The sequence below is a fragment of the Dromiciops gliroides genome, chromosome 4 (genome assembly GCF_019393635.1).
Source record: "Dromiciops gliroides isolate mDroGli1 chromosome 4, mDroGli1.pri, whole genome shotgun sequence".
Lineage (NCBI taxonomy): Eukaryota > Metazoa > Chordata > Mammalia > Microbiotheria > Microbiotheriidae > Dromiciops > Dromiciops gliroides.
This window is the reverse complement of record NC_057864.1, coordinates 453,343,456-453,415,544: the sequence shown is the minus strand read 5'-3', so window position 1 is coordinate 453,415,544 and position 72,089 is coordinate 453,343,456. Positions and strand designations below refer to the sequence as shown.

The following is a 72,089-nucleotide window of genomic DNA, read 5'->3' as shown; positions in this document are numbered from 1 at the left end:
GCCCAGGGTCAAACAGCTAGTATATGTCTGAAGTCAGATTTTAACTCAGGTCTTTCTTACTCCACACCTGGCATTCTATCCACTGATCCTCCTAGCTACCCCTAATAAGAGAAGAGGTAGTATTAAATGACATCTTAAGATCTCTTCCTGTCCTGAAGCTACAATCCTAAGAACAGTGAACTTTTAGATGAGAAAACACTTCATAAATTACAAAATACTCAAGTTGTTGCTATGGCAACAACTATGGTTACTGTTACACTGTACAGTGGGGAAACCACAGAAGAGTCCAGAGAGCCAGCTTCAGTCCTAAGTCTTCCCAATCATTTTCTGTGTGAGTGAGATTCTATAGGTCACTTAAGCCTTCTAGGTCTTAACTCCCCAATGAAAAGGGGAGTTAAAAAGTGGTTCTCCACTTTGGCACATTCTGGTTCTGCCTGCCCCTGTGGCCTGAAGCAAGTCACTTTACATCTCTTGCCTTAGGTTTCTGAATCTATAAAATCAGACCAGATGTTCATTAAGGTCCCTCTCAGCTCTAACAATCTCCGATTCTTTATGGAAATGCCCAGAGCAACCACAAGTTTGAATAAAGGAACAACAGGCAGGGACTGAGCTTTCAAATGAGTACCACTCTTTAAAATGTGGACGTCCTTTCATTTTCTTTTTCTTTTTTCTTTTTTAGCACAAAACAAGGAACTGAAATGCAATGTTGGAGAGTGTACTTACAAACATCTGCAACTAATTGCTTAAAATTCTCATTGCTAAACAATTCCATGCCATGGATTCGAATTTCTTGCTTACAACATTTGGCAAACAGAGCATTGCAAGTAAGGACTCAGCACATGAATAGGGCAAGGGGTGGGGGCGACGGAGAAGACATGCTAATTAGCCCTGCAGACAGACTATTGGGTTTCTGTTTTCCCGAAAGAGTACTAAGAATTCAAGAGCCTGCGTAATAGAAAGGATGTCACGAATTTTAACAGAGGTGTCTACTGCAATTAAAAAAAAAAAAAAAGATTACTTGTAACTGTGTATAGTTACCAAGCAACTGTAACCAGGTTACATATACTAGTGGTGAAAAAGGGAGGGAAAAACTTTCCAGTTCTTTCCAGTGAATGGGCCACTGACTCATTTCTGCCACACTGTATGGGACTGTGGTTACTATGATATTGCTTCTCCCGAGGAGACAAGAAAGAAACACTAGGTGGGCAAAATTGCTGGCTAGGGAAAAAAGACAAACATACCTTCTCAGTTTCCCAAATAGTCAGCCTAGGTGAACTAGGATGGATATTGGGCTGACTAACTCTCTATTAAAGAAGTAGTATTTTCGGATAGGTCAAGAAGAACATGAAATCCACAAGGGAAACTCCTATTCCGTTCATTTAGATGACTGAGGATTGAAAGAAGTTTACCAGGATTTCTTCTATGGCAAAGATAATTTTAAAATGCTGAAGATACCAATGTGGGAGGAAGAATACTTCTGAGATTCAGCTTAGTCTGTAAAATACTAATCTAGTAGCAGCTTTGCTGTTGACTAGTATTAGACTTAAAGTCTAAGGCTCTGAGTTCAAATAGTGCCTCCGCACTAGTTATATGAGTTTGAGCAAGAGCAAGTGGTTTAACTTTTCTAAGCCTCAGTTTCCTTATCTGTAAAATAAGGGAGTTGAGGGGCAGCTAGATGGCACAGTGGATAGAGCACCGGCCCTGGAGTCAGGAGTACCTGGGTTCAAATCCGGCCTCAGACACTTAACACTTACTAGCTGTGTGACTCTGGGCAAGTCACTTAACCCCAATTGCCTCATAAAAATAAAATAAAATAAATTTAAAATAAGGGAGTTGAGCTAGATGATCTCTAAACTCCCTTCCAGCTATAAAATCCTCTGATGGGGCCAGCTGGGTGTGGCACAGTTAATAAAGCACCAGCCTTGGATTCAGGAGGCCCTGAGTTCAAACCTGGCCTCAGATACTTGACATTTACTAGCTGTGTGACCTTGGGCAAGTCACTTAACCCCCATTGCCCCACAAAAAAAAAACAATTCTCTGATCCCACGGTGATGTCTGTTCCCATCACATACAGAATAGCAACGTGTCAATTCGAGTCGGCAAGCATTTATTAAACCTCAAACCATATATTGACATTATCTGTGTTCTATTGTATTTTTGTTTATTTTAATAAATATTTTCAAATCACATTTTAAGCTAGTTCCAGGCACCTTTAGAAGTGTTACCAGTGGCTTTTGATACCTTTGAACTAGAGGAGTCTTCTCTCCTGAAGACTTAAGCCAACTTTGACCCTCCCACAAGTATGGATGTCCGATAATCAATCTCCACTAAAACGGAGAGTCTTATGGAAATGTACTTGGGACCTCCAGGGTATATAAAGGGTTGAGATAAACGATCCCTAAAGTCCCTTCCACTTCAAACACTCTTGGAATTCTGGGAATGTCACGGAGTCCCAGCCCAGCAAAATAGTAATGCAACATAGAAGACATTGGGAAGCTGATGCCTCCTGCTGGTAAAAGCATAGAATAGCACTCCCAAATCGGGCACATTACAAAAGCAAGTTCCTTACATCCGAGAGGGTGCAATGGGAGTGTTTACAGTCTAAACAGCCAAGTATATGGACCCCAGGATAGAATTATTATAAGACAGTGATAGGGGATCAGTTGTGAACTGATGGGCTTGATAAGTACATATGTTGACTGTTTTAGTAGGTTAGAATATCTATGAGATTTGGAATCCAGCTATCATTTCAATTTGTAAAGAATTAACCATGAAGTGGTCTAGATCAGAGGTGTCAAATTCACAGCCAAGAATCACATGCTGCCCCAACACTTACAAGTGCCACAGAAACCAGATTAAAAATGTAATTGGAGGGGCAGCTAGGTAGCACAGTCGATAAAGCACTGGCCCTGTATTCAGGAGTATCTGAGTTCAAATCCAGCCTCAGACACTTGACACTTACTAGCTGTGTGACCCTGGGCAAGTCACTTAACCCCCATTGCCCTGCAAAAAAATGTAATTGGGAAATATTAACAAAAAAAAATAAAAATACAATAAAACATAGATAATATTACATTTTAAAATTCAGTCAATATTCAGCCCACAGGGATTCTTATGTATGGTTTAGTGGTCTCCACTTCTACTCAAGTTTGACACCACTGTTCTAAATCTCTGCTGCCTCTCAACAAATAAACAGAAAGTAAAATTATAATCACAGAGTTTCACTATCCATCCATCCATTCATTCAATTCAACAAACACTAAGTGTTTATTGGGGGAAAGGCAGCTTCAACCTCCATTTATGTTTACATAGCTCCTTGTAGATTTCAAATAGTATTCTATTCTAGCCAAGTCAACAAGCCTGTGTGCCAGGACTCCACTAAGAACCAGGGACAAAAAAGAAAGGCAAAAATTAACTCCTGCTCTCAAGAGGTTCACCATCTAATGTGGAAGAAAACATGCATATAGCTCCACATGCAACAAAATATCTACAGAATCAATTTGAGATCATCTCAAAGGAAAGACCATAAAACCTCAAGGGGGATCTTGATGGTCATAGAGAACCACTGGGGTTTATTTAATGGGGTGTGAGGTGACATGGTCAGGCTTGTGTTTTAGGAAGATTACTTTGACAAATGAGTGGAGGGTGGATTAGAGTGGGGAAAGACTTGAGGCAGGGAGACAAATCGAAAGAGTTTTTCACTAGTCTAAGCAGGAGGTGATGAGGGCCTGCCCAGAGGTGGTAGTAGCATCCCAGCAGAGATGGAGGAGCTTTGGACAGGTGTTTTGAAAGGAGAATTGGTGGGGGCAGCTAGGTGGCCCAGTGGACAAAGCACTGGCCCTGGATTCAGGAGGACCTGAGTTCAAATGCGGCCTCACACACTTGACACTTACTTAGCTGTGTGACCCTGGGCAAGTCACTTAACCCTCATTGCCCCAAAAAGAAAAGAAAAGAAAAAGTAGAATCTGCAGGGCTTGGGAACAGATTGGATGGTGGAGTAAGGTGGGGTGAGAGAAGGATATCAAGGACGAGCCTGGGCGAGGGAGAGGGTGATAATACTCTGGATAGTACATCCTTGTTTTGCCTCTGATTTTGCAAGAAAAGATCACATTTACAGGATTACATATAATGGTAGCTCTTGGTAATAACAATAAGGAAGCTCAGAAAAGAGGAGCACTTATGGGAAGGGAATTAGTTCAGTTTTGGACATGTTGAGTTTAAGATGTCTCTGAGACATCCAGTTTGGAATGTCAATAGGCAGTTGAGAAGTGAGACTGGAGATCAACAGAGAGGTTAGAACTGGATAAGTAAATCTGACAATCAGTAGCATAGAGATGATAATTGAATCCATGGGAGCTGATGAGATGACTAAGTAAAATAAAATAAAGGGAGAAGAGAAGAGGGCTCGGGACAGAACCTTTGCAGACCTCCATATTAGCAGACATGATATGGATGAAGATCCGGCAAAGGAAACTGAGAAGGAGCAGTGACACAGGGAGGAGGAAAACCAGGCCAGAATAGTGTCAGAAAAGCCTAGAGAAAGAGAGTGATTGACAGTGTCAAAGGCTGTAGAGAGGTCAGGAAGGATAAAGACTAATGAATGGCTATTGGATTTGACAAACTGATAGATCACTGGTGACTTCGGAGGGAGCTGCATTGATGTGAACCTCACTACAAACTTGTGAGCTAAGCACCCGGGTCTTGTAGATATCATGAGTCATCTAATCTATTTTCATTCCCATTTTAAAGATTAGAAAACTGAGGCTCAGCTCAGAGAGGTTAAGTCACTTGCCTAAAATCACAGTTATGAAGTGAGGGAGTCAGGGCTTGACTCCAGGTCTTCTGACTTTCAGTCTAGTCTCTTTTCATTATACCATTCTTTCTGATTTTCATTCTCTTTTTTTGGTTCTGTTTAAAAGTAGCATAGTGGACCATGCCTCCTCTCATCAGAACTTAGTTATTTTCCAACTTTTTTTAAAGGTAAACAGGATTAAATGACTTTCCCAGAGTCACACCACTAGTAAGTATCTTAGGCTGGATTTGAACTCAGGTCCTCTAGATTCCAGGCCTGATTCACTGTGCCATCCAGCTGCCTCTATAAGCTTTCAACTTATCTTACACATCACTGGCCCACCAGGCCACTTCCAGACCATCCCCAAAGAATGCTGAAGTGCATGAATCCTTTGCAACTCTCATTCCCCTATATATGTTGTCTTTCCCTGTTAGAATGTAATGTCTTGAGGGTAGGGACAGCCTTGCTTGCTTGTATCTGCATTCACAGTTCCTGGATCACAGAAAGCACTTATTCAGTACTTCCTTTATTTATTTGTTTGTTCGTTCATTCATCTATTTATTTATGTATTTATTTATTCATCCATTTATTTATTTGTTTGTTCATTTGTTCATTCATTCATTCATTCATTCATTCATTGTAGCAGATAGTGTTGGATTTGGAGTTAGGATGACCTGAATTTGAATCCTTCCCCTTAGTAGTCATGCAGGCCTGGCAAGTCATAGGGACCATGGATTTAAAAATGGAAGAGACCTTTAAGGTCATCCAGTCAAACTCCCTTATTCTTCAGTTCAGGAAACAGGCCCAGGGAGATTAAGTCACCTGCCTAAAGGTCGTACATATAATAAGTGACAGCCAGGATTTAAACCTCTGGCTCCAAGTCCAGCACTTTTTACACTGCCTGCTGAGTCTCACTTTCCTCACTTACAAAATGGGGATAACAGGAGCACCTGCCTCATTTCTACCTGTTGTGGAAATCAATTGAAAATCAGTTTGATGACCTTAAAGCATCATATAAATGTAGCAAGGACTTGGGCTTTGCTCTGCCAGAACAAGACTGGCTACATCTACCCCCCCACCCCACCCACCAGAGTACGCCATCAAACTAGACTTTGGAGGTATTTTTCTCTAATGCAATTGGTCCAAGCCCCCATTCTTATTCATGCAGTTCTCTCCAGTGTTAGCCACACCAGTTCCATTTAACCAATTAATTTCAATTAGCTTTTACAAGAAAAAAAAAGGCCAAGGTCTCCCACTGCATCCTGATGTATATCTTGCCACTGGACCCAGATAGCTCTGGAGGAGAGATTGAAGCTGGTGATCCTGCACAGCCCTCCCTCATTTAAATCCAATTCAGAGCAAGCCATGACATCACCTCCCCTCTGTCATGGTCCTCTTCAAGATGGAAGGACAAACAATAAGCTTTTTTTTGTTTGGGGTTTTTTGGGTTTTTTTGCAGGGCAGTGGGGGTTAAGTGACTTGCCCAGGGTCACACAGCTACTAAGTGTCAAGTGTCTGAGGCTGGATTTGAACTCAGGTCTTCCTGACTCCAGGGTTGGTGCTTTATCCACTGCGCCACCTAGCTGCCCCCAAACAATAAGCTTTTACAAAGGAATATTTACTCCATACATATAGCAAAAACAGAAGTGCAATTTCCCCCCAAATGTAGGGGTCCATTTTCCCTTATTCAACCTTAGCCTCTGAGGAGAGTGGGTTCAGACTTCATGTGGTTTCTATATATTACTGATCCCACCAAGTTCATGTCCAAATATGGGATCTGCTGGATGAGGCCTGGTCTCTGCTACTGCTGGGTTGGGTTCCAAAGGACATTGAAACTGGACCTGCTGTCCACAAGCCCCAACTTAGTCTCTTCTCCTGAACCTAGAGCCATCCTGGTCTGAAGCTCACAAGGTTATAGGCATCTCCAACATCCTTCACCCAAAATGAAAGAACAAACACTGAAGCAAAGATCCAAGGCCCCTATTTACAGGCCACAGAGTCAACCTTGGATGGGAAGGGCCTGAGACCTTTCCAGCTTGAGCACTATTACCCACTGGAACTATGCCAGGATGGAAATCAAACCAAGAGAAGGAAGAGGTTCTGGACTGGTTTTCCATGACCTCTCCTCTCACCCACCCCCAGTCTAAGCAAAGTCTCGTTTCATCACCATGTGGTGAGCAGACCAGAACCAGTTATAGGATGTTACCCCATGCTCCAAAGTACAAGAGGGATTGTATTAGCCAAGGACTCTGCACAGGCTCCTGAGGACCAGGCTTGCTGGCCAGTCCTCCATTATACAAATTCCAGCTTTTGTAATTAACCAGTCCAGTTAGCACCTTTCTTTAACTTCTGTTAGATTCCTTCAAATGTAGTTTTGTAAAGTTATAATTAAAATTAAAACAAAAATCTTCATTAAATTTCTTTTGGTAGTATTTTTCCTCCAAAGATTCATATAACTAATCCACAAGCTTTTCCTGCACCCTACCCTGAGTGCAGTGTTTTGGTGGACATAAGAGAAGTATTAAAATATAGTCCACTTTGTTTGACCCTTTTCTTGAGGAAAGAACCAGTTTGGGGAGAAAGATGGGGCATGTTGAGGTATGTTGAATTTAAGGTGACAGGGGGACATCCAAGTAGAAATCTTTTACCAGCAGCTGGAAATACATAACTTCAAGGCAGCCCTGAATCTGAAGTCTAAAGATATGAATTCAAATCCTAGTTCTGATATTTGGGCACTATGTGACTTTGAGCCAATCACTGAACCTTCCTGGGCTTCAATTTCTACCTGTTCATAGATCAAGGATCTGTGATTTCATTGGTGTGGGTTTTCACTCCATAGAAGCACATCATAATCTCTAATTTATAGTCTATGGGGCAGCTAGGTGGTGCAGTGGATAGACCACTTGCCCTGGAGTCAGGAGGACCTGAGTTCAAATTCTACACTTGACACTTAGTAGCCCTAAGTGTCACTTAACCCTGATTGCCTAGCCCAAAGGAAAAAAAAAATGTACTGCCTTAGAGATGTGGTCTGAGGCTTACAGTGATTAAATAACTTTTATTATGATCCCATGATCACAGAGCTGGTCAGTGTTAGAGACAGGACTTGAACCCAGGGAAAGTGACTTAAATTCTTTGGAGCCTCATTTTCCCCATATGTAAAACGGGAATAATTGCACTACTTACCTTATTATTTTTATTGTGGCTATCATAATGAGATCAAGTACATAAAACACTTTGCATACCTTAAAGTACCATATACATTTTAACTATCCTTAATATGTCCATTTTCCATCATTTTGTTCAGACAATTGTCTCAGTTTTTGTTTGTTTTTTATTGCAGGATCACCGCTCATCAGCATTAAAAATGAATAATGTTCATCAGCTTGTTGATGTTAAAACGTGGACAAGGTCTCCCATTCCATTTTCTTTTGAGAGTGGGATTACAGGTGTGCTATTGCATAGTTGCTGTTGTGTCCAACTCTCTGTGACCCCATTTGGGGTTTTTGTTGCAGAAATACTAGAGCAGGGGCAGCTGGGTAGCATAGTGGATAAAGCTCCGGCCCTGGATTCAGGAGGACCTGAGTTCAAATCCAGCCCCAAACACTTGATGCTTATTAGCTGTGTGACCCTGGGCAAGTCACTTAACCCTCATTGCCCTGAAAAAATTTGGGGGCAGCTAGGTGACTCAGTGGATAAAGCACCAGCCCTGGATTCAGAAGTTCCTGAGTTCAAATCTGGCCTCAGACACTTGACACTTACTAGCTGTGTGACCATTGGCAAGTCACTTAACCCTCATTGCCCTGCAAAAAAAAGAAAGAAAGAAATACTAGAGCAGTTTGCCATTTCCTTCTCCAGTTCATTTTATAGATGAGGAAACTGAGGCAAATAGGGTTAAGAGACTTGCCTAGGGTCACACACTTAGTAAGGATCTGAGGCTAGATTTGAACTCAGGTCCTCCTGACTCCAGGGCCACAGCTCTATCTACTGTGCCACCTACAATCACACTGATCAGGATCTCCCACTCATCAGAGGTCATCATAAGCTCCTTGCAGGAAGAGACCTTCATTTTTGTTGTTGTTTTTCCAGTTCATAACACAACACCTGATAAATAGTAGTAGATGCTTAATCAATCCTTGTTGAATGATTGAGAGTAGGTGAGTCTCCAAAAAGATTCAGCTAGCTTTAATGAATGACTAGATAGCAGGGGGAATGTCTCAATGGACTAGTAAATTTGGGAGTCATCAACAAGGAGGTGTTGTGAGAATAAATAAGTGTGAGTTTCTTAGAAGTGGAAGGAGAGAAAACAGCAGAGATACATGGATATCCACAGTTAGGGGAGCGATGGCTAACAAGGGAGATATACAAGAAAAGGAGACAGATGAAGTAGGTAACAAACAAAACCAAAAGTGCTGCAATTCAAAAGTCAAGGGAGGAAAAAGTGCTAAGAAATACAGAATTGTCAGTCAGCATTGTCACACCTCACTTTTTTTTTTTTGCAGGGCAATGGGGGTTAAGTGACTTGCCCAAGGTCACACAGCTAGTAAGTGTCAAGTGTCTGAGGCCGGATTTGAACTCAGGTCCTCCTGAGCCCAGGGCCGGTGCTTTATCCACTGAGCCACCTAGCTGCCCCCACACCCCACTTTGGTAGGATGGTTCCAATGGTATGTGGAGGCAGAAGCCGGATTAAAGAAGAAGAATATTCAACCCCTATGTTATCATATTAACATAGAGACAATGTGGTCAAGGGAGTGCTCGCTCTCTGTCTCTGTCTCTGTCTCTGTCTCTGTCTCTGTCTCTGTCTCTGTCTCTCTCTCTCTCTCTCTCTCTCTCTCTCACACACACACACACACACACACACACTAGCTAACTATGTAACCCTAGCCAAATTGTTTAACTTGTACGTGCCTGAGGCAACTCTCAGAGATTCATATACTGAATCACAGTTGAGTAAGAATTTGAAGATCTGTGCTAGTAAAGAGAAACTGGGAGGTCCCCAGGCTGATGAAATATTAAGTTCTTCACATATTTGTGGGAGGGAATGACGTTCTTGAAGAGTTGAGTAGCAAAATGGAGATGCATAAGTTATTCAATGGGACAAAGGAATAAAGTGAAGGATGTGTATGTGTGTGTTCTGTCTCTTAAAGATAGAAGACACCTGTGCATGTTTGAAAGCAGAAAGTCCTTAAAGAATCCTTAGAAAGACATATTGAAAATGCTGGAGAGGGCCAGCTAGGTGGCACAGTGGATAGAGCACCTGCCCTGGAGTCAGGAGGACCCGAGTTCAAATCCAGCCTCAGACATTTGACACTAGCTATGTGACCCTGGGCAAGTCACTTGACCCCAATTGCCTCACCAAAAAAAAAAGTGCTGGAGAGGGAGAGTATAATTGGAGAAACATGTCCTGAATGCAGTAAGAAAGTATAGAGTCTAGAATACACTGTGGGCTTGGGAGAAGTAGGCACAACTAATCCTTTAAAACTGTAGGGAAGAATAAGAGGTTGAATGGTTTTATGTTGTGGTCATAAATCCTGGGACACCCTCAATTTTTCCCCATAAAGAAGGAAATTAGGTTAGAAATATGAGGGTAGGGGAAATGTGTTTGGGCAAGGGGGTAAATTGAAGAATTAAGGAGAGCACAAATGATATGGGAAAATCACTGTGTAAAGGAGATAAGGAGTCAATGAAAAATGAATGAAAGCACTCCCAAGGATGAGGTTTGAAACATTAATTTGTGAATGGGCCAGTTCTGAAAGGTTCTGAGTCCTTTATTGGTAATTCTTTTAAAACCAGAAACAGGTGTGGTAAAAGTAGGCCGAGGGATGTTATCCATTGGGAACTGGCAAATCAAGCTCAACAGTTTAGGAAGGCAAGGAAATCACAGATGCAAGAAGCTGGTCTAAGCCTAATTTCTGTCAGATTACTTTCCAGTTTTTCCCAAAAGTCCTTATCAGTTAGGGAGTGTTTTCCTAGAAAATTTATGTTAAGTAAATTAACTACCACAACTCCGAGAAGACCAAAAAAGCCCAGAAAGTGCCTTAGTCAACAAACATCTGACTTTCTTGCCAAAAAGAGATTGATGACAGTCAGAGACAACACCAGACAAACATAAAATCATTTGTAAAATCTTAGGAAGAAAGGAGATGGGTGATTCTAAGTAGTATAGGCTCATAAACTGGGGAGAAATGTTGAAGGGTAAAAGCCAGTTTAAAGGAAGCTTGTCAAGATATGTGACTTAACAAAGTCATCCCAAAGGCAGTCATGGAGGAAAATGAAAGGAGGGAAAAAAGACTTGCAAAAACTATTTTAGTTGTTTATTTGTTTTTGTTTTTGTTTTTTTGGTGAGGCAATTGGGGTTAAGTGACTTGCCCAGGGTCACACAGCTAGTAAGTGTGTTAAGTGTCTGAGGTCAAATTTGAACTCAGGTCTTCCTGACTCCAGGACCAGTGCTCTATCCACTGTGTCACCTAGCTGCCCCTTTAGTTTTCTTTTAAATTTATTTCATTATTTGTTTATTATTTTTTAGTTTAGTTGTTTTCCCTACCAAAGGTAGAAGAACCATCACATTTGGATCCTAATGTCACCATCCTTGAAGTATTTACGGAAGAGGTAGAAATGGCACCTAGGGGGTTCCACTATGCACAGAACACTGCACCTGGAGTCAGGAAGACCTGAGTTCCAATCTAGCTTCAGATACTTACTAACTTTGTGACCCTGGACAAGTCACTTAACCTCTGTCTGCCTCAATTTCCTCAACGAGAAAATGGGTATAATGATAGTGCCTACCTCCCAGGGTTGCTTTAAGACTCAAATGAGATGTTTGTAAAGTGCTTAGCAAAGTGCCTGGCATAGAGTAAGGACTTAATAAATGCTTGTTCCCTCCTCCCCCCACTAAAGAGAAGAAAGATAGACAAGGCATTCAGATGAGACGATAGCACAAACTACAACCAGAAATAAAATTGAAAGGCAGTTCAAATATGATTAGTTGTAATGGTCAATTTTAATCCAGGAGAATGGAATACACCTCCCTCCTTCCCTTGGTGGGAAACTACAGGTGTATAATATGGCATACGGTCACATATGGTGACTACGCTAATAGATTTTACTTAACTGTTTTTCTTTGTTAAAAGGGAGGATTTGGGGGCGGCTAGGTGGCGCAGTGGATAAAGCACCGGCCCTGGATTCAGGAGTACCTGAGTTCAAATCCGACCTCAGACACTTGACACTTACCAGCTGTGTGACCCTGGGCAAGTCACTTAACCCCCATTGCCCCGCAAAAAAAAAAAAGGGAGGATTTAACAGGAAGCATAGGTAATGTTAGGAAAGGAATGGGTTAAACAACTGAACATAATCTACTGAGCATAAAGAATGTTCCAGGACATCAATAATAAAAGAAATGTTGGCCAAAACAACTCAGAGATTTCACCTCTCACCCAGAAAATAGGCAAAGATGACAAAAGTTAGGGACAGTTTGTGTTGGAGGGGTCACATAAAAACAGTCATATTAATGTACTCTTGTTGAGTTGTGAACCGATTGGATAATTTTGGAAAGCAATTTGGAATTAGGCTCAGAAAGTGACTAAAATGTCCACACCTTTGACCCAGAAATTCCACTGCCTGCTAGGCACCTAGCCCAGTGAGGTCAGAGACCTCCCATGTAAACCAAAACATTCAAAGCAAGCACTTCTTGTGGGAGCAGAGAACTGAAAACAAACATTGATTGGGAAAGGACTAAACAAATTGTGGTACATTAGTGCAATGGAATGGTGCTGCACTATAAGAAATGATGAATATGATGAATTCAGAAAATCCTGGACAATCATCTTTTTTATTATACTATGTTATGGAAATACTTGTTTTATTCCATAAGATTTTTTTTTTAATTTTTAATCCAGAGGCAGCCAGGTGGCACAGTAGATAGAGCACCGGCTCTGGAGTCAGGAGGACCTGAGTTCAAATCAAAAAATAGTCTTTCTCTGAGTCAGAAGCTCAAGAAACAACAATGATGACTATGATGACAAAGAAAAACTGGATTTCTATAGAGTCAAAGCCTAGAATTAAATTTATCTGCCATTTACATTTAGAATTTAGAAATAAGTAAAGTCTTTCCAGCCCCACCACATTCCAGACCCCCTCCCAATCAACTCTTTGGTAGAGCAGGAAGGATACTAGATTTAAATTCCAAGGTCTTTGGTTCAAAACCTCACCATAACACTGCCCATTGACCTTGGGCAAAATCACTTAGCCTAATAACAAGGAAGCATTATAGGCTTTTTTTTTTCTCTTAATAGAAGACTGACATAATTAGGCTGAAATATTATTTTTCTGACAATGTCAAAGAAATCCTTTCCTGATTTATAAAGTATATAAATGGACAATTCTATATACTGATAAATATATAAAATCATATTTATAATGTGTCCCTGGGATCACCATATTTTTATTGGCCTGAAGGAAGGATCAGCCATGAGGGACCAATAAAGAGAATTCTCTTTTGAGAAGGAGCTTTGGAAAGATCTCCAATGGAGGAAAATACTCATCCCATCCAATAGCCCAAGGAAACAGAAGGAGAATGCTATATAACCATAGGGCATTTCTTAAAATGGATTTACTTCTCAGTGATTCATAGGATCCCTTAGAGTACCTGTGACTGTAATGTTCTTTCACTGTGAAGAAATCTAAGTTCTTGGGAGTTCCCCAAAACAGAAGGAAGCTTTAAGTGCCGGCCCCTCCCCCCCCACACACACACTGCAGCTAGTAATTATTACAGTCTGGATTTGTACCCAGATCCTTCTGATTCTAAGCTGGTACTCAATACATTATGAAAAACTGGCTCTTCACGTTAATGCCTTTTTTAAAAAAGTAATTTCTTCCAAATAATAAAAATCAGCAAGCATTTTAGAATGAGAGATATGCTTTGTCATACTTTGGAGCAGAGTAACTTGGGAGTGAGGAGGTTTGGTCAAGAAGGCTTGTTTTGCAGCCTTTACTACTACCCCTGCCCGGTCCCCACCCCACAATGGCAGCAGTCAGGGGAGGGCAGCAAAACATCTTTTGAGCCAGAGATGAAGCAGCCAAGCTGAAATGTTTTCCAGCTCTCAGCTGCCCAGAAGGAAAGGGAAGCAGAAGAAGGCTCGAATCCAAGGGGTGGGCAGGAAGGTGGTTGGGTCCAACCAAAACCATGAGAGGTGATTTTAAGAAAAGTTGGTGAGGTTTAAGTTCCCAACCCAAAAGCCACCAGAAAGCTGAGTAAACAGGGTTATCAGAGTCCTGTCTGGACAATATCCCTCAGGTTTTAAAGGGCTGGCTTGCTAGTCGGTCAAGATCTTACCTGATTTTCCAAAAATTTATTCAAAATACAAATTTACATGGGGCAGCTAGGTGGCACAGTGCATAGAGCACCGGCCCTGGAGTCAGGAGGACCTGAGTTCAAATCCGGCCTCAGACACTTAACACTTACTAGCTGTGTGACCCTGGGCAAGTCACTTAACCCCAATTGCCTCACAAAAGAAAGAAAAAAAAGAAAATACAAATTTACAGTTGGAGATGAGAGATCAGAGCTCAGGAGAGAGGTTGGATCTGGATGATTAGGCCTGAGATTCATCTGCATAGGTATGATAAATGAGATGATGCAATCACTAAATGAGATAGTTTAGGGAGAAAAGAGAAGAGGACCCATGACAAAACCTTGGGTGCATCCGCAGTTAGTAGAAGTGACCTGGAGGAAGATCCAGCAAAGGAGACTGAGGAGTCATCAGACCAGGAGTGGTCAGGAGGGGAAACAGGAGAGAGTAGAACCTAGAGGGAAGAAAGAAGAGGAAACTGGCACTGTCAGAGGCTGTAGGGAGGTCAAGGAGGATCAGGACTCAGAAAAGACCATTAGAGATGTAGGTGAGAGGTCATTGGCAACCTTCAAAGAGAGCAGTTGTAGTTGAATGATGAGGTCAGAAGACGCTGCAAAGGGTTTAGAAGGATATGAGACTACAAGGGGAGACACCGACTGTAGGCAGCTTTCTCAAGGAATTTAGCCACCAAAGAAGGAAAGAAGTAGCATTATAAATAGCTCGTGAGGATAATTGGATCAGGTGAGAGGGTTGATGGAGGAGACATGGCTGTATTACAGGGAAGAAGCCAGTGTATAGGGAGAGGCTGAAAATTAGTGAGAAAGGAGGTTGATGGAGTGGACAATCTGCTGAAAAAGATAGGTTCTGCAGGTATGGTTCCCATTTTACAGATGTGGAATCTGAGGCTCAGAGATGCCAAAAGCTACTATGGTTGCACAGTTAATGCGTGTCAGAGGCACTATTGTTCTGACTACAAACCTAGATCTCTCTCTCTTTTTTTTTTTTTTCCGGTGAGGCAATTAGGGTTAAGTGACTTGCCCAGGGTCACAGAGCTAGTAAGTGGCAAGTGTCGGAGGCCAGATTTGAACTCAGGTCCTCCTGACTCCAGGGCCAGTGCTCTATCCACTGCGCCACCTAGCTGCCCCTAGATTTCTATCTTTAATGCCATCCGGCTGAGGGACCTCATTGCGGGGCTGGGGAGGGCGGGGGTAAGAGACTACATTAATTTATGTTCTTGTCTTTCATCCCATTAGATTATGGATTTTTAGATAATAGGGCTATAGTTATATCTATTTGTATAGTTTGGCACCTAACACAGTGCCTTGCAAACTATAGGCATTTAATAACCATTCGTTGAATTGTTGAAGATGAAACACAAGAATTACAAGGAATAACTCAAAGCAGCAGAGGACATGCCCACACAATGAGATCAAAGATCCATATTCCCTTGGAAGAAGCAACAAGATCTTGGTATTTTCCAGTGTAGACGACGATGATGATGTCAAGAATATGGCACTATTATAATTATATTATAATCTATTGTAATAATAATTGCTAATATTACAAATATTATTTTATCTTATTCTCACAATAACCTTGGGAGGTAGGTGATATTACTATACACATTTTTATGGCTGAGAAAACTGAGGTAGATAAAGGTTGTGACTTGTCCAGGGTCAAACAGCTAGTGTGTCTAAGGCCATGCCTCAACTTAGGTCTTGCTGATTCCAGGCTCCACTGCTCCACCTTGTGGACACAAGAGTACAGAGACGTTAACAATGTCTGTCAAATGACTCCCTATTAGCGGAGAAACAAAGAGGCCTTTGGTAGCTCACATGAGTTCACTTTCCTTCATTAAACTAATTTAATTTTATTTAATTTAAGAATCTTGAAAAATCTGGATTCGTGCCCAATTACTCAATACTTTTGCACAATGTTAAAAAGAAATGTGTTCGTATTATCCCCACCCCTACTGAGGTGGATTGTGTTTCTTGAATCTCATGAAAATTCCTTATAATTTAAATTGAGTATTTAGAGGTTAACTGGTACACCTATAGGAGGTGGATTTTTTAAAATAGCCTTATAAATTTACCAGTTAACTAATGTTATTTCTAGATGCATAAACTAACTTCAAGTGAAACAATTTCTTTTCCCTTGGGCTATAAATTTGGTGAATAATCCAGTCAATACTTAATCTAAAGGGGCAGGTAGGAGGCACAGTGAATTGAGCACCAGGCCTGGAGTCAGTAAGACTCATCTTTCTGAGTCCAAATCTGACCTCAGACACTGGTAACTGTGTGACCCTGGGCAAGTCACTTAACCCTATTGGCCTCAGTTTCCTCATCAAATGAGTTGGAGAAGGAAATGGCAAACCACTCCAGTGTCTTTGCCAAGAAAACCCCAAATGGAGCCATGGAGAGCTGCATACAATTGAACAACAACACTCAATCTAAGCTCTCCATAAATGATTATCTGCCATATATCTGCATTACTATTTTAAGAAAAGGAAAATAATTTCCTGTGATCAAAGGACCTAATTTCCATGTATCACTATGCAAGACAAGGCTAGATTTCATATCATCTAGTACTTTCATTTGGATTATCATCCTCAAATAGCAGACTTCAGCAAGTTTCAGCATTGACTTCTTTTTTTTGTTTTTGTTTTGCCGGGCAATGGGGGTTAAGTGACTTGCCCAGGGTCACACAGCTAGTAAGTGTCAAGTGTCTGAGGCCGGATTTGAACTCAGGTCCTCCTGAGTCCAGGGCTGGTGCTCTATCCACTGCACCACCTAGCTGCCCCAAAATTCCTTCTTCATTTTTGTTTTGTTTTTTTGGAGGGCAATGAGGGGGTTAAGTGACTTGCCCAGGGTCACACAGCTAATAAGTGTCAAGTGTCTGAGGCTGGATTTGAACTCAGGTCCTCCTGAATCCAGGGCCAGTGCTTTATCCACTGTGCCAACGAGCTGCCCCCAGAATTGACTTCTAAAATGACTAGCTTTGTTTTATGACTTCAGCCTTTACTAACTAAATGGAGGGATTTCCTTGCAGAGGCACTGTTTGCCAGCAATCATTATCAGTTTGTGAGGGGAGTAGTTCTTCAGTTCTATACTTCCTTTTTTTTTTAATTTTTTAAAATTTTATTTTAAATTAACAAGTATTTATTTTCTCTCTCTCAACTTCTTCCCTTCTTCCCATGCTGATGTGTGGAGGGAGAACCCTTGTAAGAAATAAGCATAGACAAGCAAAATTCTTATTTGATATGTGTCCAAAAATGTATATTTCATTCTGCATCTTGAGTTTACCACCTCTCAGTCAGGAGACTTCATCACTGGTCCTTTGGAACTGTGGTTTGTCACTACACTGATAAGAAATATGTTGCATATTCTTCACATTTTCTTGTAATATCTCTATATCTAGGTCATATATCCATTTTGACCATATCTTGAAATGGTGTAAGATATTGATCTATGTTCAATTTCTGCCATACTGCTTTCCAGTTTTCCCAACAATTTTTACCAAATAATGAATTCTTATCCACAAATCTTGTCTTTACACTTGTTGAATACAAGGTTATTATATTTATTTGCTGCTGAAAATTGTATATCTATTCTGTTCCAAGCAAAATGAACAGAAAATAATGTTGTATATAATAACAGCAATGTCAATATTGTTTTATGAACAACTTTGAGCAACTAAGTCATTTTCACTATTATAAATACTCAAATTAACTACAAAAGATGTATGAAAGAAGATGTTATCTTTATCCAGAGAAAGAACTGATAAATAGAAGTGTTTATAGAGTGATTTTACATATACACATATGTATATGTATATATGTGTGTCTATGGAAGTGTATACACACACATATACATATTGTGTCTAATGGTAGCCATCTCTACAGGGAGGGGAAAGGGAGGAAAGGGGAAGAAAAAACATATACATGATAATTTTATTATATATTTGAGAGGAATAGCAAATTGTACATAATAGATTTGCAGTTGCATGTGTAATCATCTTTTTTATTCTACTATGTTATAGAAATGCTTGTTTTATTTAATAAATTTAAGAACAAAATCTTTAAAAACAATATTAATGTTGCAACAATGTGGAGGCTTATAAAGGATGGATTAGAGAGGGAAGAGATCAGCTAGGAAGCTGTTACAACAGACCACTAACAGTTGATTAGGGCCTGAAAGTGATGGTTGTGTGAGGGGAAAGAAGGGAACAAATGTAAAAGGGTTTATAAAAGAATGCCACTGGAAGAACTTTTAAAAAAGATATGGCGTTGGGGGGCAGCTAGGTGGCGCAGTGGAGAGAGCACCGGCCCTGGAGTCAGGAGTACCTGAGTTCAAATCCGGCCTCAGACACTTGACACTTACTAGCTGTGTGCCCCTGGGCAAGTCACTTAACCCCAATTGCCTCACTAAAAAAAAAAAAAAAAAAAAAAAAAAAAAAAAAAAGATATATGGCGCCATCTGCTGGACATTGAGGAGAATTTAAGGCAGAGTAACAAGTTATGTATGCTCTAGGCTCCTCAGAATGACCAAAAAGGACACTGACTTCAATCACTAAGGAATGCTAGGATCATTTATTAAAGGGATGATTTGTCTATATCTCTAAAAGGAAATGATGATCACTGTAAGCTACCGTGGCCTAGTCAAGAATGGGTCATGCCATCATCTCTTTTTTTTTTTTTAAGTTTTGAGTTCCAAATTCTATCCTTCCTTCTCTCTCTCTCTCCTCCCCCTCCTGTGGTGGTAGGCAATCAGATATAGGTTATACATGTGCAATTATGTAAAAAATTGCCATATTAGTCATTTTGTGTAAGAAAACTTGAATAAAAGAAAAAATGAGAGAGTGAAAATAGCAATCTTCAGTCTGTGTTCACTAAATATCAGTTCTTTCTTTGGAAGTGTCTAGTATGCTTCATCATTAGTCCTTTGCGATTTTCTTGGATCATTGTATAGCTGGGAATAATTAAATCATTCACAGTTCTTCATCAAACAGTATTGCTGCCTCTGTGCACAAAGTTCTTTTGGTTCTGCTCATTTCACTATACATCAGTTCATATAGGTCTTTCCAGGCCTTTCTGAAATATTGTGCTTGTCATTTCTTAGGGCACAATAATATTCCATCACAATCAAATACCACAGCTTGTTTAGCCATTCCCCAATTGGGCATTCCTTTGATTTCCAATTCCTGGTTACCACAAAAAGAGCTGCTATAATATATTTTTTTTACAATAGGTCTTTTTCTCTTTTGGAAAGTCTTTGGGATATAAAACTAACAGTGGTATTGTTGGAACAAAGAATATGTACAGTTCTATAGCCCTTTGGCATAGTTCCAAATTGCTCTCCAGAATGGTTAGATCTGTTCACAACTCCACCAACAGTGGGATTTGTATCCCATTTTTCCCACATCCCCTCCAACATCCAATATTTTCCTTTTTTGTTGTATTTGCCACTCCAATAGGTGTGAGGTGATACCTCAGAATTGTTTTAGTTTGCATTTCTCAGAAATGCTTTGATGTCCTCTATTTTCATTAAGGGTCTATTTTTCCCCAGTAAGAGTATACTCGGTTTCAGGGGCAGCTAGGTGGTACAGTGGATAAAGCACCAGCCCTGGATTCTGGAGGACCTGAGTTCAAATTTGGCCTCAGACACTTGACATTTACTAGCTGTGTGACTCTGGGCAAGTCACTTAACCCTCACTACCCTGCAAAAAACAAACAAAAATTTAAAAGGGGTTTGGAACGAACACTAACTTTAGAGTCAAAGAACCTGGGTTCAAAATCCTGTCTCTGATGTATACTAACCTGCATGACCTTGGGCAAGTCACCTAACATCTCAGGCTTAATTTCTTTCAATTGTATTTATTGATTGGTAGCATTTTATTTTTATTTTCAATTACATGTAAAGATGATTTCAACATTCATTTTTGGTAAGATTTTGAGTTCTAAATTTTTCTCCCTCCCTCTCTTCCCTCCCCCTTCCCCAAGACAGTAAGCAATCAAATATAGATTTATATATGTGTGTATACATATATATATAGTCATATTATACATATTTCCTTATTAGTCATGTTGTTTAAAAAAAAGAATCAGAATAGAAGGGGAAAACTACAAGAAAGTTTCTTCCTATTTTAAATGAGAGTATTAGACTACATAATTTCCAAGGTCCTTTTAAGTCATAAATATATTATCCTGTGAAATAAAAGCAGATTAATATAGAAATACCTCACTTTGTATAATAAACACAATCCCTGTTGATAAAGGGAAGTTATAAAAATTGAAATATATTTTCTTACTTTTTTGCTTACCTTCAGATGTTCCATTTAATTTACTAATTTTGGCTAGCAAATAATTAGAAGATTGAGGTCAGTGGCTTTCTCTCGTAAACCAAAGATACCTCCTGGAGAATACCGAATGCTTAAAAAGTCTTTGGAAAAGGGAGTGTACCTGAGGATGGAAATCAACTCTGATTGGTTACTAATCAATGAGGGGTAGACATAATAATGAGGAGGTGGGCAAAAAGTCTTCAGCTCCTCCTGCTAAGAACATGACTGGATCATAAGACTCAGCTGCCCCCAGCAGTCTGACCAAAAAAATCCCTCTCTACCCAGACAACTTTGGCTGGTTTTCCCCTTCATAAGGTGGGTCACCCTAAAATCTAATGCAAGATCCCAAGGACAGGGGTTTATTTCCTAAGGGCAAGAACTCATTGAGACTGGGTTCTGTTTGTAAGGTCTTCTAGTTGGGCTGGTTCCAGAATGAGGAAATAGAAAAGGAAAACACCCTGAATCCCCCCACCCATAATTACTTGGTTATTAATAATCATTTCTCTCACTAGCACCTATCAAAGGATTGTGCATATAATATGCACTTAATGAATATTGAACTGAGTGCCTAATACTCCTCCAAAACTATTAAGGAAAGACAGCAAGTCACCACATCTCTCAAGTTCTGTTTCCACATCTATAAAATAAATCATACTATGTTTAAAGTACTTCACAAACCCCAAAGCAAAACATAAATATCAACTATTATTATTTTAATTCTGTTTTCTCTTCCAAGAAGAATAATCCTTGGACAAGAAAAGATGCCATAAAATATTTAATAGGGAATTTTAAACCAAGATAAATAGGAGAGTATTAAGAGCTTAGCCTCTGCAGGCAGAACTAGGATCATTGGCTAGAATTTCCAGGGGGTAGATTTTGGCTTGACTTAAAGTAACACATTAAGAATTAGAACAAAAATGACATGTGCTACCTCAAGAAAAGACTGAATGATATTTTATCAGCTGTTGTAGAGGTACTTTGTTCAGGTTAGGAATGATGGCCCCTTGAACCCAGAGTCCCTTTAAACTATTGAGATCTGATTCTGTAGCAAAAAATCATGGAGAACTAAATCAATGGATCAATGAATAATCAATCAATTTGTTGTTGTTGTTTGTCCTTAATTCTCGAAGAGGACCATGACATCAGTGGTATCATGACTTGCACTGAATTGAATTTAAGTGAGGGAGAGAGCTGTGTAAGTTGCCCCAATCAATCATAAGCACCTAACTACTGTCAGGCACTGTGCTGTGTTGGTGGTAAGGGGGGAAAAAAGGCAAAAGGCAGTCCCTGACCTCAAGAAGCTTACAATCTAATGAGGAAAACAAAATGCAAGCAAATATATCCTTGAAGAGGACCAAAATGGCATCACTATGTTAGAGTCAAGTTACAGTGTGTCCAACTATGGCTGATTAGAATGCTCTACCACAGGTTGGCACAAATAGACTATGTGAATATTTGGGTTGGATTCTCTAAATTTGCGCATCATATTTCTTTTTTTTTTTTTTTGGTCATGTTTCTTTGAGCTACTTCAATTCTGTTCTGCTCATAGAGAACAGAACCTTCTCTGATGAGGGCATACTGGGTAGGTCCTGACTGATGTAGCACCTGTGTTTTCTTGGTGTTAATTGTTAGGACGAAAATTAGCATAAGCAGCAGAGAAATTGATCCATACTTTGTTGCATCTCAGCTTCAGAGACTGCATTTAATGCACCATCACCTGCAAACAAACAAGACAAAATAAACAATCATGCACCCAACACTCCCTCCATTATAGTCTTGGCTTTAAGCCTTTCAAGTTGAAGAATTCACCATCAGTGTAATACCTGACCATGATGCCATGTTCATCCTCATGGAAGGGGTTGGGCAACATGGTGAAAACATCATGCTAAAAAGCATAGGAGCACAGCACACAGGCTGTTTCCCTCCATGGTGTCTAGGAAACTGTAAGAGCATTATCCATTATCTAGAACCTAGGCAAGCATGCATCACTAAATTGACATATGATACTGCTGAACTTCTCCAGGGGACCAAATTTTTATATAATTCCATAAGCCCTCATGACTGACATTATCAAAAGCCATGCTTGGATCTACAAATGTTGTGTACACACCTCTGTTCTGCTCCTAGCATTTCCCCTGAAGTTGTCGGCCAGCAACACACCATATCAACCGTTTCCTTGGCTTGTCTGAAGCCACACTGGCTCTCAGGTATATGATCATCTTCCAGGTTAAGGATCAACCTATTAAGGAGAACTCTGGCAAGAATCTTAACTGCAATGACTAAGAGACTCCCCTGTGATTGCCATAGGGGATTACCTTTATAGAGATGGACAATGGAGGTGTCCTTGAAATCCCAGGTGATAACCTCTTCTTGCCATAAACCTGGAAATTTTCAGTTAGCTTTTGTATGAGCAATGACCCCCCCCCACTTTGTAAATCTCAGCTAGAATACAATCAGCACCAGGGTGCTTTGCCACAGAAGAGGAACCTAATGTCATTCAAAAGCTCTTCTTCAGTTGGAAATTTATCTAGAGAGGGATCAACTTCAACCTGAGGTAAATGGTCAATAACTTCAGGCCTTGATTGATGATGGTCTGTTAAGAACACTAAGAAAGTTTTCAGCCCATATCTCCAGGATCCTGTCCCATATCACTAAACAATCTTGCTCCATTAGCACTGACTAGTTGAGATGCACCATATCTTTGGCCCATAAATAGCCTTCAGGGTATCATGATTTCTATGAGTATAAAACTGAATTTCATCAGCCTTCTTACTGAGCCAAGAATCCTACATTTCTCTAAGCTTCATCTTGTATTTTACTTTTGATGGAGTTAAATGCTACCTTCTTAGACACAGATGAACTATCATCCTGCTGGTAAGCCATGTGGAGTCCTCATTTTTCATTAGTAGCTTCTGAATTTCCCCATCATTTTCATCAAACAGTCTTGATGTTTGTGAGTGTTCTGACCCAGATGAGCAAATGCAGTGTTGTACACCAAATCTCTATTTAGAGCTGCCCATTCCTTTTCTGCTCCATTGTTGCCAGTCATGTGTTGGTTCAACTTTCCCTTCAAGTTAGCAAAAAATAATTCCCTCTCAGAGAAGAGCTCTAATCTGTTTGACATTAAGCCTTGGGGCTGATGCTTTTGTTGAATGTGAATATTTAGCTTAGAGAGGATAAGTCTATGATCAGTCCAGTACTCTGTGCCACACATTGCTTTCATCACTGTCACATCCTGTCTATCTCTGCTTAGCAATCACACAGTACTATTAAATGCAAGTGTTTGCTGTGAGATGCATCCATGAAGTTTTATTGCATTTAGGGTAAACAGAAGACAGTGTTGATGGTGAGATCATGAGATGCACAAGTCTTCAGTAGTAAGTGACCATTGCTGTTGCTGTTTCCACTCCTCACAAGGACTCCCTGCCATGCCAGGTAGTCTGAGCCTACTCTAGCATTAAAGTCACTAAGAATTATAAGCTTGTCCTCTTTTGGCACATTGATGATAAGGGTCTTCAGGTTTTCATAAAACTTTCTTTGACCTTGTCAGGTTTATCATAGTGGGAGCACTAGGCACTGATGATGTGGCATGGCATTTCCTGCAAGTGGCAATCATTTTGTCATGAGTCTGTCATTCACCGGTCCTTTTGGTAGGCATGCAAAACCTATGCCAGATTCACAGCACTCCCTTTATGGCAGGTACTCCAGAAAAACCGTGTATCCAGCTCCAACTTCAGTAAGTTGACATCAGTTGCCAGTCTTGTTTCATTCAGGGCTTCTATTTGAATGCAATACCTGCCTAGTTCTCTTGCAATAAGAGCTATTTGTCTTTTAGAACTACTGGATTTTGTCTTGTCTATAAGTGTGTAAATATTCCATGTACTGATGGTGAGTGGAATCATCTTTGAAGAAGTTTTTTCTACATTTTTTTGTGTGTTTCCACTGTATGGCAGTAATCAGGCCAGGGTTGGGTAAGCAGACAATTTCTTAGGGCACCTTTTCTATCCCCTTCCTCACCCAAGGAAGTGAGCAGTGCAGTCCTAAAAAGGCTGCTCAGACATCCAGGGGCTGCCAAATCCCACTGCTGTTTCCAGTGAGAAGATGACCCTATGTCTGGGCTGCCTGTGTGCAGGGTTGTCCCTACAGCTCCCAGTATATTCACACCTGCAGTTGTCACTTGCCTGTCACCCCAGGACTTGAGATAGGTAAATGATATGGGTGGTATCTTTTGATTCAAAGATAAATTGGATTTAAGTGAGGCAGAGTTGCATGAAGTCGTTGGCCTCACTTTCACTTCCAGAGTTGTCACAGTCCCGTGGCAGAACAGAGTCAAGACAACTAGTGATGGCTCGAGATGCAGTGGCTGACCTTGGCATCTTCAATGTCTAACCAAGTCCTAAGCACTCCACAGTAAGCTGCCTTCATGGCTGTTGGAACAAATTGTTATTATCCACCCATTCCACCAGGGTAAGTCTTCACAAGCTTGGGGTAGCACCCCCCCAACTCACCAATGGTTTGAGACCCCTTGGTTACCCTCAGCCCATCTGCCAAAATGGTTTATCACCGTGTGACCACTATGCATACTACAGTTTCTTGGAGCCACAGGTAAGAGTTAGGTGGATCAGGTAGGCACTAATAGTGGTAAACAGCCCTGAAAAGGACTCAGCAGCCCTTATACCAGAGGTACTAGTATCCCTGAACACAACTGTAACGATTGGAATGACGCCACCTGCTGGAGACTTACTGTAGAAGAGATCTGCCCATGAAGTGAAGGTCTTTGAGGGCAAGACCAGGAGTCTTTTCTTTGGCATCAGGAAGTGACGCTGGCTAGTGGGAGGAGGAAGGAAGAGACTGGCGCTCGGTCTCACTGGCTTTCCTGAGGACGCTGGTGGAGGAAGGCAGCTAGAAATGTGCTCTCCCTTTAATAGATAGGAATCTAGGCCTTTCTTCCTCTCTTATCAAATTCTTATTCTCCTTAATAAATGCTTAAAAGTCTAACTCTTGCTAAAGCTTATAATTTATTGGTGGCCACTCACTAGATATTTAGACAGTTTAGCTAGAATTTTAGCCCTAACACACCCTATACCCAAACAAATATAACAAAGCAAGCTATATACAGGCTAATAGGAAATAATTGAGAGAGGGAAGGTACAAGAATTAACAGGATTAGGAAAGGCTTCCTTGCAAAAGGTGGGATTTTTAGGGGGGGCAGGTAGGTGGCACAGTGGATAGAGCACCAGGCCTGGATTCAGGAGGACCTGAGTTCAAATCCGTCCTCAGACACTTAACAACTTATTAGCTGTGTGACCCTGGGCAAGTCACTTAACCCCAATTGCCTCACTAAAAAAAAAAAAAAAAAAAAAGATTCTATTTGGGAGGAACTGAGGGCAGCCCTATCCTGAGTTCAAATTTGACCTCAGATACTTGACACTTAATAGCTCTGCGAGTCTGGGCAAGTTATTTAACCCCAATTGCCTCACCAAAAAAAAAAAAAAAAAAGAAAACCCAAATGGGGTCATGAAGAATCAGACATGACTGAAAAAAGACTGAATAACAACAAAGCTCTAAAGGTAGAGAGACTAACCAGAGCTAGAGAAAGATTTGGGTGTGAGATAAGGTCCAGGTCCCTTGAAATCATGTTATATGTGTTATGACCTGTTCTCATTATATACTCACAGTAGTTAGTGCAAGACTGCCCCTGATGCAAGGCTATGGCTTGTATTGCAATCAGTAAACTTTCAAGGTTTCTCTCTGGAGCCAGTTTATGTTGTTCTTAGGCTAGAATCAGGTCAAGGGTCTTGCTCCATCCAGAGAAGGAGAGAAGCTATTTCCCTAAATCAGGTTTTTATTTTATTTATTTGTTTACTTAGTTACCTATTCACAAGGCTGGGTCTCCCTTTCCCACTGAGTCTGGAAATACAAAGATTATTCACAGCTGGACCACTGAAAGGCCTGGGTGCTTTGACCTGCTCTATTTCCATCATGAGCCAGTTTTCCGCTCCTTGGGCAACCTGGGGACTGCCTCACTCCAAATTAATGCCAAATTATGTGGACACCTAATTTTGCTAAGGCCCGCTGCAGCTCAGAACTTCTGAGCCCAAGGATCTGCCAACCTGAGCCTCCCTGGTTGCAAAGATTACAGGCCTGTGGTACCATGCCTGAGTCTGGAGAAGGGAAATGTGGGAGCTGAGGTATTGCTGAGTGCATGGGTTGTAAAGAGGGTTGGGACTGAGCATTGTTCAATTCTACAAGGAGATATTTGATAAGAATGTCCTTATGTGATTCTTGTGTGATACATATCCATCCTTCAGATAAGACGAGATGAGAAGGAAGAGATTTCAACTACAGCCCATGAGAGTCGGGTTAGACCTAAGGAAGAACTTCTAGATTCTCAGAACAGCGTAGTAGGACTTCAGGGAAGTGATAGTGTAGCTCTAGAGATATAAAAGGTAAGATTCTATTTGGAGGGGCAGCTAGGTGGCGCAGTGGATAGAGCACCGGCCCTGGATTCAGGAGGACCTGAGTTCAAATCCGGCCTCAGACACTTAACACTTACTAGCTGTGTGACCCTGGGCAAGTCACTTAACCCCAATTGCCTCACTAAAAAAAAAAAAAAAAGATTCTATTTGGAGGAACTGAGGGCAGCCCTATCCTGAGAGTCGGATAAGATAATGTGCAGGTCTCTTCCAGAGCAGTGATAGTATCCAGAGCCAGGAAGCCAGAGCGGGGATGAGAAACCAGGGGTCTTATGCATTGTGGGGCTAGGGGAGAAGGTATTGACCTGTCTTGACTGGGCAGTGATTTAGGGATGGCCTGAGTATATCATGATAAATGGGATCAGTCTCTGACCGCAGGAACAGCTGCTACTCTCCTATCCCCTTCCACCGTAGGCACAAGCTGGTGAGACTGCTAACCCCCCACCCTGCTGCCCACATCCCCACAGAAGACCTTATTGTGACTTTTGCCCATGTCAAGGCTGCCCTTGATATTGTTTCAACTCACTTAAAATACTGCCCATGAAGATAAGCCAGTGTCATGAGCCTTTGGCCCTGGATACAGGCCCCTCCAGAGTTAGGATGTTAGAAAGTAACAAACCGAGTCCTTCATCGGGGTGTGTGTGTGTGTGTGTGTGTGCTGTGTGTGTGTGTGTGTGTTGGCTGGGGCGGGGGCGGGCTCGGGGCTCGGGAGGAAAGGAAAGAACCTGAGTAGAGAGGAAAACCTTGAAAACATCTGTCAGTCGATTAGACACTGGTATGTGTCCTGAGACTATCCAGACTCAAATGGTCCCCTTGTTAGAAATCACAACAAAGATCTAAGTTAATGATAATAATAACAAGAGCTGGTATACATCACATTGGAGCATCATGTCAACCCTATGAATAACACCACGTGTATGGTTATGCTAACTTTACATATAATACTCAGAGATAATTTGACTTGCCTGTGGTCACACAGCTAGTAAGTATCAAAGGCAGGATTCAGCCTCATGATTCTACTGACTCTACATCAGCATTTTCCCCCATTATACCGTGCTCTACTAAAAACCAATAGTACTTGGAGAAAATCCACATGCCAGATACATGGCAAGCCTGTTGGACCATAGCAAGGAGAGCTGGAAGAGCCGCAGATTCTCAACTGCTCACAGAAAGTATTTCCTTCATGACTCATTTCCCAGTGTGTTCTCTATGCCCTGTCCCCCTAATTTTGTGTGTGTGTGTGTGTGTGTGTGTGTGTGTGTGTGTGTGGCAATTGGGGTTAAGTGACTTGCTCAGGGTCAACAAGCTAGTAAGTGTAAGTGTCTGAGGCTGGATTTGAACTCAGGTTACTCCTGACTCCAGGGTCGGCACTCTGTCACTGCGCCACCTAGCTGCCCCCTATATTATTTTTTATAGCGTTTAAAATTGACATTAATGATGAGAGAAGAGATAGGTGGAATATGCTTCCTCCCTTCCCCCCTGTCTTCTCTAGGTAGATTGCCCCAAAGGCAAGCTCCTTTCTCTTCTAATTTTCAGTCCCTATCTGGACTACCAGTGCTGCCACGGCTTCTCCTTATCCTTAAAAAAACCCCTTACTAGAAACTCACATGAACCATCATCTTTTTTTTGTGAGGAAATTGGGGTAAGGTGACTTGCCCAGGGTCACACAGATGGTACGGTGTCCAAGTATCTGAGGTCACATTTGAACTCAAGTTCGTCTCCTGAATCCAAGGCAGTGCTCTATCCACTGCGCACCGTAGCTGCCCCAATTGACTGTATCTTTTTTTTAAAAAAACCATCAACCTATCTCTCAGCCATATTTCCTTGAAAAAACTGTCTACATATACATTACTATTAATGTTCTTATTTTCCATTTTAGCTTGTTATTTTTACCTCTAAGCAAATGTATCTCTCCTCATCACTACCAACTCCCCTAACCCTACAATATACAGTCTTTCACTGATACTTTTCCTTTCTAGTCAAATAGTATTTTCTTTTTGGGGGAGGAGGGGGGTTGGGATTTATGAATATGATTGTACTTGGACTTCTACTGATGAAATCAGCAACTATCTTGTCATTATGCAATAATAAATGCTATATGATTAAAATTATTTTTCCTATGAAAGATATAAAAAGAAAAGAAAAAAATTGTCTACAATTCATGGTCCTCCCTTTCCTCTCCTCCTCACTCATTTCTTTCCCTTTGCAATCTGATTTCAGACATCATCACTCAGTTGAAACTTCTCTTTCCAAAGTTGCCGATGATCTCTTAATTTCCAAGCCTGATTTCTTTTTTTTTTTTTTAGTGAGGCAATTGGGGTTAAGTGACTTGCCCAGGGTCACACAGCTAGTAAGTGTTAAGTGTCTGAGGCTGGATTTGAACTCAGGTCCTCCTGACTTCAGGGCCGGTGCTCTATCCACTGCGCCACCTAGCTGCCCCTCTTTTTTCCTTAATATCCTTCCTTCAGCATTTGACACTTAGACCATCCTTTTCTCCTGGATACTGTCTCCTCTTCAGGATTTTAGTGGCATTACTCTTGGTTCTTCTCCTACCTGTCTGACTGGTCCTACTCAATCTCCTCTGATACATTATTATCCATATCACTACACTCCCCCAAAGTGTGGCTTTCTTAAGGTTCTATCCTTGGCCCTCTTCTCTTGTCTCTACACTTCCTCACTTGGTAACATAATCAGTTCTCAGGAGTTTCAGAGACGTATAGATCCAGACCTAAACTCTCCCTAAGCTACTGTCCCAAATACACCAACTCCTTTTAAAGGATGGGCATCATAAAACTCACTATAGCCCAAACAGATTTCTGTTTCCCCAAAATCTCTCTCTCTCTCTCTCTCTCTCTCTCTCTCTCTCTCTCTCTCTCTCTCTCTCTCTCTCAGCAATGGGGGTTAAGTGACTTGCCCAGGGTCACACAGCTAGTAAGTGTTAAGTGTCTGAGGTCGGATTTGAACTCAGGTCCTCCTGAATCCAGAGCCAGTGCTCTATCCACTGTGCCACCTAGCTGCCCCCAAAATTCTCTCTAACCAAGACAACACTATCCTTTCAGTTACCCAGATTCACAATTTAAGGTTCATCCTTAACTCCTCACTGCCAATGATCTATCAAAATGACCCTACAAATCTATAAGTTCCCGTAGTCAATTTTCATTTTTACATCATATCTCTCACACCTGACTCCTCTCCTTTCTAATTCCAACAGGCTGAAGATCTGAACACTTTGCAACTGGACTAAAATGTGTGGGAACTTTGGGGCACTTTCTTTAAGACCTTTATACTTTGTCTTTATCTGTTCTCTGTCTCTTACCTTCTGCAGTTTCATCAGTCGGGTTATGGGGATGTCAATTCATCAGGGGAGTTCCAGATCAATTTCTCCTACTATATTTGGGGTTTTTTGGTTTGTTTTGTTTTTCAGGGCAATGAGGGTTAAGTGACTTTCCCAGGGTCACACAGCTAGTGTCAAGTGTGTGAGGCCAGATTTTGAACTCAGGTCCTCCTGAATCCAGGGTTGGTGCTTTATCCACTATGCCATCTAACTGCCCCCTCTCCTACTATATTTGTAAATACTCAGTTAGATTGTAAGCTTCTCAAAGGCAGGAGCTTACAAAATTGTCTTTGTATCCTCAACACCTAGCACAGTGAATGGCACACAGTAAGCATTTAAAAAGGGTGCGATTTACCATAAGTAGCACACTTGTCTATACACACACACATACACACACATATACACATCTGTTACAGCAAATGGAGAAAGAGTGAGTGCTGTGGATAAGTTCACTTACCTTGATAGAATACTGTCCAGGGATGTACAGATAGGTGGTAAGGTTGACACACACAGAGCTAGCTCTGTTTTTAGGAGGCTCTGTAGGAAAGTGTGGGAGAGAAGAGGTAGACCTTTTGTTCTGAACTCATTGTGCTAAGCCTATGAAATCTGTACAGTCTACTAGATACATGTGAGGAAACTAAATTGCTTCCATTTGAATTGCCTTAGGAAGATTCTGAAGATCACCTGGCAAGATAAGGTACCAGACACTGAGGTCTTTTCTCAAGCTGAAATGCCAAGCATTCAAACTCGACTTCAGAGAGGGCAGCTCTGATGGGCCAGCCATATTGTTCAAATGCCAAATATATGTTTTCTAAAAGACCTTTTTTCAGCGAATTCACTCAAGGCAAGAACTCACATGGAGGTCAGAAGAAGTGATACAAGGACTCTCTCAAGGTCTCTCTGAAGAACTTTGGAATTGATTGTGTGACATGGGAGACACTGGCAGAGGATCACCCAGCATGATGTGTCCATATGAAAGAAGGTGCTGTGCTCTGTGAGTGAAGTATAATTACAGTAGCTCAAAAGCAAGGTGAGATGTACCAATTTAGAGGCATCTCCACTCCAAATGTTCATGAAGATTATTTATACCCAACCTGTGGTAGAGCCTTCTGAGTTCTTATTGATCAGATCAGTCACAGTCAGATGCACTGTCCATAGTGGTGTCATTTTGGTCCTCTTCGAGAATGAAGGACAACAACCAACCAGCCAACCAATCAATATATCCTCTATCAATTGGATATATATAAGTTGATGAAGGCCTGTCTCTGAGTGGTAACAGTGTCAGTAAAAAGAAGAGAATATGTGAGAGACGCCACCAATGTAAAATCAACAGGCCTTGACAACAGATTGGCTTTGAAGGGTGGGAAAGAGTAAAGAGTCAAGGATGACTACCAGACTCATCCTTTACTCTCTACCCTGAGGCAACTTTCTTTGGGCCTTGAATTACAAGAGTTTTTCCTTATTTACTCACCATAATCTCTCTGTTTACCTTCAGGTAAAGACCGGAAGGTCTTTGGAATCAGAATAAATCTTCAGATACCCTGACTAGAGTTGGCACAGGTATGGGCCAGCCATATTGTTCAAATGCCAAATATATGTTTTCTAAAAGGCCTTTTTTCAGAGAATTCACTCAAGGCAAGAACTCACGTGGAGGTCAGAAGAAGTGATACAAGGACTCTCTCAAGGTCTCTCTGAAGAACTTTGGAATTGATTGTGTGACATGGGAGACACTGGCAGAGGATCACCCAGCATGATGTGTCCATATTAAAGAAGGTATGGGCCACTGTGCCACCTCTAGTTATCTTGGAATATCTATTGCCTCTGCAACTGCAATAGCCTACTCTGTGGGGCACTCCAATCTATTTGGGTAGGCACACCCCAGCAACAAAACCCTAGACGCTCAAAAGAACCTTCGGAGGTTATTTAGTTCAGCCTTACCTAACCTCTGAAAATCCATCTCCAGTCACTGTTTGAAGACCTTCTGTAATAGGGAACTTGCTGTCTCCCAAAATAAGTTATTCTACATTGGTAGAGCCCAAATCCTTAGAAAGATTTTCCTTATATCAAGTCAGTATTTGTCCCCTTATAATTTCTTCCTCTTATTTTCTGGAGACAACCTAAATAGGTCTAATCCCTCTTGTTTTTGTTGTTGTTCAGTTATTTTAGTTGTATTTGACTCTTCAGGACTCCATTTGGGGTTTTCTTGGCAAAGATACTGGAGTGGTTTGTCCTTTCCCTCTCCAGCTCATTTTACAAATGAAAAAACTCAGGCAAACAGGATGAAATGACTTGCCTAGGGTCACAACAGTTAATAAGCATCAGATTTGAACTCAGGAAGATGAGTCTTCCTCACTCTAGGCCCAGCACCCTATGCACCATGGTGCCACCTAGCTGCCCCAACAGCTCCTACTATAAGGTCCTAGCCCTGTGTTAAGGACCAGGGATACAAAGAGGCAAAAGCAGCTCACAGTCTAAGGGGAGGAAACAAGAAGCAAACAACTCTGTACAAACAAGCTATTTACAGGATGTCTGTTGGTTGTCCTTTGTTTTGGAAGAGAATCAAAACGACATCACTATGTCAAGGTCAAGGTATGGTGTGTCCAACTGTGGCTGATCAAACCAATATGAGCTCAGAAGGCTCTACCACAGGTTGGGTATAAATAGTCCACATAAACATTTGGAGTAGAAATGACTCTAAATATGTACATATAGACATACATATGTCTATATGTGTATTATACATACATGTATATGTGTGTTCAAATGTACACATATACAATTTGTGTCCATTGGTGTTATCCATAGGTGTGTGCACATTCCACATACTGATGGTGAGTGGAATCATCTTCGTTTACGTTTTCATACATTTTTTTTGTGTTTTGACCACAGAGTGGGATCCCCACCTGCCACAGTAATCAGGCCAGGGTTGGGTGAAGTAGACAATTTTCTTTCTTTTTTTTTCTTTTTTTTGCAGGGCAATGAGGATTAAGTGACTTGCCAAGGATCACACAGCTAGTAAGTGTCATGTGTTTGAGACCGGATTTGAACTCAGGTCCTCCTGAATTCAGGGCCAGTGCTTTATCCACTGCGCTACCTAGCTGCCCCCTGAAGTAGACAATTTTCAAGGCCCTTTTCTATCCCATGCCAGGAGGTAAACTGTGGTTCCTTTAAAAAAGGCTGCTCAGACCTCCCAGGGGACTGTGGAATCCCCATTGCTGCTTCAGTCTAGTGAGAAGATGACCCTATGCCCAGGGCTGCCTGTGTTATAGGGTTGTGACTACAGCTTCCAGTGCATCTATACCTGCTGTTGTCACTTGCCTGTCACCACAGGATTTTGAGGTAGGTAAAAAATGGTAAAATGGTTATGACTGATGTCTTTTGATTTGAGCATAAATTGGAATTATTTGAGACAGAGTTTCACTGTCATCAGCCTCACTCTCCCAGATTAGATCATTAGAGTCCAATGGCAAAGCAAAAGTCAAGATGCCTGGCGAAGGCTTGGGTAGATGACCTTCACGCCTTGGATGTCTGACCAAGCTCTGAGCACTCCCACAGTGTCTGCTTCAGCTGCATTCATAGCCATTGGAACAAATTGTTCTCATCCACCCATTCTACCAGGAAAATCTTCACATGCTTGGGTTAGACACCTCCCTAACTCACCAAAGGAATTGGGTCCCTTCGGTTACCCTTAACCTGGTTTAGCCTGTCTGTTGAGATGGTTTTACTGGGGTATGGCTGCTGTCCATGTGGCAGCTTCTCGTGGCCACAGGTGAGAGTTGAGTGCCAAGTGAACTCCAAAGGTAGAAAGTTGGCTGGAAAAGGGCTGGGCAGCCCTCACACCTGAAAACTGCACACCACTATACAGAATAAATAGGAAGTAATTAACAGAAGGCACTACCAGAAGGGAGGTCAGTGTCACAGGATCTCAGAATATATGGCAGGGAGTAATGTGTAAGGAGAGTGGAAAGGTAGGGAACTAGAGACCAAGTTATGAAGAGCTTTAAAAATTAAACCAAGGATTTTATATTTGATCCAGGGGCTCATAGGGAGTCTCTAGAATTTATTGAATGGGAGAGGGGAAGAGAAATGTTTAGATCTGTGCTTTAGGAAGATCAGTTATGATCTCTTTTATGTGGTCTCTATCCTGCATAACAGTATGTTAAAATCACTCCATAATTTGTTATCATATATTTTCAAACTTATAACTTAAAGTAATAACTTTCTTTAATTTTCAAACTTATAACTTAAAGTAATAACTTTCTTTAATGCAATCCAACTGCTTTTCAGGTTTTTCATTCAAACCCTCTAAAAAGATGAGGTTGGATCCCACCATGCATAAAGATTTTAGACAGGAGAGAGGGGTAGACCTTTCACAAAGGAAAAAAAATGTAAGAATATTGGGAATAGTGAAATAGGAACCAGGTGAGAAAGATGGGGGATTTAGGTGATGTGGCTAGCATCAATATCTTAAATCCCATTTTATGCAAATTACACTAGTTTTTCCTTAAAACTGTCCTAAGATTTTGATCTATTGGGGGGCTAGGGGGGGGGGGTGCCGCTGATTAAAGCTTAGGCCATTAACATAGTTTCTTAGTCACCTGAATGCCAGACACAAGGGGATGGAGCCCTTTTCTAAACTTCAGATTTGTAGACCAACAACATGAACAAGCCTGGGAGCTATTATCAGATTAATCAATGCATTATCTTGTATGGAAGATCCTTTTAGATTAAAAGTCCTTGATGGGGGGGGGGGTGCAACTAGATTAGCACAATGGATAGAGCACTGGCCTGGAGTCAGTAGTACCTGAGTTCAAATCCAGCCTCAGACACTTAACACTAACACAAGCTGTGTGACCCTGGCAAGTCAACTTAACCCCAATTGCCTCACTAAAAAACAAAACAAAAAAAAAGGTCCTTGAGGACAGGGACTGTCTTTTGCCTCTTTTTGTATCCTAGAGTTTAGCACAATCCCTGGCAGAGTATGTGTTCAATAAACATTTATTGATTTTTTGATTGATCTTCCACTTTGAACATCCTTTCTCTGCAACAGCTAACTTCCTTTTGTTAACTATTAAATGGACTAAAAGTATGTCATTTTGTTCCTCTCTGAGAATGAAGGACAACAACCAATCATTAAGGATTAGAATCATTCTGGAAAACAATTTGGAATTATGTTCAAAAAGCTATTAAGTAGGGGCAGCTAGGTGGCACAGTGGATAAAGCACCGGCCCTAGAGTCAGGAGTACCTGAGTTCAAATCCAGCCTCAGACACTTAACACTTACTAGCTGTGTGACCCTGGGCAAGTCAATTAACCCCAATTGCCTCACTAAAAATAAAAAAATTAAACAACAAAAAAATTTTTTTTAAAGCTATTAACTATGGGTACCCTTTGATCCAGTGAAACCACTTACTAAGGTCTATACAATGAAGGGATAAAAGAAAGAGGAAAAGGACTCATACGTACAAAAATATTTATGCAACCTTTTTTGTGGTGGCAAAGGAATTGGAAACAATCAGGAGATATGGAATTAAAGAATGCTGAACAAGATATGATATATGAATGTGATACGATACTCCTGAGCTATAAGAAATGATGAAGGGGGGCAGCTAGGTGGAGCAGTGGAAAGAGCACTGGCCCTGGAGTCAGGAGGACCTGAGTGAAAATCTGACCTCAGCACTTTAACACTTACTAGCGTGTGACCCTGGGCAAGTCACTTAACCCCAGTTGCCTCACCAAAAAAACAAAAAAAAAGAAAGAAAGAAAAGAAAAAAAGAAATGATGAAGGGAATGGTTTCAGAGAAACGTGGGAAATTTGTATCTGAGTTGATGCAAAGTGAAGTGAGCAGAACAGAACAATTGATACAATAACAATATGTAAAGATAATTATGAAAGATTTAGTAACTGACCAACACAATGACCAACCACAATTTCAAAGGATCCATGATGAAACCTACTATCTACCTCCAGACAAAGTGCTCAGAGTGCAGACTGATGAATATCTTCTCTTTCTTTCATGTTTCTTGCTTTTTATTTCATGGAACATGGCTATAACAGGAATTTGTTTTTCAAACCTATATGTACTTTGCAATGGGTTTTGTTTTCTTCCTTTCTTGATGAGTGGGAAGAGAGGGAAAAGGAGAGAATTTGGAACTGAAAATAACATAAAATTGAATTTTAAATTTAAAAAGCTATTAAATGGACTACAAGTATCTCATTCTTCTAGTTTGGAACCTATCCCACCAGAGGACTGGGTAGAATCAGGCCTAGCTTATTATAGATGAAGACTTATCCTCACAGATATGGATACCAAATTAATCTTTGAGTCAGTTTAAGAAACCAAATGATGTTTTTTAAATTGTCTTTGCTATTGATTTCATTTCTGATTCATAGAATCTCAGTTTAGAAAAAGCTCAGAGGCTACTTATTCCAACTCATCATCTGGATAAGATTCCTTTCTACAGAACTACCAGACAAGTGAGCATTCGACCTTATCTGAAGATCTCAGATGAGGGGTAAACCCCACCACCTGCCAAAGGAGCTCTTCCACTTCTTTTTTTTTAGCAACTTACATTAATTGGAAGTTGTCCTTACATCAAGCCAAAACCTGCTTCTCTGCCACTTCTGCCCCATTTCTTTCATCTGTGGCCAAGTAAAATAATTCTAATCCCTCTTCCTTGGGACAGTCCTTCAAATACCCTAAGATAGTAGCCATCAGGATAAACCCCCTGATTCAAAAGACTCAAGTCTCCCTGACTGAAAGAATCATTCCTAAAATTTTTATGGTACTTTAGGGTTTGCAAAGCATAATAATTACATTATCTCATTTAGTTCTCCCAACAACTTTGTGAAGAAGGTGCTATTATAATCCCCATTTTACAGATAAGGAGACTGAGACTGAGGGAGGTTAAGTAAACTAGCCACAGTCACAAATCTAGGAAGTGTTTGAGACAACGTTTGAACTCAGACCTTCCTAATTCCAAATCTAATATTATCCACTATGCTACCTGGTGACCAGGATGTTGGTACCATTAATAGAAATAAAGATGGTAGGAAGAGGGACAAATTTAGAGGGAAAGATGATGGGTTCTGGTTTAGTCATGTTGAATCTGAGATTCTTGCTAGACATCTAAGTGGAGATAGCCAACAGGCACAGTGGCTTCATAGGGAGATTGGAGGTAGAAATACCTATTTACGAGTCATCTGCTTATTCGGCACCAGACTACAAGGGAGAGGGGAATGAGTAGTGTTAAGAGAAAGCAATTTTTTTCTTACATCAAGCTAAAAGCTATCTCTCTGTGACTGCCATCCATTCTTCCTAATTCTGCCATCTGGGGCCAAGCAAAAAATAGTATGAGTATACCTGCTGAGGTCAATGAGTGAACTTAAGTCAGCAAAACCTAAACACTCATCACTTTTCCCTGAACCAGTTGTTTCTCCTTTTCTTCTTCACACTGGGAAGCATTATCACTGGGAGTCACCATATTTGGCTGTCCCATCTATTTCAAACATCAGCTATGCTACACGCCAACAGCAACAGCTTGGCAGAAAAAACAAAGCCAGGGCAACCATACAGAAAACAGTTATGCCCACAATTGTGTCACACTGGGTCCATGGAATACTATTCTGATAGCCCCCTGTTCTTTTCCTTCCTCACTCAAACCTAGCTGTACCCTATGATCCCACTCCAATATCATCTCTAGCCACGAGTCCCCAGTGGCTTTGATAGACAATATTCTTCTTCAAAGCATCGTTCCACTTGTTTGCTATTACGTTCCTCATAGTACAAGACTGCCCTATCTAGGTTGGCATTGGTATTTAACGCAAAAAGCTTATCTGAATCCTCAAAATCCAGCACCGTTAGGTAAGATAGCTAGCCAAAGCCCTAAAAGTCTGATCATATTTCTCATCCAAGGGATTTCCAAAAGGCACCAAGGAATCAAGTCCAGATTGTTCCTTTCTGTCCTTTTGCCCATGATTATGCACAGGTGAAATCATTGAGAAGCCTTGCTATGACAGCAAAACTGGATGAATCCCAGAAACATCTTCAGCTGCCAATAATTCTTTAGAAGTGGCTCAATTAACAGGCCCTTCTATTTCTCAGTATCAATACTCACTTCCTACACAGACATAGCTGAGGCTGAAAGAGCCTCATAGGCATGTGGCTGGGGATGGGATTGAAATGAGATCAGAAGGGAGCAGTTAGGTGGCACCAGCCCTGGATTCAGGAGTTCAAATTTGGCCTCAGCCACTTGACACTTACTAGCTGTGTGACCCTGGGCAAGTCACTTAACCCTCATTGCCCTGCAAAAAAAAAGAAGAAAAAATGAGATCAGAGCATATGGCTAGGTTTGAGTGAGGAGGGAAAAGAATGGGGGTGGGGGGCGGTGCATTAGAATAGTATTCTGTGGGTCCAGTGTGACAAAATAATGACTTACCCAGCTTCACCCATCTAGTAAAAGTTCAAATTCAGGTCTTCTTAACTCCAGATCTAAGACTATCCCCTGTATCAACCTAGCTGCCAGGATGCTGGTACTATTAAAAGAAATAAAGAGGTTAGGGGGGAGGGACAAGTTTAGGGGGAAGCATGATGACTTCTCTTTTAGCCATGATGAAGGTGAGATTCTGGAAAGACATCCAAGTAAGGATACCCAGAAGGCAGTTGACTCCGTGGAGAGCTACCTGACAGAAATTCAACAAAATGGGCACTTGTCAATCGACAGTGTTAAACCAATAGCTTCTAACTAATCTAATACTTTCAGATATCTTCTTCATGGTCTTCAAAGATTTTCCCAGTACATTGAGATCACCCAGAAAAACAAATAACTCTAAGTAGTTCAAATCACCCCCTATAAATCCTTTAGGATACACATGCAAAATGCTAAAAATCCTACTAGATAAATGAAGATTTTCTTCTCATCTTCCTCTACTACGGGAAGCTGATAGTATTTGCTGTTGAAGTCCAAAACAGAGATCCACTGATTGCCCAACACACAATCCAGATGTGGAAGAAGTAACATCTTTTTTTTTTTTAAGTGAGGCAATTGGGGGTCAAGTGACTTGCCCAGGGTCACACAGCTAGTAAGTGTTAAATGTATGAGGCTGGATTTGAACTCAGGTACTCCTGACTCCGGGGCCGATGCTCTATCCACTGCGCCACCTAGCTGCCCCCAAGAAGTAACATCTTAACCCTTCCTCCCCACAGAGGTTAGGCATGTTTTGTTTTGGTTTTTTACTTAAAAGGTACTGAGACATCCTCCAAGACTTGATTGTCCCAAGGGATTAAGGGCTCAGACTGTTGATGTCACTTTCCTACAACTTGAGTCCATAGCAGCTATAAGGACCTGGGAGGAGGAGGTCTCAGATGTTTGACTGTTGGAAAGCATTGGGAGGGGAGCTAGGTGGCACAGTGGATAAAGCACTGACCCCGGATTCAGGAGGACCTGAGTTCAAATGTGACCTAACCCTAACCCTAATGCGACACTTGACACTTACTAGCTGTGTGACCCTGGACAAGTCACTTAACCCTCATTGCCCCGCCAGAAAACAAACAAAAACCACCATGCTTTGAGAATTAAAATATAAAACAATAACCAATTGCAATTGTATTCTCTCAGGAGGTTGATGCTTAAACATCAAAACATGAAATATTTTGTAGGACTTCTGAAGAGCCATTTTGCTTTGAATTTGGCTTTGTCCTTTCTAAACTTCTTCAAATCTTCTGACAAAGTAGGACCTAGGTTTCTCCATGATTTCAGTCATCATTCAGTACTTTATTCAGGAGTAGTCAGGTATATAATAAGCTGGTGTATAAATGTGAGTCATGTGAACGCCTGTAAGTTTTTAATCTTTAATTTATGGAATAAAACAAGCATTTCCATAACAGTCATAAAAAAGAGGATTGCACATGAAACTGCAAATATACCATGGATAACTTGCCATTCCTTTCAAATATACAACAACATTATCATGTCATTTTTTTTCTTTTTTTTTCTTCCCTAATCTGCAATTATCATGTACAAAGCTTTGAGGTGGGGATATAAATTACAACATACAGTATTTATGACTTCTTGGAGGTTATATCCTATTGGCCAGAAGTAGTCACCCCAGTAGACACTTGCTTTTTTCTATACTAGACTAATTCTGGAACAGCCAGAATTTTATGCAAAGCAGAACTCCAGAAGAGACACTCAGCTTAGGAAACTGGTTTTTGACTCTATGTAAGGGGGAGCAATCCCTTCCCTTCCTGAAAACTTGACAGGATAAGAGAAAACTTGAGAAACCTAATTTTACCCACACACCTAGTCCCCAAGTCTCCAGTCCTCATTAGTTTCCCATAGGATGACCCTAGAACCTTCCCAGAACTCTGGGCTATGGGGATGTAATGATTGTAATGATGCCACCTGCTGGAGATTTACTGTAGAAGCACTCCGCCCATGAAGTGAAGGTCTTTGAGGGCAAGACCTGGAATCTTTTCTTTGGCATCAGGAAGTGACTTGCTTGTGGGAGGAAGAAGGGGGGAGCCTGGTGCTCTGACTGGGGCTTTTTCCTGAGGACACCGGTGGAGAAGGGAGCGAGAAATGTGCTCTCCCTTTAATAGATAGATGAATGTAGGCCTTTCTCTCTCTCTTTACCAAATTCTTATTCTCTTTAATAAATGCTTAAAAGTCTAACTCTTGCTAAAGCTTATAATTTATTGGTGACCACTCATTAGATTTTAGACAGTCTAGCTAGAATTTTAGCCTTTAACAGATAGCTGACCACAAAGGGGAAAGCTGAACCTCACTCTTTTGATCATCTGGTTGGGTAAGAAATTTCCCCTACCCTGTCCCTTTAAATCCAAAGTACTGCTAAATTGCCGGCTGTTTTCCCTTTAAATTTTTTCAAATGGACCTTTTAAACTCCCTAATTACCCTATTTTTTATTTTAGTCTGTTTAACCAGACAAATGGGAGATAAGATCATGTTAATGCTTTGTTTTTGTAGATTTTTTATTTTTGTTAGAAGAGCCAGCAAGGTGCTTACACAAGGGTGCTCCCCCTCTCCCAGCCATGCTTTTTCAGAGAAGTCTCTGATTCTTACGGCTTTTCCAAGTTCTAACACTAATTGTTGCTCTAATTTTGCATGCCTGGAGACAATGACCCACCCTCTAGAAGCTTTTAATCCCCTAGCACCTGAAGGCAAAGTGGGGGAAGAGGAATCCAGGCCTGAGTTCAAAATCAAGTCTGATTCAAATTGCCCTGGTCCCTCCCCTCCTCTCCAGACCCCACCTTCTACTCCTCCCTTGGCCAAGCCCATTGCTTCCCCTGCCAGGGAAGTCCAGAGATCTAATGCGCATGCACAGCTTTCTCTACCTGCATTTGCAGCTTCAGGCTCAGCCCTTCCCCAGCCTGGCTGTGCTTCTGACTCAACCTTAGAAAGCCCTTTAAATTCCAGATATGCTCATTTTGTTCATAATTTTGCTAATCTGCTTTTGTCTTTAATTAGTAACCTTATAAAGCATTTGTATGGTGAAAAGACTGACAGACAATATAGAGGGGTTAAAGAAAAAAAACTTAAGCTGAATAAGAATGACAATCATCACATAGTTCGAGACTCCGCTTCTTTTGCCATGGAAGGGTACGTATTTTACAGAAATGTAGAAGTAAGCAGCAAGGTATTGATATGAGTATTGGGGATTTTAGATACCAGATCAAAAGTGTTCTGAATTCACTCAGAGTAATAGTGTCAGTTCAGAGGTTACATAGGATTTCTATGCTATTACATCTACATTTTGAAATTAATGGTATGGGTTTATTTTCGGAGATTTTCATGCTTTTGAGATTGTGTTTTATACTTAGTTTTTTAAAAAAAAACAAAGGAATATTTGTAAAAGCTTTTTATACTCATGTGATCAAGTTTATGTTTTATAATACTCTTATTAATATTAAGTTCATATTCATTTAGATTTCCCTAGTTTGAATTTCATTGTCTTTCATTGTTCCATGTGTATTTTCTTCTATTCATTCATCTATCTAATTTTGAAACATTGCAAGATGTTTTTAATTTCATAATACAATGTTAATTCTAAGAGTATTGTGCTCCCATATTCTGAGTTGTTTGTTTTTGCTATTTTTTTTCTCTCAACTAATTATTTGATCAAACTCTTTAAAGCATTTCCCTGGCAAATTGGTTGCCATGGCAAGTTTAAATTTATTCTAGAAGTATTATTTTTGATAAGCATATTCCAAAAAAAAAGAGGGGAAAATTTGTAAAAGTTTTCTTTTAAAAAAAAGTTTTCTTTGAAATTGTGTTGTGTTTTAACTTGTATTTAAATATGTTCTGATTTTTCACAAAAGTAATTGTATACTAAGTAAAAAAAAGGGGTATTATTTGAAATTGTTGCATAATTATATATTATATTCTGAGTCAAGATGTATTCACATTTTTTGCAATCATTTATTATCCTTAATTTTTAAATCCATATGAGACTTGGATTATGGGAACTTATCATTTAAGACATTAATTGCCTTTATTCTGAGTTATCAGATGCCAGTTAGCCAAGATGCCATCCAATCACAAGAGGAATACATGCAAGAGCAGACATTGAATCACATGAGGGGAGACATGCATGAAGTCAAGGTATGGCCGAGGGACAAATGTTGAGGTTGGATTCTCTTGGTTTAATATTTTATTCTCTTTTTCCCCACAATATTGTACAGATGGCTGGAAGTTTTGATCCCAACCATCTCATTCTTCTCCTGGCTTCTATGCCCCTTCCTATATGTCTTATGCCATGGACATCTCAATCTGATTAAGTCTGACTCAGTTTCCTCCAATATGTTCAGTGGCATGGACATATATTCCATCCACCTATTTTAAGCCTGGCATACTGCATGGGCAGTACATATTGCTCAAGTGTGGGAATGCTCATATCCCAACATTTCTCTGTTCTTTTATGGTAATCCCCATAATTAACTCAGGTGTCATGATAAATAACAGTGTTGAATTTGGCCTTGACATCTGTTACCAATTATATTAGATTTTTAAAATTTCTCATAATGGCATGAGGATAATTAGGCAGATGATGCAAAAAGTGATGAAACAAAGATAAAAATTATTTTTAGAAATTAATATCACAGCAATTGTCTTCTCAATTTACCCTCCATAAGGGGGGACTATAGTAATATTAATTTTAAAGAATGTTTCAATTTCTGTTTTATTATGTTTCATGTGTAACAACTAGGATTCTGAATTCCCTTAGACATGTTTTTTGAGAACTTTCATTGTTTGACTTGATTATTAACAAAGCTATTTTAAAGTTGTGTTAAGCTCAATTTTGTAGGAAATTTTCCTGGCTTATTACCAGCATCCACACATCAAGCCCTGAAAAGACTTCTATTCCATGATTACACCTAGAGGACATCTGAGAAAAGACGTTCAAAGACTTTAAATGAACAATTTTGTTTTGTTGGGTTTTTTTCCTCTTTTCTCTTTCTGTTATAATATACACCATCTGTAACATGTACTCTCTGCAGAGGCCCTCCTTTTGCAAGACCAATGTCAAAGCGTCGGTTCATGAGGACAAAAAATTGCCCCTCTGGACAAAACTTTCCTCTCTTCCTTTTCTATATTGTTATTAACATATTGTTAGTTAGCATAGGTTATTATATTCTGTTATTTTTGACTGTTTCATCAAGGAAATGCCCCGTTTCTTGAGGAAACAAAGAGGGGACTGTAATGATTGGAATGACGCCACCTTCTGGAGACTTACTGTAGAAGAGCTCCGCCCATGAAGTGAAGGTCTTTGAGGGCAAGACCTGGAGTCTTTTCTTTGGCGTCAGGAAGTGACGTTTGCTTGTGGGAGGAAGAAGCGGGGAGCCTGGTGCTCTGACTGGGGCTTTTTCCTGAGGACGCCGGTGAAGAAGGGAGCGAGAAATGTGCTCTCCCTTTAATAGATAGATGAATGTAGGCCTTTCTCTCTCTCTTTACCAAATTCTTATTCTCTTTAATAAATGCTTAAAAGTCTAACTCTTGCTAAAGCTTATAATTTATTGGTGACCACTCATTAGATTTTAGACAGTCTAGCTAGAATTTTAGCCTTTAACAGGGAATAGAGCAAGCTTCTCCCCTCTGGAAAGAATTGCTGCATCATTTGAGGTTTTACTCCCAAAGGCACTGGAATGATGTAGTTCAGGGAGAATGTCAAAAGCTGTTCCCCACTCACTGTATAAGACAAGACTGTGCATGCTCCTCTGATGAAATCCATGTTCTCTGCAGTGGAAACTTCTGTCTCACTGCTGTAGGCTTTTGGCAGGCCTTTCACTTGGCTGGGAAAAGGTTAGCATTATATTAGCAAGCCCAACTGATAAAAACTCTGAGTCTCCTCCTCCTCTCTGGAGCCTCTTGGCGGAAGGTCTTTCAGATTCCAAGTCATCAGACAAGCACATTTGCATCGGGACTATGATGAGCCGAGGCATGCGGCTAGTACTGAGGTTTGGCCCCTTCAAGGGCCTTCTCAGAGCCCCCAACCTCAGCCCCCAGAGTGTCCTGCACAGACACACTCCCAGGCTGGTTCCTGGAACAAGCTTCAGCTCATCCACAGACACCTTGGTGAGTACTGGGCTCTTTGTCCAAAGCCCCTGCTAAACACATGGCCAGCTCAGACATAGTAGGGTAGACACCCTTGAATCCACTTGCCCATGGGCTTCCCTACAAGTTACAATCAAGAAGCAATGGGATATAATGCTAAGAACATCAGCCCAGAAGCCAGCAGCGTTTGAATCCCAGCTCTAGTAGTTTTAACTATTTGGCTGCGGGCAAATCATTTCTCCTCTGTTTCCTTATCTGTAAAATGAGGACTTTGGTCTCCTAGCTCTAAATCTGTGATCTTTAATAAACGGTTGTTGATTGACTAATAGGTCCCTTCAAGACTCCCAGATATCAATACCCTCAGCACAGAAATCATTCGGTGTAACATATGAAAATCATTTCTATATATACTGTACTGCCTCATCTCTGCTCTGTACCTCTTGTATACCCTCTGAAGAATAAAAGTACTTGAGGACAGGGACTGTCTTACTTTTAGATCCTGGAGCATAGTAGGCATTTGATTAAGGCTTATTTTGTAAAAAATAAAAAATTGAGCCAATGAATAAAAATTGAGCCTGTGAATAGATAGTAAAGTATAAAGAACTGAATTCTAGCTTTGGTTCTACAATTGACTCGACTCCATCTATGACCTGGGACAAGTCAACTAACCTCTCCGAGCCTCATTTTCCTCATCTGTAACATGAGGAGGTTGTCCTAGACAATAATGAGGAGCTAACATTTTGAAAGCACTTAGGTTTATAGAAGACTCATTTGATTCTCACAACAACACTGTAAAGTTGGGGCTATTATTAGCCCAATTTTGTAATTGAGTAAAACTAAGGTTGGGGGAAGTTAAGAGCCTTACCCAGTGTCACAGTTAATAAGTGTCGGAGGTCAGATTTGAATTCAGGTCTTCCCAACTCCAAACCCAGCTCTCTAGTTCTAACATTCTATGATAAGTGAAGGGGGGGGAAAGCAAGCACTTAAAAAGGAGTTTATTCCAAAGGAAGAATTCTGATTTTTATATTTTTCATGACTTTTGGTGGGGGAAGGTCATGCTGTTGTTACTGACCTTAATTATTATCTGGCCAGTAATGTGAAAAGGACAGACATGATCAAGCTTTCTCCCTCAAGGACATGTACACAGTTTGGTGTAAACACACAGTCCCAGCCCAGCCAGAGGGCTTTGAATCCATTTTTCAGAAGAAGCTTTCATTGCAAAGGGAGTTGCTGTACCTCCCACAAAGAGCCAAGCAGTGATAATCAGCCAGCTAGAACTGAACAGGGAGACCTTCCCCTGAAGCTGGAGTGGCAATAATTGTTAAGGAAATGGAGGTTGAGTGACTTCATTTCTCCCTGTTCTGACACAGCTCGACTCATTTTCCCCAGAGGGCAACTGGACCCTTGACCCAAGTACTATACCTAGTATGACAATTAAAAAATTGAAAGACATAGTTTCTGGGTAATGTAATCATTTTATTAATAAGGCCCATGGGTTATTAATAAAAGGATGGTCATTTGGCCAGCTCTCTCAGACCAAAGACAATCATGGAAAGGGTTCACATCATACATACCATTGAAACAATAGGTGGTTCATCAAACAGCAAACAAATCTAATTGGTTAACTAACTGGAGGTAGGCTGTATTAAAATGAAGGGCTATACCAGACCACCCTCAGTGTTAGGCTATAAATTCAAAGAATATACACCCTTTTCAATGGCTGGGATGAATAGTCCCTCCCTGGAGCAGAGAGAGGCCTTCTTATCTAGACAAAAGGATCTGTCTCCACCCAAGCTAGAGTGGAACACAATGAGCTTCCCCCAGCTAGATGAAATTCTTTGCATGTTTGGGTAGTGTCTGGCCAAGAAAAAGACAATTAATGCAATCTTATTATCAAGGAGAAACTGGACCTTGAAAAATCAGGACTTTGGAAGAAGCGGGGGAGCTCTGAATCAATCTTTCCCAAGATATCAGTCATTAATAATAATTTCTCACCTCAGAGTCATCATGACGTGCTAAAAAACAAAAAAAACCAGGTGGAGAGGTTCCCCTAGGTTCAAACATGGCCTCTGTATTGAAACACTCAGTTTCCTCATCTAGAAAATCGGTGGAAGGTGACCTTTAAGGTCCCTTCTAACTCTAAATCTAGAATTATATAAACTGTATCCATTTCTGGTACTTTTCTGGGAGCAGAGGACAAGTGGTCAAAGAACCTGGAGATGGATTCAAGTGATCCCAGCTCCAGGGCATCTGCCTGGTCTTCTCCTGGAAGATCTTGCTCCTCTGAAACTTGGTTCTTTCTAGGTTTCCAGGTTCTGTCCAAAGAATACAGACCTGAAGGATTATGCCTTTCCCAATGCCAGTTGGAGCCCTGAAATGATGCGTTTGTATGAGGAGCTTCTGGAAAAGACAAAGAATGGGGACTGGGTCAAGCTTCCTTCATTCAAGAGCAATAGGGATCACATCAAAGGGCTGAAACTCCCAGGTGGATTTATAAGTGCATCAGGTGAGTCCCAACCTGACCTCCTTTGTGCTTCCTCCTTCCAACACACACACACACACACCCCAATATTCAGTAATAATGCACACTACTATTCCCCAGAGAGTAATAGAGGTGATCTCAGCCCCTCACCCATTCCCATTCCCAATTCCCTTTCTCCGTTTAGAATTGTACTTAAACTATGAGGCCATGAAACTTTGTTAGTTTTAAAAGACTTGGAGAAGAGAAAGACAATCTCAATTCCAAGATGAAACAAGAGCATTGTTTTTTGTTTGCCTATTTTTTTTAACTTTTTTTTTTTTTTGGTGAGGCAATTGGGGTTAAGTGACTTGCCCAGGGTCACACAGCTAGTAAGTGTCAAGTGTCTGAGGTCAGATTTGAACTCAGGTCCTCCTGAATCCAGGGCCAGTGCTCTATCCATTGTGCCACCCAGCTGCCCCCGAGCATTGTTCTTTGAATTGGAAGATCTGGATCTAAGTCCTGGCTCCCACATGGTGATGCCAACAATGATGGTAGCTAACATTTATATAGTGCTTTAAAATCTATAAACTACTTTATGTGTAGAATCTTGCTTGGCCCTCACAACAAATTTAGGAGGTAGGTGCTATTATTATCCTCATTATTACAGATGAGGAAACTGAGGCTGGTACAGGTAAGTGACTTACCCAAGGCCATACTACAGGCAGGCTTACAACTGGGTCTTCCTGACTCCTATTCCAGGTTACCACCTACCTGATTATGTGACCCAAAGCAAATCACTAAGTCTCTCTGGCCCCTCTGTAAGATAAGGATACTAATATTTGTCCTACTAGACAAGTCTCTTGACTTTTCTTTGCCTCATATTCCTGAGTTCAAATCTGGCCTCAGATATTTACTAGTTGGGTGACCCTGGGCAAGTCACTTCACCCTGTTGACCTCAGTTTCCTCATCTGTAAAATGAGATGGAGAAGGAAATGGGGGCAGCTAGGTGGCACAGTGGATGGAGCATTGGCCCTGGAGTCAGGAGTACCTGAGTTCAAATTCGGCCTCAGACACTTAACACTTGCTAGCTGTGTGACCCTGGGCAAGTCACTTAACCCCAATTGCCTCACTTTAAAAAAAAAAAAAAGAAGAAGAAGGAAATGGTAAGCCCCTCCAGTATCTTTGACAAGAAAATCCCAAATGAAGTCACAAAGAGTTGAAAAACAACTGAAAAATGACTTAACAACCAACAACAAAAGTGCTTACCAGCTCCAACACCCCGTGGCCTACCTCAGAATTATTGTCAGAACAGCACTCTCTAAACTTTAAAGCACGTGCAAATGTGACCTATATTTAGGTTAAAGATTCTACCTTCAAACTGACCTAAATTCCTCATATTGTAGCTCTAGGCTAGTCGGTGGGAGTAAGTTTTTCAGAGGTCTCAGGTACCAAGTATAAAAGAAATGCCACATTTTCTTTCCTCTCAGAAAAAGAGAACACCCTAAATGGTCCCTCCTTAGCCTACGGGTGAGCATGTCCCTACAAGAACTGCTCCTCTCTCTCAGTACAAGCAAGGTACCATTTCTATTCCTTAATGTCATCAATGACTTTCCAAAATTTCCCTCCCTCCTGACTCCATGTAAAATTCTTCTGCTTAAAGCTGCTCCACTCTGGTCACAGTATGGTTCCCAGTGCACTGCCTGCTTACATTTACATCTTTAGAATTAGAAATTGTTTGGCAAAGGGGTAGAAAAGAGAATAAGCATTTATTGAGTACCTACTATGTTCCAGGCACTGTGCTAAGTGCTTTACAAATATCATTTCATTTGATCATCACAACAACCCTGTGAAGTACATGCTATTACTAGTCTTGTTTCATAGTTGAGAAAACTAAGCCAGCAAAGGTTGTGACTTGCCTAGGATCACAGAGCTAGTAAAAGTCTGAGACTAGATTTGAATTTAGGTCTCCCGAGTCCAGACCCACTGCTCTATCCACCATGCTGTCTAACTACCCTTGGGCTTGCACCAAACCTCTTGGGGTAAGTGGTTTGTACTGGTATTAACCTTTGATGACAGGTAGTGAGGCATTAAGACATAGCAGATAAAACATTGCATTTGGATTTGGATATTTATTAGCTGTTAAAAAACCTGGGCAATAAGTCAATCCACAAGCATCTTTTAAGCACCAAGCACCAGGTTCTAGGTGTTAGGAATACAAAACTAAAAATTAAACAGTCCCTACCCTCACAGAGCTTCATACTATCAGAAGAGGCAAAATGTATATATGAAAAAACACACAAAATAACTACAAGCTAGTTTGGGGATGGAGAGCTGGGGGTGGGGCGGTCAACAAAGGCTGCAAGTTGAAAGATATGCTTGAACTAAGTCTTGAAGGAAGTAAGTATTATATGAGGCAATGGGGAATAGGGAAGGAATATGTTCCAGACATGGGGGACAGACAGTACAAAGACACAAAGATTAAGAGATGGAGTGTTCTGCATGAAGAACAGTAATAAGACCAATGTCACTGGGCCATGGTGTTCAGGAAGAGGAATAATGTGTAACAAGTCTAGAAAGGTAGGCTGGGGGGAAGGTTGGGAAGGGTTTTAAATACCAGTCAAAGGAGTTTACTTTTGAACCCAGCGGAGACACTAGAATGTGTTGAATAAAAGGGAGGGACAGGGTCAGACCTAAACTTAGAGAAAATCACATTGTCAGATCTGTGGAGGATGGATGGAAAAGGGCAGAGACTTAGAATTATGGCTGTATTGGTGAAAAGAGGTTGGATCTGAGAGGTCTTGTGGATGTAAGAATAAGATCTATAACTGATCACACGAGTAGGGTGAAGGAGAGCGAAGAGTTGAGCTTAACCTCTTGTGCCTCAGACGACTCCCTTGTATTTATCTGCTAAGTGGTAAACAATTGTCAGTCATAAATGAAATCATAGATTCTTTAAATATTTGCAGATAACAAAAGAGAAAATCAAGGCTCAGGGCAGCGCAACGATCCAAAACACTTTCAAAGAACTCATGATAGAAAATGTTCTCAACATCCAGAAAAAAGAACTGTGGATTATGAATGCAGATTGAACCATACTGTTTCTACTTTTGAGCTCTCTTATTTTCCTTCTTTTTTGAGGTTTTTCCCTTGTGCTCTGATTCTTCTTTCACAAGATGACTAATGCAGAAATATGTTTAATGTGATTGCACATATATAACCTGTATCAGATTACTTTCTGTCTTGGGGAGGAGGGAGGGAAGGGAGGGTAGGAGAAAATTTTGGAACTAAAAATCCTATGAAAACAAATGTTGAAAATTATCCTTATATGTAAGTGGAAAATAATAAGATACTTTTATTTATTAAAAAAATTTTTTATATTTTCAAAAAAGAAAAAGAAAATCAAGGCTCAGGTAGATTAATTAAGCCACTTTTCCCAGATCACACTTACTTTCAAGTGGCCAAGTTACTAAACAAAGATTATTAGAAGGGGCTTTCCAATCTCCTCATTTTACAAATAAAGAAACAATTATTTTTTTAAATGAGCAAATAAATTATTTTTACAAATAAAGAAAAGTTTTGTAACTTTCTCAAGGTCACAAAGCAACATAATATCAAACTATGGACTAGAAACTGGGTTTCCTGAGTACAACCCAACTCACCTACCTCTACTTGAACCCAATTCTGTCTCCAAGTTGGGTGTATTTTCCACTAACCAAGACCCTGAGTAGGACCTCAGTAAATTCTTATTGGATTGAATATGGGTTGTATTTCATTCATCTATTCTGAGTAATTTTCCTTTATAAAAGGCCTCTTTTGGGCAGCTAGGTGGTGCAGTGGATAGAGCACTGGCCCTGGATTCAAGAGGACCTGAATTCAAATCTTGCTTCAGACACTTGACACTTACTAGCTGTGTGACCCTGGGCAAGTCACTTAACCCCAATTCTCTCACCAAAAAAAAAAAGAAAGAAAGAAAGAAAAAGAAAAGGACTCTTTCCTCACAAGTATTTCATTTGCTCCCATCAGACTGAGAGTTCTGGATTTTGAACATCAATTTCCCCTAGCAGACTAGAGGTTCCATGGGCAATGGCCATTCCCCCTACACCCATCAATCTTCTGGGGCTTCTTTCCACTATAAGATGGTAAGAGGAGACCATGGTGTAATATTAGCAAGTACGTTGGCTTTAGAGTACAATGACCCAGATTCAACTCAGCTGTTGCATGTATAATTCTGGGTAAATGACTTAACTTCTCTAGATTAGATGACTTCATAATTAGAAGAAATTTTAGGGGACAGCTAGGTAGCACAGTGGATAGAGCACCAGCCCTGAATTCAGGAGGACCTGAGTTCATATCCCACCTCAGACACTTGACACTTACTAGCTGTTTGACCCTGGCAAATCACTTAACCCTCATTGCCCCGCAAAAAGAAGAAGAAGGAAGGAAAGCAGGGGCAGCTAGGTAGCACAGTGGATAAAGCGCTGGCTGTGGATTCAGGAGGACCTGAGTTCAAATCCGGCCTTAGACGCTTGACACTTACTAGCTGTGTGACCCTGGGCAAGTCACTTAACCCTCATTGCCCCACAAAAAAAAAAAAAAAGGAAAGCAGAAAGAAGAAATTCTAAATTTCAGTTAGAGGTTAGTAAACATAATGATATAATTTAATTTCCATAGAAGTTCAAAGACCCCAGAAATCTATACATCAACACCTTGGGAGGTGGGGGGTGGAGCCCAAATTAAGAGCCCCTGATGTACAACATCAATTCACATGATGAATGACTGAATCTCTTCCCTCTCCCCCGTCCTCACAACATCTTTTTTTTTCTTTTCTCTGTGTCCCTTTCACATTTCTTCTCTCCCAGACAAAGAAGACTACCACATTTTTACCAGGTGCATTCTAAAGGAGGGAAAAGGCTTTGAGTACGTCATTTTTTTCCACCCATCCAAGAAGAAGTCCATCTGTCTGTTCCAGCCAGGTCCCAATCTGGAAGGCGCTCCAGGGTAAGGAGATGGGTGGGTCCAGAGTAAGTAGTCTATACCATCCTCAGTTGTTTTCTGAGGGCAGGCAGGCTCATTGGAGACGGAAAGAGATGCTTCCTTTGAGTTATGGGGCCAAGAAATAAGTCAATATTCATTCAGCAAACATGTCTGAATGACCTATTTTGTCCAAAGTACTAGCACACAGCTCTAACTCATAGCTAGGCAACTGGGTGGCAAAGTGGTTACAACACTGGGCCTAGAGCCAGGAAGCTCTGAATCCAAATCTAACCCCACATCCTTCCTGGCTGCATATCTTTGGGCAAGTCACTTAATCTCTGTTTTCCTCAGCTTCCTCAAAAATGAAGATAATAGGGCCAGCTGGGTGGTGCAGTGCGTAGAACACTGGCCCTGGAGTCAGGAGGACCTGAGTTCAAATCCGGCCTCAGACACTTGACACTTACTAGCTGTGTGACCCTGGGCAAGTCACTTAACCCCCATTGCCTCAACACCCCCCAAAAAATGGGGATAATAAGAGCATCAACTTCACAGGGTTGTTGTGAGGATCAAATGAGATAATATTAGTAAAGCACTTAGCATCATGTCCAGAAGATTGTAGGCTTTAGATAAAATGCTAGCTATTATTACTATTATTATCATGGAAAGAAAGCTATAAGATATTATCTCATATTGCTGCTTTCCTTCTACTTAATGCTTTGAACAAATTAGCCTGTCCAGGGCTTTCTCCCCTTCTTTGCCTTGGTTCATGCTAGATACTTACTAGCTGTGTGACCCTACACAAGTCACTTAACCTTGTTTGCCTCAGTTTCCTCATCTGTAAAATGAGCTGAAGAAGGAAATGACAAACTGCTCCAGTATCTCTGCCAAGAAAATCCCATCTGAGGTCACGAAGAGTCAGACATGATTGAACAGCAACAACAACATCCCCTATATCTAGACTGCCCTAATCATCCAGCCCTCATCCAAAATCCTACTCATCTTTCAAGACCCAACTCATGCTCGCCTTCTCCGTGGATCTATCCCCAATTCCCCCAACTGAAAATTAATTCCCACCCCCAAACTTCATAGCACTCCATACTGCTCTTAGGTACTTCTCATAATCCATTTTATATCATGTCTATTTGTGTATCCCAATCCTTTTATATCCCTTCATAGACTGTAAGATTCTCGAAGGCAGAGACTCAATCTCATTTATCTTCATTTCTTTTCTAAACCTTAATCCCTGTGCATCGTAGCTGCCTCATAAATCAATGTTTGTCGGATGGAATTAAATCAGCTTGACCCAACTTCATTTCTCTCGGAAGGCACTAGACATTGGCTAGAAGAGGGAGGAGGAGGCTAGATTTCATTCAGCCAACATTTATTGATTATCCACTATAAGCAAAGAACTGTGCTAGGTGCTGGAAGAGATATAAGGATTGGGGCAGCTAGGTGGCGCAGTGGATAGAGCACCAGCCCTGGATTCAGGAGGACCTGAGTTCAAATCCAGCCTCAGACACTTAACACTTACCAGCTGTGTGACCCTGGGCAAGTCACTTAACCCCAATTGCCTCACAAAAAAAAAACCCATTATAGTCTGGTTTCTGCAATAATTCAAAACCATTGTGATCATGTTATCATTGTAATTAGTAGAAGCCCTTAATGAACAAATCTCAAAGAATATTATGAATAGTAGATTAAGTTCTCTGGGCATTCATAAAATTTTTTTCTTGTTGTTTAAAGGGTTCAAGGGGCAGTTAAGTGGCACAGTGAATACAGTGTTGGACTTGGAATCAGAAAGACTCATCTTCCTGAGTCCAAATCTGGCCTCAGACATTTACTAGCTGGGTGACTGACCCTGGGCAAGTCACTTCACCCTACTGGCCTCAGTTTCCTTATCTGTCAAATGAGTTGGATAAGGAAATGGCAAACCACTCCAGTATCTTTGCCAAGAAAACTCAACAGGGGAGCAGCTAGGTGGTACAGTGGATAGAGCACCAGCCCTGGATTCAGGAGGACCTGAGTTCAAATCTGGCCTCAGACACTTAACACTTACGAGCTGTGCAACTCTGGGCAAGTCACTTAACCCCAACTGCCTCACCAAAAAAAGGAAAAGGGAAAAAAAAAAAAGAAAACCCAACGGGGTCACAAAGAATCTGACAAAACTGAAACAACTAAACAACAACTAAAGAAAGGGTTCAAAGAACAACAACCAAAAAAAAAAGTTTGGAAACAATGGCCTGGGGCACTGAGAGTTTAAATGACTTCTTTATGCAGGGCCACACAGCCAGCACATGTCAAGAGGTCAGACTTGAACCCAAGTCTGCCCAACCTTAAGGCCAGCTCTCTAGAGCCTACACCATGCTGCCTCTTTACACAAGAATAAGAGTAATAGTGGATGTTTTTATAGCTCTCCTACCTCCTCCTACCCTCAGTGAAGAGGGTGGGATGAGAAACAGAGACTCTGACCTTGGCTGGAGCAGCTCTTTAAAGGAAGCAGTGTTGGATGTTCTAAACTCTATCAACTTCCCAGAGAATCACAGTCCTTCTTGGAAACAATCCAGGGAACCTTATATCTCTGGCCTTGCCGGGACTTTTGCTTTTCACTTCTCCTTTACTGATTTCTAAACCCTTATTCAAGACACTGAGCAACCTCGGTTTTCCAGGCCCTAAGTCCACTTGTCTCTCAGTGATCTGATCCACTAATGACCTAATGACCTTTCCCTGTCTGCTCCTTCCATAACCATTGAAACTGGGTGATAGATGTTCAGGTCTGGCATTGTCTCTCTCTTTTCCTTCAGCCTTCTATGTCCACATACTCAAAACCATATGAGTTCATTCCTAGAAACAATGGAAATGGAATAAACAAATAAATAAATAAATGAACAAATAGGTGGATAAATAAGTAAATATATGAATGAATAGGTGAATAAGTAAATAAATGAATGAATGAATATTCACGTATACATGCATATTATTTATATGTGTGTGTAATTATGTATTTCATACATTATGATATGCTATTTATATTCATTTATTTTCTATAGTATGTATACATTTTGTTTATATATTTATTCTATACTTATATATTTATTTTCCACATCACACTTTATTTATTTATATAGTTATTTATATTTGTATGTTTATTTTTATGCTATATATAGTTTTGTTTCTTTTATTATTTATTATATTTCTTTTATTAATAAGCATTCACATGCTTATTTTGTATATAATCCATACATTATTTGTTTATAAATTTATTTTGTATATTTTTATTTATTTAAACTTGTATATATTTATTTTATATACTATATATAAATTATTTGTTTATTTTCTATATTACATACACTATACACTGTTTATTTACACATTATATTTATTTTATATATCATCTATACATTATTCATTGATATACTATATACACATTATTTTGAGAGACAGAGAGAGAGAAAGAGAGACAGAGACAGAGAGAGACAGAGAGATACAGAGAGACAGAGAGAGAGAAGAAAGAGACAGAGAAATTCGCAAAGAAGACACCAGGGTAAGTTCCCCAGAAAACTAACCCACCCCAGCCTGACTGGTCACTGGAGCCTCCTTCTAAACAGGAGAAACATGATGATTGACTGGTGCTCTACCCACATTCCTGCCTAATCACTGTCAAACTAACTTCCTCCCCTTCCCAGGTCCCACAGCCACAGTCAAAATAAGAACATATAAACAGAGGAAAGTCTTTAAATGCAAAGATTTTTATTTGTTATGGGCCAGGTCCTGTGCTAGGAAGTAGGAATCAAAAGGCCAAAAGTCTCATAGTCTTTTCCTCAACGCCCTTCAAAACCTGTTCCCTCTTCCACCTTTCCAGTCTTCTTGCACCTCACTCCGCTCGATCGAATGACGCCAGTCTCCATGCTGTAGGTACTTCATCACCCTGTTCTGGCTATTTCCACAGGCTGTTCCTCATGCCAGGAATGCTCTCTCTCATCTCCACCCCCTGGCTTCCCTGCCTCTTTTCAAGTCCCTGCCAAAGCCCCACCTTCTTCAGGAAGCCTTTCCCCAATTGCCCCTTAATTCTAGTGCCTTCATTCTGTTGATTATTTCCAGCTAACCCTTTATATATCACGTTTTTACATAGCTGTTTGCATGTTTCTTCTTCATTAGATTGTGAGCTTCTGGAGGGAAGGGCCTCTTTTACCTTTCTTCATATCCCCAGGATTTTGCACAGTGCCTAGCACATTGTGGGAGCTTAATAAATGCTTACTGACTGACAAACCAGGGAAAGGGAAAGGCCACATACATAAAAATGGACAATACCATGTACAATGTGACAGGGACAAAAGAGAGATGTCCTGGTCCTTTGCACTTGCCTGAATGTGCTCTAGGAAAATTGGAGAAGGAAGGGATAGCTCACCCTCTGTTGTGGGAGGGACCAAGCTGAATCTAGGATTTCTTCATGGAATAATTGGGCCTGAAAGAAAGAAGAGTTCAACAGGCAAGGATGAGGAGCAAGTGTCTTCCAGGCATGGAGGAAAGATAGCCTGCTTGAATGTAGAAAGGGGAAAGTTTAGCTCAGGATTGAAGGATGGCCAATTTGTCTGGAATATCAATCATAGGAATGAATGAATGAATAATTGCTAGCATTTATATGGTACCTTAAGGTGTACAAAGTGCTGTACAGATCCCCACAATAACCCAGTGCTATTATTATCCTCATTTTTATAGATGAGGAAACTGAGGCTGAGAAAGGTTATGTGAATTGCCCGGGGTCACACAACTAGTAAGTGTCTGAAGTAAGATTTGAACTCAATCTTCTTGAGATCAAGTCCAGCACTCTCCAGAGAGAGAGAGAGAGAAAGAGAGAGGGAAGGAAAGAAAGAGAAGGGAGGGAAGAAGAGATGAAGAAAGGAAGAAAAGAATAAGAGAGAAAGGAAGGAGGAAAGAAGGGAGGGAGGGAGAAAAGAAAAAGAGAACATTTATTAAGCACTTACTATGTGCTATGCTAAGCACAAATAGAAAGACAGAATTAGTCTTTAATCTCAAGAAGCTCACTTTCTAATGGGAGACAATACACACACATAAACATACATATGCCCACATGCACATATATACATGTACATACATACATACGGATTCCACTATATGTTGAATGGAAGTCCCATGATTTTTAGGTTACAGAGGTACAACAGGTACATCTTATTTTAATGGCATTTCCACTAATAAAATTAAATCTGTTTCTGATATTGAACCAGATGTCAATGTCAGGGACATTGGAGTCATAGACTTTCCTTTTTTTTTTTTTTTTTTTTAGTGAGGCAATTGGGGTTAAGTGACTTGCCCAGGGTCACACAGCTAGTAAATGTTAAGTGTCTGAGGCCGGATTTGAACTCAGGTACTACTGACTCCAGGGCCAGTGCTCTATCCACTGCGCCACCTACCTGCCCCCGAATAGACTTTCTGAGTATTTAATAGCAGTGGCTGCTGAGGAGGCAGTAACTTCTGACCCTGCAGAAACAATTACCACATCTCCACAGGGGTTAGTTCTCCAGATGATGGCCTGGGATCTGGGCTAGTAACAGGACAATGGTCTGGTGGACAGAGTCTAGGGGTCACAGCCAGGACTAGGGATCTTGCACTGACTTGTCTACCCATCCCATGGGTCAACAGTTAGAGTTAGTAATTAGAAGAAGCAATTAGAGGAAGGTGGGTCCCTTCACAGGGATTGCTCCCCTATGTGTGAAAGGGAGTAGTGGGAAATAAGGCTAGAAAGATTGGCTTGGCCTGGTTGTGGAAGGCATTAAGTACAAGAAGGCCTAAATTTGCATTTTATCCTCTCATTTAGGTAATAGGGAGCCAGTAAAGTTGTTTGACTCTCTACTCCACTCCATACAATATCTGTTCCAAATCTTCTTTAATCTCTTTAAGCTGTGTACACCTGCCCTTCACCCTTGGCTCCTAATAAAGGACCTCATGTTTCACTTAAAAAAAATTTAGATCTGCCATCACTTCTTCTCCCTAATTCTATAATTTCAAATCACTTTCAATTTTTCAATTATCCATTACCTCATCCCCCACCCCCTCCAAACCCCCTACACACACACGCGCGCGCACACACACACACACACACACACACACCCCTACTTTTTTCTCCTCTGTCCCTTCCCTTGCTAAGGTTCCTTTCCTAAAGTAATAAATACTTGTTAATTGATTGTTTATAAACACACCCAGATCATCCTCATCCTTAAAAAAAAAAGTTTTTGATCCTACTCTGCTTACTGAATAGATAAAAGGGGCTACAGCATAGTCTTATATATTAAAAAGATATCTTCAGGGGCAGCTAGGTGGCGCAGTGGATAGAGCACCAGCCCTGGAGTCAGGAGTACCTGAGTTCACATCCGGCCTTAGACACTTAACACTTACTAGCTGTGTGACCCTGGGCAAGTCACAACCCCAGTTGCCTCACTAAAAAAAAAAAAAAGTAACTTTAAAAAGATATCTTCATGTAAAGAAATTCAGAAATCTGATAAAGAAAACATAATAGAGATTTTAAAAATCAAGCCATTTGTTCATGTTGTCATGTGACACCTCTCCCGTTCTTCATGATTTTTCAAGGAAAATTGATGAAATAATCACTCCTCTCAGTTTTTTCAGTGCCCTGGGATGTGGGTTTTTCTGGGGCTGATGACTTGAATTCACTGAGGTGCTCTCAACATCTCATTATCTTTGGTTTCAACTCTCTGTTAACCCCTTTTGTTCTGAACAAGGCAGATGCTAGAAACTGGAAAGGTAGGTTCAGGAAGAAGTTATGAAAAGGAGGTCTAACTGTAACTTCAATTTATCTTCTTCCCATCCCCTCCTCAGATTTGCCCATGGTGGATCTTTGGCTGCCTTGATGGATGAGACATTTTCTAAAACTGCATACTTGTCAGGTCAGGGATTGTTCACTCTAAGTCTCAACATCAAATTTAAAAAGTAAGTACCAACCCTGGGGCCAGGAGGGAGAGGTCTTTGTGGTATGTCCATCTGTCTTTCCATCCTCAGCTTGATACGGGGAGGGGGGGGTGCTTTAGAAAACAACAATGTACAGTAGAGAGAGCATGAGATTTGGCTCTGCTATTTGATGCTCCTGTGCTCTTGGGAAAGTCACCTAACATCTCTGAGGCCCACGATATCCTCAACTATAACTTGAGGGGGTTGGACGTCAAGATCTCTAAGATTCATTCCAGTTCCAAATCCCTATGGGCCATTTTAAGTCTGACCCTGACCTTGACCTTGACCTTGCACAAATCACTCTGCTGAACCTCAGATGCCCAAACTGTGAAATAAGGATAATGACACGTGTATGACGACTTCCACAGTAAGGGAAGGACTTTGTCAAATACTATATAAATGTGAGTTATTGGAGCAAAGTGGGGAGAGACCAACTTGGGGCAATCGTGCCCTCCCTCAAAAGCCAGAGTCAGTCTGAGGGCGCTCCAGGAACAAAAAGACCGAAGTTACTAAAATTGGGAAGGAGAAGGTCACTTGAGGAAAGATCTTGGAGGCCAGTTGGAAGCACAAGCAGGAGAGACAGTAAGGCCCTGACTAACCCCAAAAGATCTCTCTTGACTCCAACGTGCAGCCCCATCTGGGGTCTAGGGAACTTAGTGCAGAAGGCCCTAGAAAAGTAGGGACTGACCTTGACCTCCATTCCCAGCCTGATCCCTGTGGGCTCTGTGGCCCTGCTGAAGGTGGAAGTAGAAAAGATAGAGGACCAGAAGATTTTCCTGTCCTGCATCGCCCAGAGCCCTGACGAGCAGGTGCTCTTCGCCAAGGCTTCAGGTAAAGAGAATATCAGCATCTCATCTTGGGCACCAGCCCAATCTTCCTCTCCCTACTTCTCACCTCCGTCCTCTGTGGGAACTGAGCTAGAGGGAACAAGGGGTCGACAGAGTCTGCAAGCAGTCTGGAGGGTCCTACAGGGAGGTTGGAAAGCAGGCAAGGGCACTGAGGCTTAAGGCCTTTCTGGGGCTCTTTCCATGTCGGACAGCTCAGCAGAATCCATGGAGGACAGGAGACCGTGGGAAGAAAAGGGTTCTCACTATAGGAAGGAGAGAGAGAGGGCTGAGAGATGGGAAGGAGAGGGGAGCTATTGGAGGACACCAGGAGAGAGGAGCCCGTAGGGTAGATACAGTGGGCAGGCTGCTAGCTTCGGAGCTGGAAGATGCCTGGATGTGATTCTGCTCTCTGCCACTCACCACCCATGTGACCCTCATATATGACCCTAGAAGGGATTGGGCAGACAATAGGGTGGGCATTTGTAAGGCCAGCACTTGGGGGGCAGCTAGGTGGCACAGTGGATAAGGCACCAGCCTTGGATTCAGGAGGACCTGAGTTCAAACCCAGCCTCAGACACTTACTAGCTGTGTGACCCTGGGCAAGTCACTTAACCCCCATTGCCCTGAAAAAGAAAAAGAAAAAAAAAAGAGTAAGGTCAGCACTGTCTTCAACTCCATATTCCACATACCCCATCAGCTGACAAATCTGGTCATTTCTCCCTCCACAACATCTCTCCCAAGGAGCCCTTCTCTCCACTCACACGACCAATAGCCGAGTTCAGGCTCTCCAATCAACTCTTGTCTAAATGATCACAACAGCCTCTTAATTAACTTGGTCTCCCTACTTGGAATTTCTCCTCACTCCTGTCCATCCTTCACTCTGTTGCCAAAGTGATTTTCCTTAAGCACAGATCTAGCCATGTCATTCCCCACTTCAAGAGCCTCCTGTGGCTCCCTAATGCATCTCAGATTTTGCCTCTATTCAGCTTTCCAAGCCCTTCATAACCTGGCCTCAGCCTATATATCTTTTTTATCTTTTATTTATTTATCAATGCATGTATGTATGTATGTATTGCATTTTTCTGATAAGGGCTTGGTATCCAAGAGATCTATCTATCTGTCTGTCTGTCTGTCGTTTGGTCTGTCTGTCTATCTATATATCTTGGATACCAAACCCTTATCAGAGAAATGCAATACATACATACATACATACATCTATCTCTATCTACCTATATGTATATATGTGTGTGTATATATACATACACCCTTATCAGAGAAATTCAATACAAAGATTTTTTTTCCCATTTCACCACTTTCATTCTTATCCTAGCTGCATTAATATTGCCTGTTTATAAACTTTTAAGTTTCAAGCTCCTTCTGCTATAAACAGTATTCTATTCCTTCAGTTACTTTACTTTAATTCTGTTCTTTAAAAAATGTGACCTTAGGGGGCAGCTAGGTGGTGCAGTGGATAAAGCACCAGCCCTGGATTCTGAAGGCCCTGAGTTCAAATCTTCCCTCAGGCACTTGACACTTACTAGCTGTGTGACCCTAGGCAAGTCACTTAACTCTCATTGCCCCACCCCCTCCAAAATGTGACCTTATTCCCACCATCTCTCTTCCCTTCACCCTTGATTCCCTCTTCTTGCTTGATACCCCTCCTCCTTTAGAATTTTGTTCATTGGTTCTTTTTCCTCTTCTGCTTTTATCTGTCAACCTATCTTTTGAGCCTCGTTGTATAACACTATCCCTCCTGAATTCTATGTCCCAGCCAAACTGACCCAATCTTGGCTCCTCACCAAGTGCCCTCTATATCTTCCAGCCTTACTGGAATAAGCACTCTCTCCTCACTTCTGTCTCAAAGAATCTTTCTTCTCCCTAAAGACAAAACTCAAACATTACCTTCTACATGAAGCCTTTTCTGACCCACTCCCTCCCCAACTATAAGTGCCCTCCCTCTCTAATTCCCTTGTATTTAGTAAGTTGGGAGTAGCAGCCTGGCCTCCAAATTAGGAAGAACAAGACTCAAGATCCATCTCTGATATGTGCCAGCTATGTAACGCCAGGCAAGTCCACTGATCCCTCAGTGCCCCCAGGAAACCCCCTCAGGGGAAATTTCACAGTGGTTGCCCATATGCATTAGTTGAAGGCATTTTCCACACTGATGAAATCACTAAACCTGACAAAAATAAATATCTATTGCAAATGATCCAAGATCTATTTCTACCTGGTTTTAGAATGCCTGTATCTTTGTTTAGTTTATACCCTTCCAAGCTGTAGATTATTAACCAATACATATTTAGTAATCACCTACTATAAGCCAAGCACTGCTATAATTGCTGGAGACATAAAGACAAGAGTGAAAACGCCCCTGCCCTCAAGTTCCTTACATTTTTTTCAGCAAAGAAACCTGTTTATCCAAATTGTAACAAAACAGACATAAGAAAAAGTGTTCATCTTGAAAGCATCTGGTTCAACCCCCTTCATTTTATGGATAAAAAAAATAATATTTTAAAGAGGGTAGAATGATCTCTCACTTTCATGGTATGGATATGGTATGGTACCTTGATTATCATAGGTGCTTAATAAATGCCTTTTCTTTTTCTTTCCTTTTCTTTTTTTTTTTTTTCGTTGAGGCAAATGGGGTTAAGTGACTTGCCCAGGGTCACACAGCTAGTAAGTGTCAAGTGTCTGAGGCTAGATTTGAACTCAGGTCCTCCTGAATCCAGGGCTGGTGCTTTATCCCCTGCACCACCTAGCTGCCCCCTGCCTTTTTTTGTTTTTAAGTGCCCATAGAAGAATATATACCAGCTAGTACAGAGTTGGAGGACCTCTCCCATTGAGAGAAGATAACTCAGCTCAGCCAAGAGAGAGAGTCCCTGATTAAGGGGCTTTTATTCTAAAAGGGGAGAAAAGGGACTTAGAGTCCAACCACTTCATTTTACAGTGGGGAAACAGAGGTGGGAAAGTGAAGTGACTTGTCTAAAATCCGAAGGAGGCAGAGACAGATCTGGAGCTGAGTTCTTTCCTCATCTCCACCTCCTGACTTTCTTGGTTTCCTTCAAGTGCCCTCTAAAATGCCCCCTTGGGGCAGCTAGGTGGCACAGTGGATAGAGCACCAGCCCTGGATTCAGGAGGACCTGAGTTCAAATCCGGCCTCAGACACTTAACACTTACTAGCTGTGTGACCCTGGGCAAGTCACTTAACCCCAATTGCCTCACTAAAAAAAATAAATAAATAAAAAATAAAAATAAAATGCCCCCTTTACAGGAAGCTTGGCATGATCCCTCTTCATTCTAGGGCCTTCCCTCTCCAATTTATCCTGTATACAACTTGTTCGGATGTGGTTGTTCATATGTTGTCCTCCCCATTAGACTCTGAGCTCCTTGAGGGAAGGGACTCTCTTTTACCTTTCTTGGTACCCGCCCAGTGCCTGACACATAGTAGGTGCTTAATACTTACTAACGGATTCACTATCTAAGTCTTTTACCAGCCAAAGCAGACTTTCTTTCCAAGGGTGGGCTGCTCTTAAAATGGGTTTTCATTCCTTGACCTCGGCCTGACAAAGTCCCTTCTAGCTCTGACCTTCTGTGAGTCTCTCACTGAGGATGGTACACAGTTGGGTTTGTTTGTAGGTGAGGGGGTGGGGGGAGATCTAGTGTAGATTTAGAAATCCCAGTCTGAGATCGAAGTTTGTTCATGGACCTTGGAGACAATCAACGAACTGTATTGAAAATAGAATCCAAAAAAGGGGGGGGCAGCTAGGTGGCGCAGTGGATAGAGCACTGGCCCTGGATTCAGAAGTACCTGAGTTCAAATCCGGCCTCAGACACTTGACACTTAATAGCTGTGTGACCCTGGGCAAGTCACTTAACCCTCATTGCCCAGCAAAAAAAAAAAAAAAAATAGAATCCAGAAGGCCATCCCAGCACTCACTTGCTCTCTTCTCTGTTTCAGGGGTTTTCCTTCAGCTGGAATTGGAAGAGGAAGAGTAACAGTAGCCAGTCCTCCCTGGCCACTCCTCACCTGAGAACATTGATCTGCCTTGCAAGGGGGTGGGAGGGAGAGGCAAGGGGAGGAGAGAGAGAGGAAGAGAGAAAGAGAAAGAGAGAGAGAGAGAGAGAGAAATTCCTACAGCTCCATCTATCACCCAAATCATAGAATCAATACCCATAGGCCTCTCTATATCTAGGAATCAAAACTATTGACTGGAGGTTCTGACCTGCTCAGCCCTCCATTCCTGCTTCTTCCAATCATTCCTCCTGGTTTTATGACCCTGTCCAAGGTGACTGGGCCAGGACAGTGCTGGCCAATCCTGTCACTATACCCAAGGGAGCCGACCTTTCTAGTTAGCAAATAATTTGCATCCTAGGTCCCCTAGAGACCCGTTGTCTTGACCAGATGGCATCTATATGGTCATACCCAACTAACCCCTATGTAATGCAATCAATTTTCAATTAAACAAGTACTGATTTATAAGCTGTTTGATCCCTGTTCAGTTTTCAGTCCCGGGTTGCTGCTGTACATTCACAGGGATTTTAAAGGCTCTCTGGTCTGGTCCAGACAGTCAGTCAGTTAATCAATGAGCATTTATTACCATGTGTCAGGCACTGTGTCAAGCTGTGGAGGCCACAAAGGCAAATCCACAGTCCCTGCCCTCAAGGAATTCACGCTCCCATTTGAATGAGAGAGAGAGCTTGCAAACATACAAGTTATATACAGTGAAAATAGAAGGTAAACTGATAGGGAAATGGGGGGCAAACAGAGGTAAACAAAGAAGGATTCTTGCACAAGGTGGAAATTGTGCTGATCCTTACATTTTGCAGATGGGAAAACAGGTTTAGAGAAGTAAAGTGACTTGCACAAGAACATAGCTAGTTGCAGAACCTGGATCAATCCAGTTCTCCATCATTCCACCATTCAATGCCCCCACCTCAGAAAATTCAAACTCACTGTTATATCAAGCTGAGCAAAGGTTAACAATGGGCAGGCTGTGAGTCTCAGTTCACAAGTCACATCCAAAGGTCACCAGTAATAAACTGGATAAATAAACACACTTGTTCAACCATCAAAAGCACTCAACCATCAAGTGGTAAAAACCATTTGCACAGTAACAATTCACATAGGATGCTCTCAAGATCCCACATGTCCATGGTGACTGACCAATCACCTCCAGCAAAGACATGCAAAGGCATTTGTCTCACTTGGAATGACTCGCTCCATTGCCAAATAGAAATTCATGAGTTACTCAGAAAATTGCTCTTTGACCCCAAAGAGCTTTCTATTAGAATACAGAACAAAGAGACTACTCAAAATCCTTTCATATCGCAGAATGTCAAAGGTGAAAAAGACTTTCATCCAGCTCCCTCATTTTCCAGATGAGAAAACCCAAACAGAGAGGTTAAGGGTCACATAACTAGACACTGTGTAATTTTATCTGGTATCTACATATTGTGATTGGTTGGAGACTATCCACACAATTTAAGTGATACCTGTAAGCTAGCCAACCTGAGACAACCAGCCCAGAGTGCTACTTCTCCCCAATGTTCACTTCTCTCTGATGATTCTTTGGTCCTATTGGTCAGAGAAGAAAGAGGGAGGACTTGGGTATGTATACCCACCAACCCAGGCTTTGCTCAGAATTAGAGCAGAAAGTGGGGAAAATAAGGTCGAGGGTACAATGGAACCATTGATGAGAGATTTCATACAGTGGCGCATTTCCCGGATCCTAATGAGAAGCTCCAGGACTGAGAGACACCATAGAAAGGGTCTCTGGATAATAAAAGACACACATCTCCTCCTTCCCTTTGGCTTCCTTCCTCTTCCTCTATCCCACCCCACCCCCAAATCCTGAGCTAAGGATGAGGAGTCTGCCACTGTTTCCTCTCCACCTTATATACATACTCACGCTCTTCCTCCTTCTCTGGATACCACCATCTAGGGTTTCAGAAAGGGTTCAGAGGCAGCCAAGATCAAGGATGTCTGGGCCCTTCAAGGTTCTTCCCACTCCTTGGAGGCAAGGGCCCTGACTTCCTAATATCTCCCAGTTCTCTCCTCCTTCCCAAATTTAAGAGACAATAAATACCCTGTGAATTGGAGTCCGTAGAGGAAGGATAATTTTTTTTAAATCATAAAATTATTTTATTATTTTCCAGTTACATGTAAAGACAATTTTCAACATTTGTTTTCGTAAAATTTTTAGTTCCAAATTTTTCTTCCTCCCTCCCTTACCTCTCCCCTCCCCAAGACAAAAAGCAATCCGATATAGGTTATATATGTACAATCACATTAAACATATCTCTCCATTAGTCATGTTGTGAAAGAAGAATCAGAACAAAAGAGGAAAACCTCGAAAAAGAAAGACAAAGACAAAAGTAGAAACAGTACGGTTCAATCTACATTCAGAATCCACAGTTCTTTTTTCTGGATGTGGAGAACATTTTCCATCATGAGTTCTTTGGAATTGTCTTGGATCATTGTATTGCTGAAAAGAGTCAAGTCTATCACAGTTGATCAACGCACAATGCTGTTGATAACTGCTCATTTCACTTAGCATCAGTCCACTTAAGTCTTTCCAGTTTTTCTGAAATCTGTCTGCTCTCCATTTCTTACAGCACAACAGTATTCCATTACATTCATATACCACAACTTGTTCAGCCATTCCCCAATTGATGGGCATTCCCTCAATTTCCAGTTCTTTGCCACCACAAAGAGAGCTGCTAGAAATATTTTTATACATGTGGGTCCTTTTTCCTTGCTTATGATCTCTTTGGGATACAGACCTAATAGTGGTATTCTGGGTCAAATGGTATGCACAGCCCCATAGCGATTTAGGCATAGTTCCAAATTGCTCTCTGAATGGTTGGATTAGTTCACAACTCCACCAAAAATGCATTAGTGTTCTAATTTTTCCATAGCTTCTCCAACATTTATTATTTTCCTTTTTTGTCATATTAGCCAACCTGATGGGTGTGAGGTGATACCTCACAGTTGTTTTAATCAATAGTGATTTAGAGCATTTTTTCATGTGGCAATAGATAGCTTTCATTTCTTTATCTGAAAACTCTCTGTTCATATCCTTTGACCATTTCTTAATTGGGGAATGACTTGCATTCTTATAAATTTGTTTTAGTTCCCTATATATTTTAGAAATGAGGCCTTTATCAAAAACACTGGCTGTAAAAATTGTTTCCCAGCTTTTGACTTCCCTTATAATTTTGGCCACATTGCTTCTGTTTGTACAAAAACTTTTTAATTTAATGTAATCAAAATCATCCATTTTGCATTTCCATAATATTCTCTATCTCTTATTTGGTCATAAATTGTTCTCCTCTCCAGAGATCTGAGAGGTAAATTGGACTGAGAAATTTCACCAATTCCCTTGATTATTTAAAAAGAGGGAGCTGTGCTCTCCCTTCACCATAGGACACTGCTCCAAGAAATTGGACAAGATGGCCCAGAAGTCCTCTCTGGTTCTGTTTAATAGGACACCTGGGCAGATATTTGATTAGAAGGCCCTTGCAAGAGGGAGGCAGAGTGTGGACTTTTAGGATGGGCTCAGGGGTTGACTTTACCAAGGCTGAGGATAGGACTAGGTTAGCTACATAATCAATGCAGTCTTAGCCTCACAAGGATATAGGCACAGTGACTGCAAGAGATGGTGCAATCAATGGGAGTTCGTGGCACCCATTCCCTTTGCTAAGGCTGAGAGTTATCAGTGAAACTTCCACAGCAGACAGAGGTGAAGGGTGGGCCCCCATTCTCCTTTTCCCTGAGAGTTTTCTGAGAGAGGAGGGTTTGCATCAGACCCTGCCTGGAGGAAGGGGTTAAGGAGGCTGGGCTGATGGCCACAGAGACACAATTGCAGTGTTTATTCAGGAAAACAGGTCAGACTTGGCAGCAACAGCCCCTGTTGGCTCCTCCCAGAAAGACGGAGCCAGGGGAATGAGATGGGGAGATAATTTGCACCTTCTCCCCTTTCCCCCACTCTCCAGAGCCCATGAACAAGACATCAAGCAACAGGTGAGCTTAGCAACTCCGGGACTCTCCCAGAGACACTCAGCTCTCTGGAACAAACTGACAGTAACCACCAATAGCCAAGGGAACGAGACAGAGAAGAGTGGCTAGACCTGGGACAGCTGTGGGGTACCCTGGGGATAAGGGTGGAAAAGCCCCAGGGATAAGTAAGGCAATAGGGAAAGCAATAATGGAAATGGGGGTGAGGGGTTATTCAATAAAACTGAAAGAGAACCAGAAGCTGCCTGAGTAACCATATCTTGGGGGGTGGGGGGAAAATTAATGAATGCTTCCTTTGTGCTTGGCTTCAATAACAGGTTCCCACTGGCTGGTGGGACAGGAAGTGAGAAAGGGAGGGAATGGGGAAGAAGGACAGACGCTGCCCTTGGACCAACGCACCCCACAGGCTCCAGATGCATCAGAACTGTGTGAGACGGTCTGGAGCAAGGGAAGGAGCCCTGTTCCCCAGGGAGCCCCTCCTCTCCCACCACCTTCAAATCACCTTAGGTCATTAAAGGGGTTCAGAAGACAAGCTCAGATCTGGCCAGGAGGAAATTCAGCCAAACAGATCTGTGGACCTGGAGAGCGGCAGGTGTGGCAGAGCATGGGACTGAGAGCTAGGCTGACATTGATTCCTCCCTGGGAAGAGGGGGACCACAATGGGGTTACCGATGGAGAAGGAGAGAAGCTGGGAGATGATCAGACCAGGCCAAAGAAGTGACCATGAGACCTCTGAGTACAGAGGGGTGTGGGGGAGATGCGAGGGAAGGGTGGGTATGCCTGATTATGTCTAGGCCTGTGGCTATTTTTGTGGGTCCAGGTGTGTGAGTATACCTGGCCCTGTACTGGTGCTTGTCTCTATCCTCATGCTATTAATTAAGCTAAAATCATATAGCTTAGGGAATGTATTTGTGCGCATACAGTTGGCCCTTCCACCCAATTTTTGGAGATTTAGATCTGGAAGGACCTTAGGACCACTGAGTCCAGTTTCACAGTTGAGGAAACTGAGGTGCAGAAACTTTAAGTGACTTACCTAGAATCACAGGGCTAGTAAGTGTCTGGGGGAGGATTTGAACTCAGGTCTTCTTAACTCCAAGGCCAGACTTCTAACTACTGAACCTACCACCTAGCTGCCTATAGTCCAACTATCCTGATATGCTGCTATTTCTCTATGGAAAGGACATTTTTATCTGATATGTGTTTATATACTTATGTGTGTATATATGTTTTGTATGTATATATGTGCATATATGTTACTGGCTGCATGAATGAATATTTGTCAGTACTTCACTATATCCATTTGTCTAAATCTCTAAATGTCCCTAGATCAATTGAATTCAATTTTACAAGTATTTATTAGAAGAATAGTATGGGGCCGCTAGGTGGCGCCATAGTGCTTAGAGTGCTGGGCCCAAAGTTGGAAAGACTCACTGAGTTCAAATCTCACCTCAGACATTTAGAAGCTGTGTGACCCTGCACAAGTCACTTCACACTGTTTGCCTCAGTTTTCTCATTTGTACAATGAGCTGGAAAAGGAAATGGCAAACCACTGCATTATCTTTACCGAGAAAACTTCAAATGGGGTCACAGAGAGTTGGACATGACTGAAAAACTAAACAAATAGACCAGATACTGTGCTAGGCACTGGGAGAAACTAAAACCAAAAAAAAAAAAAAAACCAAAACCAGAAACCGAACAGTCCCTGCCCTCAAGGGCATTCCGTTCTACTAGTCCCTGTATACAGGCAAAACTGTGGGTTTTGGGGGGGGGTTGCAGGGCAATGAGGGTTAAGTGACTTGCCCAAGGTCACACAGCTAGCAAGTGTCTGAGGGCAAATTTGAACTCAAGTCCTCCTAAATCCAAGGCCAGTGCTTTATGCACTGTGCCACCTAGTTGCCCCCTCTGACCAACTTTTGATCCTCATTTCCCCAAATTATCAGGCTTAGGACAGCAGCCCCCAACTCCTGATTCTATTTTTTCTTCCTCCTAGCCCAGCACTTTCAGGCATCGACTGTGGACTTGGACTCTCCCATCTTTCTCCCCCCTCCCCTAAACCTGCACCTCCCCTCCCCCCATGTGGCTCTTGGAGAAAGCCGGCTACAAGGGAGAGAGGATAGAGCCTGGAACACCGTGGAGGCCCCACATCTTATTCCCCAGGAGAAAGCCCCCTGGGACTTCCCCTTCTGCTTGCCCCAATGTCTTAACCCCAGACCGAATACCCCAGTTTTTTATCCCCCCTAGGCTCCAAGGCATGGGGGGGCCTGAACCTGGGACAGAGAGAGAAGGAGGCTGGACTAGGGGCCAAGAACTGCAGGGCGCCTGCTCCCTGCCCCATCTGGCTGGACAAGAAGGCTGGGCCTTTCTTCTGGAGAGTCCGCACACCCGGCGCAGAGAGTCCCTTTTCCACATGGCCCCAAAGACCTCTGCCTCAGAGGGGCCCCCACCCAAGCCCCGACTGCACCTCTCATCCCCAGACCTACGCCTCTGCTTGGCCCTGGAGAGTGACACGGCCTCCTCACCTGATGCTTTGCCCTTCGACTCCCCTGAACGAGGCTCAGCCCAAGCCTGCGTCACCTCACCCGATCTGCATCTCCCCAGAGCCAGCTTCCTCTCCCCTGAGAAGGAGGGCCCTGCGGACGGCAGTCCCCATGGGGCCCACCACTTAGGTCCCCCAACACCACCTCTCTTCCACCTGGACTTCCTGTGTTGTCAGCTCCAGGTGACTAAAGAGAGCGTGGTGAGCCTGGGCCCCCGAGGCGGGCAGCTGAGGTTGTCTGCGGTGTACCAGGCAGAGTTGGGTCAGCTGAGGCTGCGGCTCATAAGTGCTGAAGGGCTGCCCCGGGGCAGAGGAGGACCCAAGGGAAGTGGCTGCTGCGTCACCTTTCGCCTAAGGCCAGGGACTTGGCCACAGGGAAGGAGCAGGGTGGTCAAGTGTAGTTCCAACCCCATCTTCAATGAGGACTTCTTCTTTGAGGTACTTAAGCCCTCTGACCTGGTCACCCACAGTCTGAAAGCCAAGGTGCTGGACAAGGGAGCTGGCCTACGGAGGGATGTGTTACTGGGAGAGTGTGAGGTCTCCCTTGTCACCCTCCTCCCCCCTTAGGGGCTAGGGTGGTGTGGGAGGGGGACCTGTTTCCAGGTTCAGACAAGAACATGGGAAACAGATCCTCTTTGGGGGGTCCTAAGAGTAGAGGTACCTCCCTGGTGCTACCCTCCCCATGACTTTACTGGATATCAGTCTTTCCTCAGGCCTGCCTTAAGGATGTCCTTAGCTCTGTCCTTAATCTAGCTATCTTTCCATTTGTCATGAAATCTATTTATTTTTGTTAATAAAATGTTGGTTAAGCCCTCAGTTAATCTCCCTCTGGCTTTCTCTGTGTTTGACATCCCCACCCCACCCCCACCTCACATCTCCAAGGGATGAACAGAAACTGGGAGAAGAAAAGTACTAATAGGTAAACCTGAGTCTCAGAACAATAGGGCTGGAAAGGATACTGAGGCTTGGCTGTGTCATTCAATGACAGAGGAAGCTGAGGTCTAGAGAGATGAAGTGATTTACCCATGGTCACACAGGTTAATAAGCTACAGAGGTGTGGTTTCAACCCAGGCCCTCGAACTCAGGTTCCAAGATTCCACCACTGACTTGCCCAAGTTCACACAAGCTAATTAATGGTAAATGAGGGACTAAAGCAAAGAACTTCTGACTCATGGCCCAGTGCCCTTCCCACTAGACAGACTCTCTCCACTATATCTAGCAACCAGGTAGTGCCAGAGTGCACATAGCTCTGGGTCTAGGATCAGGGAGGCTCGTCTTCCTGAGTTCAAATCCTGCCTTAGACACTTACTCTAACAGCAGCCTCTGTTCCCTCATCTGTAAAGCAGGAATAATAATTGCACCCACCTCACAGAATTGTTGTGAGGATCAGATGTGGAAACATGGGTAAAATGCTTCACAACCCTTAATGTGCTATATAAATGCT

General features: G+C 41.7%; 2 protein-coding genes across 2 annotated transcripts; both read left to right on the top strand.

Moving 5' to 3' along the window:
- Positions 1-44,705: 44,705 nt before the first annotated feature.
- THEM5 (thioesterase superfamily member 5) lies at positions 44,706-64,550 on the top strand. The gene is made up of 6 exons (XM_043963481.1): positions 44,706-44,870; positions 47,154-47,355; positions 52,170-52,308; positions 59,137-59,247; positions 59,972-60,096; positions 64,051-64,550. Exons 1-6 carry the CDS (start codon positions 44,721-44,723, stop codon positions 64,086-64,088), a joined length of 765 nt encoding a protein of 254 aa, XP_043819416.1. The 5' UTR covers positions 44,706-44,720; the 3' UTR covers positions 64,089-64,550.
- Positions 64,551-68,029: 3,479 nt separating this feature from the next.
- C2CD4D (C2 calcium dependent domain containing 4D) lies at positions 68,030-71,212 on the top strand. The gene is made up of 3 exons (XM_043964069.1): positions 68,030-68,115; positions 68,427-68,535; positions 70,100-71,212. The coding sequence occupies exon 3, from the start codon at positions 70,184-70,186 to the stop codon at positions 71,210-71,212; it is 1,029 nt and encodes a 342-aa protein (XP_043820004.1). The 5' UTR covers positions 68,030-68,115; positions 68,427-68,535; positions 70,100-70,183.
- The last annotated feature ends 877 nt before the right edge of the window (positions 71,213-72,089 follow it).

Coding starts and splice junctions, on each gene's coding strand:
- THEM5 (XM_043963481.1), top strand. CDS start 44,721: ATGATGAGCCGAGGCATGCGGCTAGTACTGAGGTTTGGCCCCTTCAAG. Junction 59,248..59,971: donor CTCAACATCAAATTTAAAAA/GTAAGTACCAAC, acceptor CTCCATTCCCAG/CCTGATCCCTGTGGGCTCTG. Junction 60,097..64,050: donor GCTCTTCGCCAAGGCTTCAG/GTAAAGAGAATA, acceptor TCTCTGTTTCAG/GGGTTTTCCTTCAGCTGGAA.
- C2CD4D (XM_043964069.1), top strand. CDS start 70,184: ATGTGGCTCTTGGAGAAAGCCGGCTACAAGGGAGAGAGGATAGAGCCT.